General features: G+C 42.3%; 2 protein-coding genes across 3 annotated transcripts; one reads left to right on the forward strand and one right to left on the reverse strand.

The window, feature by feature from the left end:
- Window positions 1-1,168: 1,168 nt before the first annotated feature.
- Window positions 1,169-25,394, reverse strand: smarcc1a (SWI/SNF related BAF chromatin remodeling complex subunit C1a; the record flags this gene model as incomplete). 2 transcript variants are annotated; one of them, XM_083989781.1, is made up of 28 exons in its annotated part: window positions 1,169-3,237; window positions 4,335-4,460; window positions 5,473-5,812; window positions 7,887-8,021; window positions 8,139-8,317; window positions 8,480-8,633; window positions 9,986-10,041; window positions 11,376-11,537; window positions 12,560-12,818; window positions 13,166-13,225; window positions 13,393-13,500; window positions 14,517-14,670; window positions 14,783-14,896; window positions 15,013-15,084; window positions 15,202-15,323; window positions 16,236-16,273; window positions 16,392-16,451; window positions 18,762-18,892; window positions 19,450-19,568; window positions 20,536-20,661; window positions 21,226-21,301; window positions 21,592-21,661; window positions 21,826-21,895; window positions 22,022-22,114; window positions 22,243-22,324; window positions 22,878-22,963; window positions 23,070-23,189; window positions 25,209-25,394. In XM_083989781.1, 28 exons carry the CDS (start codon window positions 25,392-25,394, stop codon window positions 3,146-3,148), a joined length of 3,390 nt encoding a protein of 1,129 aa, XP_083845907.1. In that variant the 3' UTR covers window positions 1,169-3,145. The 2 variants fall into 2 exon arrangements, with proteins under 2 accessions (XP_083845907.1, XP_083845906.1); XM_083989780.1 differs by having other exon boundaries at window positions 4,335-4,502.
- A 15,952-nt stretch (window positions 25,395-41,346) lies between these two features.
- On the forward strand, window positions 41,347-46,721 carry LOC310999176 (uncharacterized protein; the record flags this gene model as incomplete). The annotated part of the gene is made up of 5 exons (XM_083989500.1): window positions 41,347-41,413; window positions 43,454-43,736; window positions 44,585-44,730; window positions 45,551-45,830; window positions 45,947-46,721. The coding sequence occupies 5 exons, from the start codon at window positions 41,347-41,349 to the stop codon at window positions 46,095-46,097; spliced, it is 927 nt and encodes a 308-aa protein (XP_083845626.1). The 3' UTR covers window positions 46,098-46,721.
- Window positions 46,722-50,904: the final 4,183 nt, after the last annotated feature.

The following is a 50,904-nucleotide window of genomic DNA, read 5'->3' on the forward strand; positions in this document are numbered from 1 at the left end:
GGTAGCTAGCAGATGAACGAGGAAGAGGTAGCAGAGATACTAACAGTGCTAGCGAAGGGTGGGGAGGCAGGAGTGGTTTGGGTTAAGACTTCACATTAAAAACAACCTCATTTGGACTAATTATTCAAAGTGTGTCGACGGTGGACAAGGTGCAAGACGATGCTGTTTTAGTATCAGGAGAAAGTGGTGAAGTTTTCATTTGAACTCAACATGCGCGTGAAACTTGAAGACTTTCATCAATGGTGAATGAATGCAGCTAATTCAAGTCAGACGTTCATAGGAACTGAACTATTCATATCAAATAGGATGTTTCTTTTATTATATATATGTGTGTTAAGGCTGAAAACATTGAACCTGTCTCCAGGTCCTTTAGTGGCTGCTGTGGTTCTTTTTACTACATCGCCCAGTCCCTTGCAGCAGTCCAGGAGCTTTTGACTGTTTCACAACAGATCGGATCGTCCTTAAAGCCATTAGAAGTTTGAAGGACGATTGTGATTACAATGTTGGAAATTTGTTTGACCATTTGATTTGTAAACAACTGGAAAATTCCAGAACAGCAACTGTTTCCAGTGTCCATCGTTTTCAAAGTCTTTGACTCTGCTGCTCAGGAATGCTGTGCGAGTAAAGGACAGCTACTAAATGGTTCAGATTAATAGATTAGTCAGCTTCTGCTGCTTTTTCCAGGGGCTGAGTACAGTTCCACTTGCATTAACTGACAAGTCAACGTGAAATCTAGACGATTATCAGGAAAATACCCCAAATATCCATCTTTAAATCTCAGCATTTTATGCTTTTCTGAGATATCATTGAACAAATCCCAAGTGTTGGATTCCCGGAAATAGATTCTCCAATATTTTCTGACATTAAATTGGCTAAACTTGTTATTCACACTGATAACTTCCAATGATTATTTATCTATTGTCACTATACATTAATCTTTTGATTCCTTGATCAATCACAGAATCTAACCACTTAATGTCAGGAAATAGTGAAAGATGAGACAAAGGAAGCCAGCAAACATTCCTATTTGAGATGTTAGAAACTGTTACAGACTGTTTGGCATTGTTTTCGGAACAATGACTTAAAACCACCAAATAAAAGAGTTCCAGATTAACTTTCTACTCGATCACTAAGAAACGTTCAGTGGTTGCTCCCCTTGTTTGCGTACTTTTCTTTTTTTAATCTAATGCAACAGGACAAAGGACTATAGTGTGAAATCATAATTGCTTCTCATTGGCAGCCCAGTGTTTTTCAGTGTACGGACCACAGACAGGTTGATACACAGGAATGAGGCTATTGCTAAGATAAGTTTTTACCGTGGCTAAAAAAGAAGCAAAGACGTCAGTGCGCGAAGACGCGAGTGAGTGGGAGTTTGGGGTTAGCGAGGTAGGCAGCACAAGGCGTTAGGAGAATTTTGAGCAGAGGTGGCAGTAGGGAAGGGGGGGGGGGGGGGGTTATTCGCTACAGTATCAGCACCTAAAAACATCTACAAGCCCACCACGCTGATCGAGAGCGTTGTTTGTGTTCTGATGTTTCAGTCGAGCCGCATCACAGCGTCTCCCTCTCTGTAAAGGCTGTGTGAAGGTCAGCAGGAGATTACATGTATGTGCATGTTTATGTAAGTGTTGTGTGTGTGTGTGGTTGTCCAGTGCTTTGTGGCAGGGTCTGGCCAAGTCGGTGTGTGCACGCAGCCTCCAGTGTGAGCCTCAGCTTAGTTTACGTTTCTGTGTGTGTGTGAGATACAGTGCTGCGACTGATGACAGGAGGTGTGAATGATGGTGTGTTTATCAGTCTGACCCTCCTCTGACCCAGTATGTGAGTGAACTCTGGCGTCGTCGGATCAGAGACTTCAACATTAATGCTTCTTATCAATAAGTCCAAGGAAAAGAGACAAAACCAGCCGCGCGCTGCACGTATTGACCTCCTATCTTACTGCTCTGTGATAACAGAGCTACGCTGCTGCTGGAAAAGTATCCTCAGCTGAAAATAGTCCCAACACATGCCCCATTTCTTGCTGAGTGAATGTTTACCTCAGTTAATATAGAGGGTAAGTATGGTGTATTTATATTTTTAAATCCACTTTAAAAGCCACTTTCTGCCCAAAGTTACAAATCTGCCCCTCCCTGTGCAGCAAATTGCAATTTCCTCATCCTTTAAATCAAAGATGGCAGCCAGCTGAGTAGGAAGCATTATTGGATGACGCCATCTTGGTTTGGGTTCAGCAGTAGAGACGTGAATCAAACTCCTATCTGTAAATGTTTTGGACATTTCTCTAACTTAATTTAAACATTAATAATTTACATGCGATACAAAACGTGGTCAGAGGAGGCGTCACCATCAAACACACCTCTATCGTGAACACACACACATTCGCAGACACACACGCACGCAAAGAATTACAGTGTATCGTTTCGAGAGGAGCGAGAGGTAGATACTCGACATGACAATAGCGAGGACAGGCTGCCCCCCCTCCTTCTTCTTCTTTATGTCGTTATGTTTGAATCAGCTGTGTGTTATGTGTTACAGCTCAGGTTGCTTAGAGCACACACACACACACACACACACACACACACACACACACACACAGACCCCTGCACGTCTTGCCGGCCGTCTGGTCACACTAGCTCCCCCCAGTGTTTGGCTTGGAGAAGGAGGTACCAGACAAGGAGAGGTGCGTGTGTGCATTTGAAAGACGGGAGGGGGGGTTACAGTGTCGTTTAAAACAGCATTGAAAAGAGGAAGAGGTCGAGACAGACTGAGGTTTGTTTTATCTGTTCTGTCTCTGTTTTGTTTTCTGTACAGTCTCATTCTCTCCAGCCTCCATCTGGCCCGACAGAGCAGAAAACAGTGTTTATTACTACACGACCGTCGCCGCTGTGCCCTGAGAGGAAGTCTGGATGTGTGTGAGAGAAAAAAATTGGGTTACCCTTGCCACTTAACCCTGAGTGTGTGAGTGTGTGTTTGTGTGTGTCCTGTGATGATGTTTATGGTCGCTTTGAGTGTTGAGGACAAAAGATCGAGCCAGTAGCAAAGGCCATCAAAGAGGGGGGGCTGAGTTTCAAAGACAGAGTTAGTTTTGTGTGTGTGTGTGTGTGTATGCGCGTGTGCTTTTGCTTATGTTTGTGTGCGTGTGTGTGTGTAGGTCTTAGTTGTCAGCCACTCGTCCACTCGGGGGCGCTGGAGGGCCCACAGGAACTGCAGGCACGGCCTCAGGCTGTGCAGGTGCTGGACCAGGGTCTGGAGAGAGAGAGAGAGATGCTGGTTTCAGAGCAGATAGAAACAGGTTTGAGGGTAAATGAGACTTGACAGTGGGTCTGAGGATGGGGGGGGGGGGGGGGGGGGGGGGGTCGGTGCTGCCGGGTAAATGCAAAGGCTCATGAAATGTTTAACAAGAAACCAAAGTATTCCTGCTTCACCAAATAATGTCTACCTTTTCAGACTTATGTAATGTTTGCATTTCAACATCTCATATTACCTGTGCAAATATTAAAAATGCAACACTGTGTTGTATGAAAGTGAAGCTTCAACTTCAGCTTGTTGTTATAGGAACAGATTTGAACCACAGGCAACAATTTGTCTCACATTATATTCAAGTTCAAAGGAATAAAAGCAGAGAGAGAAAACCCTGATTTAACATCCGTGATGCTCAGATGATCAGGACTGAATCGGGTTCTCATTCCTACAGAAAAATACAGAGCAACTAACACCCACTCAATGTTCTCTGATCTGTCTGCCGAGCTGTCAAACTATCGACTGTAAGTGCTGAAAAACTTCTGCTAATGGCAATCCAAGAATATAAAACTGGAAAACGTTGTCTCAAAATAAGTTTTATCTCTCAATACTGTTCTCAAAGCACAGGTAGAGACACAGCACCTGTTAAAAAAAATAGATCTATGGGAAAAGAGGGTTCAAATCTTTACCTTATTGGAAACAATGTGTTTGTGCTACTACCATATGTTTGTTATAGTTTGGCTGTAGACACGACAACACAGGAGAAATCAATGTCATCTGCATGCATGGTGTGTGATGTGATGCTAATAAGCAGCAATGAGCCAAACATTTAGCTGTTGCTGACATTCAAAGTAAATACCAGCTGGCAGCTGCCGGGTCAACGCAGTATTTGGATTCCCAGAAACCTTTATTTTTCCTCTTAGGTTGTTTGTGATGTAAACACTGGATTCTAGAAACAGACCCACTGTTTTTTAAGGTTTGGGTGAATTAAATGGTGAACTCAGCACAAAAAACAACAACTGATCACCGAAGGTTTATACATATAAACACACACATAACTCAAACACGATGAGACAGAGTGGCACGAGGCGATTTCTACTCACACATGCCGTTGGGAGCTCCAGGATGGCGTGGGGGCATCATGGGAGGCATGCCGCCAGGCGGGGGGCCGGCAGAGGGCGGGCCGGGTATCATACGCCCAGGAATGGGCTGGCCCGGTCCCATTGGTCCTGCAGTGGAGAGAGTAGAGAGGGAACCCATCAGACCTTTATCTGGTGGAGACAATGGGAGGAGGAGTGGAGGTGTTCAGTCAGGAGCTCAGTCAATTTGGAAAAATTAAGACAGAATTTGATAAAACAATTGCAACATGATCTGATCATCACAACTAAAATCACAGATAAGTCAATGGTTAGTTTAAAAAAAATGTAATGATAAACTGTCAACCAATTTTTAAATGTGCACATTTCCTTCAGATAAATCCTAGTTTTACTTGATTTACTTTTGCAAAATTAGCCATCTGTTAAAGGGATAGTTCAACATTTTGGTAAATTGGCCCATTACCAAAATCCCTATAGTCATAGCAGTAGGTTCATTACCATTAATTGTCGGTGCGTGCTATTTTTAGAACGGTGGAGCAGAGCTGTGAGCTGCTCAGATCTACTAATGGAATTTCTTGGTTTCCCTCATCAAACTCATCAAATTCATCAAATACACAATCCAACAACTCCAAAACGCTCTGGTGGAAAAGTTGTGACCTGCACATTCACCACGCTATGAGATAATAACGGAACGTTACGAGACAGAGTTGTTTTCGAGGCAAATGCAGAGACTGCTTGCTGAAAAACTGCCCCCGACGGGAACACGCATCACCGGTTTTGCATGAATTTCCCTCGAAAACAACTCTGTCTCGTAACGCTCCTATATCATAGAGCGTTTTGGAGTTGTTGGATTGTGTATTTTGATGAGTTTGATGAGGGAAACCAAGAAATCCCATTAGCCTCCGTAGCGCAGCTCTGAGCAGCTCACGGCTCTGCTCCGCCGTTCTAAAAACAGCTTGCACCAGCAATTGAAGGTAACGAACCTAATGCTATTACTATAGGGATTATGGCAATGGACCATTTGCCAAAATGTTGAACTATCCCTTTAACAGAGGACAAATTATGCAAAAGTATTTTTTAAAATAATGTTCATGTCTTTTCTTTGTGCCTCCCTCTGTCCACACTTGCTGTGTGCGTCCCTCACCTGTCTGTCCTGGGTGGTGTGGGCCCATGGGGTGGTGACCCATTGGCGGGAAGCCAGGGTGCATGGCGGCAACGGGTGGTGGCCCTCCGTGGTGGTGTGGCTGCGGTCCTCCGTGGTGGGGCGGGGGTCCTCCTGGATGCATGCCTGGCTGAGGTGGCCCGGAGTGGGGTCCGGATCCAGGGGCCTGTCCCTCTCCTTGGGCCCTGGCGGCTGCTGCTGCAGCAGCGGCGGCGGCAGCTTGCTGCTCCATCTGCTGCCTGGCCTTCATCTCGGCGTATTTGAGCTGCTCCATGTGGAAGGCCTGACGCTCGGTCAGCAGCTGCTGCCGCTGAAGCTCCAACTGCAGGAAGACAATGGAACAAGGATCAACAACGAGTGGCATCATGGACTGGTGGGTGAGCGCAGGCATTTTGGCCACACTGAAGCTGAAAGCGGCCTACATTCATCTAGGGCTGCACCTAACGATTATTTTCATTATCGATTAATCTGTCGATTATTTAAACAATTAATCGATTAGTTGTTTGGCCAATAAAATGTAAAAAAATGTCTGTGTTTTTCAAAGCACAAGATGACGTCCTCAAATGTCTTGTTTTGTCCACAAACTCAAAGAGAGATATTCAGTTTATTGTCATAAAGGAAAAAAGAAACCAGAAATATTCACATTTAAGAAGCTGAAATCAGAGAATTTGGATCATCAAACAGGCTTTATCACATTTCCATTGGCCAACTTATCTTCTGTGATAATAGGAGTCGGACTACTTATTTTTTCACCTTTAAACTGTCAAGTCTTAGAGTCTTAGAAATAATATGTAATATATAATAATATTCTGTCAAATGTGGTTCAATGTATTTGCAAAGACAAAATGCTGCTGCTGCTGCCCTCAGCTGCTGCCTAAGATCTTATGAGACTGAATAATTTACAATCTGTTGGCAGTTTATTAGGAACACCAAGTTAATGTAGTCCAATACAACAGACCTGCAATAAATCCTACCATTGTGAAGGTTATTATGTTTAGTTTTTATTGAAATTTGGCAGCCTGTATAATCCACAGAGCCACTGCCAACCATCTCCAGTGTCTTGTATTAGAGCAGCAGAGGGCTGCGAGGTGGAACTCTCAAAACGTCAGGACAAAGAGGTGTTTACATCTTTCTCTGCTCTGTGACAATCTTCTTCAAGAGGACAGCGCAGTAGGTTTGTACACTTCAGTGGCTGTGGGAGAAAGAGCATGCACGGCCTGCGTAAAACTGTCTTGTGTCTCTTTGTTGTTCTGTGTGGAGCTGTGAATTTTCTTTAGCCGCTCAGTGTTTTACAGCCTATGGCAGCAGCAGCGGTGGTTTGGTGTCTCTCCAGTCTTCAGAAAGCTTATGTAAACCGGAGTCCTTTTCATGCACTATTTACAGCTGTGAAACTGGGCTACGCTCCCGATGCCTCCGCTGTGAAAACACAATTTTACACTCTCAGTCGCGTCTCCGGGGATTGTCCGGGTGCAGGACACGCACACACAGCTGAGGGCTTTTCATTTGCCCTGTGGAGGCAGGTAACAATTTCACTTGCCTACAAGTGCTTCGCTCTGGAAAATCTTTTATTTGCAATTCGGTCCCCTCACAAAGATGCAACTCTGTGTCTCCTATTCGGTCTGTGTGGAGGATTTGGATGGAGAGGGGAAACAACTTGTTTACATGCCAACACTGGCCCATGAACTCCAAATATTTACTGACCACTTACTTCAACATAGCCACCACAGAAGGACGACTGTGTGCCACGGTTCTGCTCATTCCAAAAACCTCTATTTTAAATCACCACTTTTCTTGTCATCTACATCATTTTGTTGTTGAGTTTAAGATAATTTGACAAAAACGTTTTTAAAACATTTTTGTCATTGTGATTTACACCTGCCACCTTTGTGTTAAAAATCATCATCAACAGACACTGAGGATATACACACTATAGGATTAATGAGTGTTTCAGTAAATCTGAGTGAGGACTTTATGATAATTACATCAAATTAAAAACAGACTGAGAAGTGCAAGTGTGTAGGTTGTTAATGTGTTATGTTCAGTCTTTCACATATTTAAAGTCACACTTCAGAGAGTGTGATTTCAAGATGCAGGATGAGCTTAAGTCAACAGACCACCTCCATTATTAATAACCACAGCTGAGAGCCCTCACTGAGCGCCGGAGGAATATGAGTGCATGCAATAATTAATACCGTGCCATCACTCCTGGTTGTGCAGGGCCATTGCAAAAACATGGGCGCTTAAGTCGTTTCCAGACCTGCTCACCGTATATCTGGCTTTGCCAAAAAAGTGCAATGGTCTGGACCGACGCAATTGAACTAACGGACTTTCCTGGTGTGAAAATGCCTTCAATCTCAAGTTGGACACACAGAGAGCATGTTGTGGTTTTGACTTACAGCCTCTTTCTCTCGGTCCATGATGGTCTCCAGCTCCTCGAAGTGCCTCAGCTTGATCTCCAGCTTCTTCATCTGGGTCTCCACCAGCAGAGCCACCAGGGACTTGATCTTTCTCTCCTCCACTGCTGCCAAGTGCTAAAATAGATAGGAGGTAGTTTTAGTAGATGATACTGTTATGATACAGAAAAGTGAACTTTGTGACGGACACACACACATAATGCCAAGTCAGCAAGTTTGATTTCCCAGTCTCACCTTGGCTTTGGTGGCAGCAGATGCTAGAGCAGCTGCAGCCGCCGTGGCGATGTTTCCCTCTCCAATGTCATGCTCCAGCTTCTTCCTCTTGTCCTCTCCCTCCTCCGAAGCTGCCTTCTCCTCCTTGTCCTTCTCCTGCTCTGAGGACGATGTCTCCATAGCCTCCTCCTTGTCTTTGTCTGGTGGTGACAGGGTCAGACATTTAGCAACTGTGTTTTTCTGATTACCTTTGACAGATTTGGCAGTAAAGTGGACTGTTGATTGGATATTAGCAAGTTGATGACACCGTCTTGACTTCCTGGCAAAGAGATAATAAACCAAGCAGACTTTGTGGGGGTTACCTGCTGGAGATGACTTGGCCTCCCCTGCTTCCTCCGTCTCCTCCTCACGCTCCGATGTCTCTGATCCCTCCTTTTTCACCTTTTCCGTGGTCTCCGTCTTGTCGCTCTTTTCTGCAGACTCGCTGGGCTTCTCTGCCTCGTCCTTTAGCTCGGCCTGAAGGATTAAGACAAAACAACAATTAGTGACCAATGCCTGTGTCAGACAACACAAGTCTGACATGTAGATCTGACTTGAAACAAGTGGAAACTGAGTGTTGCAAGATGCTCAAAGCGAGGAAATAAAAATAAAACAAAACATGTTGTAGACTTTGTAAAACATAAATAAGAAATGAATTGAATAAGAAAATGACTTATTTTTACACATGACCTACCAACAACTGAAAAGGAAGATAAAAGGCTGTGATGGCTCAGGGCAAGTGGAATAATAGATCCTGTCAAGACCCTACTTAACTTTTGGGAACAATCACTGTGATTTGGACAAAGTGTCTAACACTGGTTAATGGATGCTAATGAGGAGGCCATCAACCAGGGAGCCGGCCCAGCAGAGCGGGGACAATGTGAATGTTTGAAAGTGCCATTAAATTCTCCCCCTGGGCCTTTCCAAGCCAAGAGACAAAGACCAAATGTAGAGGAGTGGAAAAATTAAACACTAGGTGGGAGAGAGAACTGTGTTGAAGAGATACGCTGTCGGCCCACGCAGAGATGGTTGGTATAGACACGGGATTTGGAAGTAATTTCTGTTATTATTTAAGTGAGATCCTATTCATAACACTTACTCATTACAATAAATGTTGACATTTTGAGGTAAACTGTCTTCCATCTCCATTTAAGTGTTCATGTGACCTTTAATGCTTCAGTTCCAAGAAAATATTTCCATACTTATACAAATATTCACTATTTTTCTATGTCAACAAGTCCTAAAAAAGTTGGACCTTCTGTGTATCCAAAGCCAAAAACTGTGATTATTCTGTGCCATGGCGCTCCACTGTGAAAACACGTATTGTGCACAGTGTAGCTCATGGTGTGTTAGTGTCTCTGTAAATGTTATAAAGAGAACAGTCTAGACCTGCTCTATATGAAAACTAATTTGACATCTGAGAACCACACTCGTGCTAGGGGACCTGTCGCTTCATTAGCATGAACACACACACTGGAGTTTGTTTTGACAGTCCTGCTGCTCGAAATACTGCTAGAAAACAGTGTAGTGTATTAATCTACACCTGGTGCCCAACAACAGGGCAGTGTTACTGCTGTTTGACGAAGGTTTGCTAAAAAAGACTTGTTTGAGGAACTTGTTTTTTTTTATATTTGTGACCCGTGCTGATAGATTTACTGTCATGAAAATGGTTGGAGTTTTGTGGTACACTATGTGGATGTAAATTTCATCCTGCCTTGCCTTTTTCATTTACCCTTAATCCTAAATTAAAACAAGTGAAACAAAACACAGGTATAAAAAGGAGCTGTCAGATCCTGCAGGACACATGAAGACAGAAAAGATGGTCTTACCTTATCGGCCTGCTGGGAGTCTGTGTCGGTATCCATCTTCTCTGGTTCTGTGGTTTCTGCAAGTGAATAGTGTGATGACAAGTTAGCATTATGTCACAGTGATAAAATGAAGTCGCACGGACAGACATTCGTTCTTTATGCTTCCAAAAACACATGAACATGGGTAAGAAACAAGTACAAGTAAGACAGCCTACATGAATGTCTAATCATCATACATGGATTACACAACAAATCCATCATGTTCACCACTTGTGACACATCTAGAACAGGAGGAGGTGACACTGACCTATCACCCTGATTTTTTAATAAAACGCATTTGTTGATTCTCTCAGTCAAAAACAAACTAACAAGTTTTTTGGGGGAAAGGACTTCTGAAGAGGAAATTAAGGTCAAAAGCATTTTAAGTGAACAGGCCCTCAGGGATGGGTGTGAAGAGTGCACCCACACTCACGAAATGACCACACACACACACACGTGATTGGCTGAATACATGTGTATAGTTGAGTGTTAAACTGTGTCATGAGTGCACTTGAGCGTGCGCTAGAGGTTCAGCTATTGACCGTGTGACGTGTGTGTTGGTCGGTCGAGGCAATGGGAGCATTAAAGCATATTGATTGCGGCCGTGGCTCTAGAGAGCATCAATTCAGGTGTGATAAATGATTGCTATTGTGTGTGTGTGTGTGACTGAGTGAGTGTATGTTGGGTAGGGATCAAAGAGACGCAGAGAGATGTTTCAAGAAAGCACAGAGTGAAATAGAAAGAGAGAAAAAGAGATGAGCACATGGTGGAGTGGGATGACCCAGTTTTCTGCTCCCCCCTCCTCTCGCTCTCCTGCCCCATCTGCCACCGATGATTTAATCCACTGGTTACCACGGCAGTATGCCCGCTCGCTCGCACAACACTGATATTTTCTGTACTGCTGCTCACCCCTCTGCTGGTCAAAAATGACATGTTTGTTGTTTTCAAATGTGACACACTGAGCGTCACTGCCACACATTCAGGTGACAATTAAAGGGAAAAACCAAGAACGCTTGTTTCAGAGGTGATGATACAACTCCTCTTGGTTCTTTCTATCACTCACACAGTCAACAATAATATGCCATCGGGTTTGCCTCTCCCAGCCCAAAAGCTTACTGACGCTATTGCTGCCATGTGCTGCCCTCCAGTGGATGCAGATATCACACCAGAGGAAAACATCGAACCTCCTGAGAGAAGGATCAAGTTATAAACCTACAACCGCCTCTCTTCTTCCCAGTTTCACACTTCCATTCACTGGCTATTGATTATTATTCCCAGGCTGATCACAGGAGCTTATATAAACAGGATCATGTCAGTGTAACCTCATTCTGTTGTAGATGCTCCAGATTCTCCACCTCGTTGCACTGCTCACCTGTCTTTTCTGGCTCCTCTGGGGCGGTGCCAGCGATGCCGCTGCTCTCCAGGCCGAAGGCGGGGTCAACCTTTCCGGTGCTTCTGGCTGCCTCCTGCACCTTCTTCACGTGAGCCTCCACCAGCTCAGCCGGGACCTCCTCACGAACACGGGAAAACTCCTCTGTAGACAGAGAGGTGTTTTACATTACATTTAAGAGACAGAGTGAAAAGGAGAGGGCCTCATGTTTATTCTATTATCTAAAATATGTCACAACAGATAAACTGGAGCATTTTTTCTCTTAAGAATTCTTGTAGGTTTAAGCTTTTTTAGTTGATGGCAATATTGTTTTAAATTTATCGCCTGTCTATTGTCTGTTTATCTGTTGATCTAGGGGACAAACTACTACACACAACTGCAGTTACAGGAATGAAGTTACACTTAAAGCAGATATCAGTGGAATGTTTTTGTTAATATAAGTCCTAAATAGTCCTATTTTCCGTCAGCAATCACTTACATGAAGTATTTCAGCCTAAACACGAGTCTCTCCGTCACTCTGCTCTGCTGTAACCCGAGGAGAAAATTTTCCTTGTGGGATACAAGTGTTATCCAATGAGGAGAGAGAACGGCATGAAGGGCTGTGTGTGCAGCCAAGGGATGCGCGTGAATGTGGTGACGTAGCACGAGGACCAATTGATGCCTGACAAGGGCGGGGGCTGCTAACTCATGGTGCGTTCAAAGAAACTCGTACTTTGTGTTTTTCCTTCCTGTGAAGTCATACCAGTTCGATCTGGTACGAGTTCACGGGTCGGAAGTTACGAGTGGCCGTTATAGGGAACTTTCACAGACAACAGGATGGTAAAAACACGAGCTACGGGTTACCTGGAACGCTACCAAGTCGTAGTTGTGACTTGAAGCTGTAACTTACGGTTTCAAAAGCCTGCCTTGAACGCAGCATTAGCCGAAACGGCCGTGAAGCTGATATCTGCTTTAACTGAAGGACTACAAAAAAACATTTTCTTTTCAAAGATAGATCAAAAACATATATTAAGTGTAGGCACTGACATATTTCTGATTACCCAGCAAAAACATTTGATACATTTCTGTAGAAATGATCATACAGTGATAGTTAAACTTGATTGCAGAACTTATGGACACATTTCAAAGATGTGATGGAGTTTGAGTCTCCTCCCCTCAGTTCTTACCTAAAGCTGCCTTGGCAGCAGCAGATGCCACTCTGGGGTCGACCACAGAGGCCAGGAAGGCCACTGTGCTCATGACGGGGTTTCCAGACTGGCTGAAGGGTATGGGCTGGTAGGCCAGGGGGCCCAGAGTGGTCTCGGTGTTCTCCAAATACGGATCCTCGATGGGCAGTCGCAGGAAGTGCAGGATGCACTCGTCCTGGGTGCGCGAGCCGACGTGCTCCGACACTTTGTTCCAGTCATCTTTGAACATCTCCAGGGCCTGGAAGAAGACGAGGGGAGTGAGTATACAAGCTTTTTACAAAAGCAACTGTGGAGTGGGACGACCGAGGCACAGACTGAGGGGTTGTAAGATAGTGTGGTGGCAAAAATGTGTTCTCTTTGTTCAATGAAGAATTAAAAAGAAAAGTTTCACACTTTCTTTCTTGAGTTTTAATAAACATTCATTCAGTCAGAAAGTGACTGGATGGAGGGAGAGGAGGAAGATTATAATAATGTGGAGTGGGGGTAGTTCAAAAGTAGGAGGGCAGAAAAAAAAGGAGAGATTTATAAAAATCAGCAAGTGATGGGAAGAGTGTGGTTTTCAGTGGCCAGCAGCAGTAGACTCACCTCTAGCAGCAGTAGAGTTTCCTGCTCAGTCCATTCCCTGGTGGAGGTGACTGCTTTACCCTGTGGGGAGCCAAAAACAAATTTTATGTGACTTTATTTTACAGGATAGCCCCTTGAGATGTGCCATCTCATTTTCGAGGGGGTCATCACAGAGAAATATGCAATAAGTGTCATGTTAGTAGAATAATGAAGAGGATAAGGGCGCGCAGGTCATGAGATCAGCTGACCTTTTGGCTTTTCTTGTACAGGTCGGTGCGAAGGCCAAAGTTCTGAAGGTCGATGGCTTTGTCTTTGCCTTTGTCTGCAAAGTTGGGCATTTGCTGTGGAGGAGGAATCTGGAGAGAAGAAAAAACAACACATGAAGCAACAATGTTTACATACCGTAGATGACCATTTAGTAGCCCGGGCGTTTAATATGCTAAATCGACTTGGACCCCAGGCGTTTATAAGAACCAGGCGCGTATTTGCAACAGGCTACAATTTATTTTTGCAATGAGCAGCACCAGACCATCATGCAAAGAACAAGGAGCTCACCATAGGACCACTGGAACAAAACTACTTTTTCCCCAGACGCATCTTTATTGACATCAGACAATAAATAAAAAGACAGTTTGTCTGTGTTACCGCGACACAGGGAGCTGATCAGAGCATGTGTGTTATGAATGATAACGGAAGGGGGGGTCGATCGCGGTAATTTCAACACTGTACATTAGCGCATTTATATCCCTATATCCCTCAGTCTAGCGCGCCTGTGTTTGTGTGTCTGTGTGTGTGTGTGTGCGCGCCTGCATGCGAGAGCGAGAGGAGGGGCTGACTGACAGAAGAGGTGAGAGCCGGTGAAGCGCTGTTAAAAAAAAACTTTTGTTTTCTGTGCAAGACTATGGTAAACACTTAATCGCCCGGGCGTTTAATTGAACCGGCGTTTATTAAGCCAAATGAGGTCGGACCCCGGCGGCTATTAGAGCACAGGCGCGTATTTGCACGCGGGCGATTATTTGGTCATCTACGGTAGTTCTTTTTAGTGCAATTAACAGGCCTCTGTGTTATTTTTTCATTGTGTTTCAAACGACCATATTTTTGTCTGTGGGTCTAGCATTACACTTTTGTTCATGTACATCGATTATTTCCATTCCTGTTCTTCATTTCCCTCTTAGGCTGTGTTCAGACAAACAACAGCACCTCTGCATATACTGTATATGTTTCCATTGTGCAACTGTGAAATCTTGTCTTATAGTTGTACAAGAAGTGTTTTACACACTCACACTGGTCATCCTGGATAATGCTCCCTGAAACAATGCACATTGACATTTTTCTCACTTAAAAGGGTTCAAGGTGTTTAAGTCATCCCTACCGGTGGAGGTCGGTGGTTCAAGGGCATGAGGCCAGAGGGTGTGTCGGCCAGCACAGTGAAGTGGGGTGTAGGTGGGGGGCCCATGGGCAACGGGCGACTCTCGGAATCCACCTGGTAGTTCACTAAACCCCACTGCTCCAAGAAAGCATGAACCCTAGAAGCAGAGAGCAGAGTCAGCTTATTTGTTTTTACTTCCCTTTGAGCATGTTATACAGTTTTGATCTATTCCATTACACCATGCCACATGCTCATGGGTCTCAGCTCACCTCATGATGGCACAGACATCTCCTGTCAGGTTCCTGCGACAGGAGGTGGAGGTGAGATACTCCTGGGGGTTGAGGCGGTACGTGTCGATCATGAAGTTGCGGTAGGCCAAATATCTGTTAAGAGCCACAAAGGGATCAGCGAGACACGAAAGGCATCACTGGAGGTCAGAAGCAACATGTTTTACAAAAACTTGTCTGGTAGTTTAGCCTCTATGTCTATGTAAACTCACATCTCTGGAGTTTTGGACTTGTTCTTCCCATTGAAGAACTCAGGTAAGGCTCTTCTCTCAATCTCATGGATGCTGGAGGGAGGAAAGCAAATGACCATCAGTGGTTTTAAATCAAAGGACAAACACCACAATGACTTTCTTATTCAATCAGGGATTAACAAGGCCTCCCTTTTATCTCAACTGCCTTACCAGTTGTAGTCAAACCAAGCAGCATAGCTGGGGATGATGATGTGGTGAGTCTGCTCAGTCACATTGTCTTCACCAGCGTCGATCAGCCGGTTGATTTCAGCTTTGCCCTGCTCTTCATCGTCCTAATAGAGACAGAGTCCGACGGGTCAGCGTGATTTAGGTGTTGTGTGAGTTAATTATGAACGTGTAAGGCCAAGTTTCATGGTTCTCTGAAATGGAAATGTATCCGGTGCAAGTTCTTGAAAGCTTCTCAGCATCAAGACTCAAGTCAAACGGACCTGGATCAGTATGTTATTCGTGACAACCTCTAACACTACATTGATGATACTGTCGAACGACAAAATCTCTGTTCCCCCTTTTTTTTTTAAAAAAGGAAGAGAAAGTAAAATCAAGCATATTAGCAAAACTGTTATCTTTAAAACACATTTCACAGAATCCCTGCAAACCTTCAAAAACCTTTCTCTTGATCCATTTCCATGATAAAAAGTACAATTCAGGAGGAGGTGGCTTTGGTTTAGGGGGGGTGTATATATGTGTTTATATTTCTGCAAACAAGCCATTGGGAGTTTTCAGAAATATTACTAGTAAGTTAATCCAATAAAAACATAAATTTTACTTTTTGTTCATGCTTGGTCATCTCTAATTTTCACTGAATATTCATTGTTCAGTGCACTGTAAAGGTTCAAGTGACTTGTCTATTCTAATTATTGATAGTATTTCTTGTATAGTTAGTATTATAATTTAGGTTGGATTTTATTATTTGTGCTCTGTTGCTTTGTAACTTTGTTTTGAAAAGTGTCATTTAAATGAAGTTTTGATTACTATTATACATTACTCTAACTCTATCTGATGACAGACAGCCTGAAGTGGGGACATGTTTTTATATTGCTACAAATTGGTTGCATTATGTTTTGGAATTTACAGTGATTGACCACATCACATGGACTGTAATAACTTATTAGCATCTATTAGTGCAATGTAAACCCTTTCCTCTTTCTTCTCATACAGCACTTGGACTGAGTCAGTCATCTTACCTTTCCTCCAGACAGCACAGAGTCGTCCTCCATGTCATCTGAAGAAATAAAAACTGATTTCAGTGGAGATATATCACACTGCAGTATGACTGATATTTGAAGGTCACACAATTCATACACAGCGACATGGATAACTCACAGGTCACAGATACATACCCAAGTCGGCCACATTCCCTCCTTTCACTGGGGTATTTTCACTGTCTTTCTTTGAACTGGCTGTATAGAGAGGCAAAGAGAAAGAGACACATCAGGGTACAAGGAATGAGGAAAAAAAATTCAAAGAGGGTTCAATTCAGCTGTGGGCATGAAGGCATTAACCAGCACCTCTTTGCAAAAGAGGACACTAAAATAGATTGAGTGTGTGCGTCTGTTGGGATGAAAATGGAGGAGATTTTTCTAAAAGTGGGCCATCGCAGATGGGACTTGGTCTACAGACGGCATCTTTAGTAAGGATTCTGCATTTGATTTCACAGGGAGGAGGGAGAATACAGATCAGGCTCAATTCATTTCTGGTTGTTTCAAATCACATCCTCGAGCTGTTTTCCCACTTTTGTTACTGGAGCATGGTGTGTGTGTGTGTGTCCAAGGATTTTTCTTGCTGCTCAAGGGCACAACACCACAAAGGGAATTGGATAAAAGCCACCAGAGGATTCAGACTTAAAACTCAATTATTACAATGATCTGACACAGGAGCACCAATTATAAATATCTTGAATGAACACAAACAAACAACTAAAGGTGCGTTCACACCGGAGCTTTTATTTTTGTCGCTGTCGCTCGTATCGCTCCGAAGAAAACGCTCCGTCGCTCAGCTGCAGCCGCTCGTCAATTTGGCACAGAGCCACAGACTCGCATTTTCTCTTTGATGATGTCATGCCCACTGCCATGTGTCTCTATTTACACTGGCACCACCGCGATTACGGCAGCCAATCAGCGCTGAGCGACTGATGGCCGGAGAGTTGGCATTTCTCATCTCGAGCGATGGGAGCGACTTGAGCAAAAAAACGCTCTGACGCTCCGTCGCTGTCGCTCCGAGCCCCAGCGTTTTTTCACCTGGGCGATAAAACGCTCCATCGCTCGTTTGCATTCACTTAACATGTAAACTCGTCGCTCGTTCGAAAAACAAAAGGTCCGGTGTGAACGCAGCTTAAGCTGACTGATCGATATCTACACTTGCTAAAAAAGTGATGATGATGAGATGAGATTCATGAAACAAAACTGTATCCTCGCATGTTTATAAATGTAGACCATGATGAAATGTGGTTTCAGTCTTCAGACTGATGAAATATAAACAATTTACTCTCTTAATTGTGTACTGATGTGGAGCTGGCTGCTGCTTCATGGCATCCCACACATTATGGACTACTCACAATAACATTTATGTTCGACCTGTCGACAAACAAGCTGTACTCAACTGTCTACATGTAAGTCCTGGGATTGTATGTGAATTTTTTTTTTTCTTCTCATATGTCATTTCTTCTGGTTGGGAACATTTGGATAAAAACCTAAGACAGTGAAAGAAAGTTATTTATGGGCATCACATTACTTGGGGAACTGTGCAAGTCTGCTCGCTTTTCTGCTGTCTGGTTACGCTCCTCTCGCCCATGTGCATTTGTTTACAACGAAGCTGGCGAAAAATCAATAAATGGAGCAGTGGATAACGTTACATAACATAAATGACGTTACCACGTGTGTGTTTGTGCAGTCTTAACCATCAGGAAAACAAAAGATTACAGGTTACGGAGCGCGTTTGTGTCGCAAAGTGCAGAGACGAGAGCTGGGACACCGGGGCGGTGGCCAGGTACTACACTGATGTTGCAAGGTTGGTTTTCAGCCGTGAGACGCCAGGTGAAGACAGAGAGCCTCCATTCTCACTCGTAACAAGTCACAAGTCATGTAGTTAACAATCACAATTACTCCGGAGCTTTTTAATTAAGGTAAAAATGTAGCATAGCCACGGGAGAAATCCTGCTTAGTTCCTCTTTAACTTGGTAGTTACTAGGACCAGAATCATACCTTATTTTCCATAAGCTCTGCAGATTGTCTCCGTCTTCTAAATATGTCTTCTCAAGTAAAAATATGTTGCGTTTTTTTAGTTCTGCCAAGTGATCATAATCAGTGTGAAGTACTGTGGGCAATATGATAATTTGACTTGGTTCAGTGGAATGCCTCGATTTCCACCATAAACAGTGGAACTGGTTTTTGATTTTTGTTCAGATAAACACATTAAAGAAGATTTTCTGCCAAAGCAGAAACACAATAGAACAAAGAAATCTTATTTTTATGGGGAACACAATCCAGCTCCAAAGATGACAGAGTAGCTCACTATACTTATCTAGACGGCAGATAAGGTGCACATCCAACTCCAGCTAAATACCAGTGCAGGACAAAGAACAGCATGAACTGTCTGCACAATAAACTTTTTGAAGTTCTGCAAAATGCACTCATGTAATGCTGTGAATAGATTTGTCTAAATTAATGTGATTCAGTATGGCTTTAAACCAAAGCGCAGGTGGCCACACATACCGTTCTTGGACATGCTTCCCTCCTCCATGCTGGCACCAGCTGATGAGTCATCCATGTCCTTGGTCATGTCCTCCTCTGTGTCCTCCTCTTCACCTCTGTGGCCCCGTCGCTTCCAGTGAGGCCCGGGGTTCCTAAAAAACAAAGAGTGAAGCTATAAATCACATCATGCCACAGCCCAAATTATCCTGCTGCTGGAAACACTAACACACCAAAAGCCTAAAAATTAGCTACTGAAACATCCAGCGATGCTTCCTTAAAGGGATAGTTCAACATTGGCAAATTGGCCCATGGCCATAATCTCTATAGTCATAGCATAACGTTTGATACCTTCAATTGTCGGTGCAAGTTATTTTTAGATCGGCGGAGCAGAGTTCCAACAACTCCAAAATGCTCTTTTGGACAGAGTTGTTTTCCTAAAACTATAGGGATTATGGCAATGGGCCAATTTGCCAAAATGTTGAACTATCCCTTTAAAACAAGAGTACTAGCGTTTCAAGAAACTGCTGAGCTTTCCTAAAAATGTCGACAAAAAACAAAACAAAAACATGAACATGTTAAGATTTGTATGTAAATCTCAAAGCTCACTGACACAAATTTGTGGCACCTCAAACATTTCCTTAATTTTATAACGTTATTTCTTTGCTCAGCCTCTTACAGTAAAACAAATATTGAAGTTTGGTCTCTTTACCCCTTCTTTCCTCCCTTCTTGCGGGACTCGACGGGAGTGCTGGGCGGCGAGGGCGAGCGCCTCCTCTTCTTCCCCGCGGAGTTGGCCTTGCGCTCCTTGCGATCGGGTGTACGGGAAGACTGATCAGACAAACCCCGTGCAGCGCATGGAGCGAGGGATGGAGGATGAGAGAAAGAGCCGCAGAATGAGAGGATGGAACGGTTGCACACACAAGGAGGGGGAAGCGCTGGGAGAACAACGGTGGGGAGGGAGGGGGGAGGATGCCGTGGTGGTGGAGGAGGTGATCAGGGTTCCTGTGTACTATCCTCTTTCAAACAACCCTTCACTTCAGGGTTTGTTCATTGTGATGAAATATTCACCTGCTAGCAGTTGTCTTTAGCAGATGAGTTTAACTAGTAAATAGTTTCATTTTAAAGGCCACAGTTCACCAAAAGTGAGTAAAACATCACATTTGATTCAGTTGCTGTTCATTTTGATTATCTGACATTAATTAGAAGCAATTAAATATCTGCATGGCAAAAATAAATATTAATGTTTACTCTTCAAGTGCCATTTATGTATGCAAATCATATTGCCATAAGTCATTTGTGTCAAATGTATTTCAGGCTACTTGTCTAATTTTTACATTCTGATAAATACTCAAAATGTACTTTCCAAGCATTGACAGAAACCCTGAAATATATCAGGAGACAAAGAGAGAGGAAAGGCTTGGAAAGGATGGGCAACAAACAGACAGAGGCAAGACCAAGACGAAGGAGGACGACGACAACAAGTACAGTCCAGAGGGCAAAGCCACACAAACCTGCAGCAAATACACTCATACTCATGCTCTCGTTCTAATTTTGTCACTCGGAGAACTCCCATCAGCAGCTCTCCAGTTCAGTAGAGAAACACTGCATTTGACTGGTTTTATGTTTTTGAGTTATGACAAGTTAAACTTGACATAACTCAAAATATATCTTTGAGTTTGGTTTCAAATTGTACCATAGCACCAGGATTGTCTGGTGGAAGTTCTCAAGAAAGACAAAACAGAAACCCTCTAGAAATGGTGTCAAACTCACACACTCACACAAGCACAATACCAACCTCTTCCTCCTTGGGGAAGATCCTCTGTCGGAAGCTGACGGGCTTCTTGTTCTCGTCTACCTCGTAGTCTTCCTCGTTCATCCACTCGTTGAAGGCGTCTGTGTCTAAAACCCACTTGGCATGGACCTGACGGAGAGAGGGAATGACACAGAGGTTGTTCACGGCGTCTGAGTTGCAGTGCGCTACTCGTTTATTAACTGCAGTTTATCCTACAGGAATATAATCATCCCTTTACACTGCTGCCCTGATTCTCCTTCATCATTTCCCAGTGGAACTGACTCACTGTTGCACGATAAAAACCTCAGGAGGAGCGCAGCTATTTTGTGACAATAGCAGCAAAATAATAGGAGTCATTTGACTTTTCTTTTCTTCTAATCTTCTTGTGATCATTTTGTATTTGTTATGTGGGAGCATAAGCAATACCCCTGCTCCATAAAAATGCCTTTCGGTGCTCTGCAAAATCAAAATATTTCTCACTTCATGAATTATAATGAAGTCCTCTGCAACAAGACTTCCTAGCCACAACCAGGATGTCCTGTGTAACCTGCTCCACTTAAGGGACTTGAATAAATAAAAAAAAGGACAGTCTGACTCCACACTGGGTGCTCGTTCATTTCTTTCAATACCAAACACTATTTTTAAAACTGTGGGCCGTTAAACTTATTTCAGTTCAGCTCTGCTTGTGCTCACCTTCCAGGGTCTGTCAGTGCTCGGAGGATCCTCCACGTCTCCGTCCACCTCGTTGACCGATACCCAGGTATCATAGCTGACAGGACAACAACAGCCATGACTTAGTGATTACATCAATGAAACATGACACTGTATGAAGCGCAAGGGTATGTGGAGGAGCCCCAAAATACTAATGGATAAGGCCACGACGAAGGCCACAGATTTTTTGTTTTTAGGTATAAAAGGGCTCATATTTCAGCAAAACCATCAGTACTGGTTCTATCGATCTTAAAATATGGTTTTAAAAGAAAAATCAGTGATTTAAAATGTGGATAAGAACAATTGGAGTGCAAGTATATACAAGGTATAAACAGGTAAAAGGCTCACCTGTCTGGGGAGAGACCCCAGTGCACCAGCACCTGTTTGTCTTTCCTCATAACAGGACGAAGCCATTCCTCTGCAACACAGACAAACCATTGCTGACATGTGTACACATACAGGCACACTAACCCACAGGCTTTACAACGTACAGAGTATTTTGTAGAAAAATGGTAATTTTCCTAACATATGATGCAAGTGGTAACAGACTTGATGTGTAAGTTACAGACAATTCAACCGTACCTTCCTCTTGTTGGGTGGGTGAAGGGTAAATGTGGTGGGTGGCCTTTGACTTGTCATCGGTGATGGAGCCCTGGGGGGGACAGAGGGGAAAAAATAATAACAAACAACTGAAGAGAGAGATACAACAGAGTTTGTCATTAGAAATCACTTGACTGACAAAGCTCCCCGTTTGATAGTGTGTTGTGTTGGAGCTTACCTGGTGCCTTTTGATGATGTCTTTGAGCTTACTGGCCTGTTTCTGCTCGATGTCCGATGACAGGAAGACGGTGGGTCGAGTCAAGCAGTTATTCTGGAAGGACAGAAAGATTAAGCTAAAATATCAGAAACAGCATCAAGCATACAAGCTGGGGGGAAATAATATGTGAACACAAACATCTAAACTAGAAATACTGTGTGTGTGGACAATATAGGTCATACCTGGACCAAGTTCTTCTCTACATTCAAGAACATTTCCACGTTCCTGTCCATCCGTGAAGGATTCTGCAGGTCAAACCGACGCCTGGGGACAGAGGACAGAAAACAGTTAGTTTCAGTTTTCAATTCAGGGGGAATTTAAGTTACCAAGACCTTTCACTGGTCGTTTGTCAAATCTCACAAATCAGCATACAAAAATACAAATCCCCAGATATTTATGATTTAAGGAGCTCAGGCGAAACATACTGTATCACTGAAAGACTGGAAGGAAAGATGTGAGAATAACTGGAAAGTCTACATACAATTCTATTTTCTTTTCCCCCAATATTTTCAAAGTTCAGTAACTGCAACATGTCTCCAGATTAATGAGTAATTGTGTTATAATCACATTAGTTCAAACAGGATCCCATGAGCAACCTCAGTTAGCATGTAAAGCCAATGTGACAGTTGTTTACTAATTAACTTCTTCAGATTTTCATTTTTATGGGTTTAATATATTATTACATCTGCTACCTTCACCCATCTCATACCACACCTACATCAAAAAGGATTTTAACACATCAATTTCTCAAGAAATACAAATTTTATTATAAGGGACCCCGTGAATTTCCGAGTCTGATCAACATGATTGAACTCACCAGCCCTGCTCACTCTTGAACTTGTAGACAGACCCCAAGATGTGACAGAGAGCACCCGCGGACTTGAAATCCAGGAAACATTTGGCCTGAAACAGAAGAAGAAGAAACAGAATATGACATATCTGCATTAACGGTGATTGCCTGTGTTACAAAGCACATATGATATGTTTGTGTTGTGTGTGTTGTGCTTACAGGTAGCTTGGTAAGAGCAGGATTGTTGACCCTGCGTCCAAATGCGTCTTCCTGGAACTGCAGCAGCTGGATAACCAGACCCGCCAGGGACTTACTGGATGGGGAGTCATTCTGGACATACTGGGAGCAGACAGAGATAAAGGCATTCATTGAGAGAGAATGATAAATAATTTCCCCTACTATTATAAGACTTGGGCGCAACCCAGTGTCCAAGCCAAATGAATGGGAAATATGAAAAAAAAGGTCTACCCCCACTTCCTTTATGTGGCAATTTCTCCAATCAGATTTCAATATTCTGTAATTCTCAAGCACACATCTGGGCAGCCGTCTGCTGCAGGCACTTCCAGTTTTGCTGATTGAGGAGTGAGAGTGACTGAATCTGAGGTGAGTTATAAATCTGAGATCTTGATTTTTCTATCAACAAAAACATTTGTTCAACATTCTAGAAACATTAATTGAGTTCCACCTAAGGACGACCACCAGCCACCCCGGCCGACACACCACCAAAGCCCTCTGACAACCCAAATGGGGGAAAGGATACCTTCAACTAGGACTATTAATAGGGTTGCAGCTATCAATTATTTTCATTAGGTTAATGTGTTAATTGGTTTTAATGTCTTATATGTAAAATGCCAGAAAACAGTCAAAGTTCCCATTATAACATCCACCATGTCATCAAATCCTCATATTTAAGAAGCTGAAAACAGCATACAACCCTGTTCAAGAAGTAAATAAATAAACAATTTAAGTACAAACATTATTCCCACTTTGTTATTCATCAATTCACTATTGTTTGCATTTTCAAATGATCCATCGGGTACTAAAAAAAACTTTTCAAAACAATGACAGATAAAATCTGGAAATTTAAGTCACATAAATGACTGTCTTACTAACATACACCATCATAATTTCATAGAAAAGGTGAGGAAAATTTGAAGCGGACACCTAAATGTGTGTTTTTCTTGTAGCACACCAGAGGCTGTGAGGTACCCTGGATGTTGTGTATGCCTGAGAAGAGTCCAGCCTAGCGATTATGGGTCTTTTATTTACCAAATCTCAAGCAAACATTCACTTTTTTTCTGTTCTTGATTTAATGTTCACTCCCTCTGTAGCAAAGACGAACACTGTTTCACAAGAAGACAACGTTGGAGTCTATTTACAACAAAGGCAGTGTCAACCACATCATGGAGTCGCGCCTCTCGCCTTAAACACGCCCAATTTAACTGCACTAGGTACAGTGATTGGATATAAACAAACTAATGCCGAGCATGTGGGTTAGCAATGCAAGCATGTTTATTCCACATATGCTTATGTTTCAAACATGTAGCCTTGGCTCCACACATGCGTCTACGATCCTTGATCGGTTAAATTACATTGAAACTGATTAATCTATGTTTTCTTCAGTTGATCCCACTCAAGCCGGGGGTTTGAATGAAAACATGAAGAGACAGGTGGACCACTCTTTGTTTGGCTAACCGAGTGGGCGACTGCAGCCTGCACAACACAGCCCGGTGTAGGTACTGCTGTGTTGACAAAACTCAACACTGCTTCTTCTCCAGCAGGAAATGTATCTGCTCTGATTAAAAACACGCACAGTGTGCTGATTATTATTTTCTGACTAGAAGGTCATTTGAGCGGGAATAAAAAGACATGCTAGTTCTTATCTGGCTAACACGGTGAGATGTTAAACTGCATGTAGTCCCGTGACCAACATTTAGGTTGGCTACTCGCGCCATTAGCGGTGCTACTAAATGCTGTGAACTAAGGAATAAGGCAAGTGTGCGTTTAAAAGTTGCAATACCCATCTACAGTTCCTCTGCAAGCATTTATCTCCGAGTGTGTTGATGATAAACGTTACCGAGCGGACGGTTAGCCGGCTAGCTCCAAGCTAGCTTAGTGATGAACACCTTGGCTCCGGTGTAATGACAGGCTGCCTACTTAGCGGCGTGTTTGGGACATTTACATCGAGCGCGTTGAAGCTGCAACTCACAACCACCGTAAAAGTTTGTATAATAAGCTTTACTCTTCGCCAAAGTTGTTTTGGTTTAGCCGCAGCTGGCGAGCATAGCAGCGCTCCATTGTGCCAGCGAGACTCAGGCCTTCATAGAAATCAATGGAGGAGCGGAGCAGCTAGCTCACCTTCTTGTAGTGCTTTCCGATCCAGAGCCGCACCGTTTCCAGTTGGGATATCGTGTCGGAACTTTCCCAGAATTTAGTTGACGGACCGCCGTCCTTTTTTCGTCCCACTGCGGTCCCGCCACCGACCGGGCCGGTGGCCGGTCCGCCTGAGCCCGTTCCGCCTGCCGTTGTCGCCGCCGTCGCCATTGTGTTTTGTTCACTGCGTTGTCTTTCTCCTCCGCGGCGTCGCTCACCGTGCAAGTTTTCGAATGATATTGCGCAGCCGCAAACGGACTGAGACTTTTCAGGTCTCGCGAGTCTCAATATCAGATGGGTTATGGGAAATGGAGGCCCTTGTTCGTGGAAAGCGCCATTGTAATGGTAACCGTTTGGTGCTTTTACATTATATTCTTGAAAATCTAACAAAATAGTTAAACTCAAAATGCGCGTAGACCATCTTGACAACTAATATCATATTGATTTAGTCTCCAGTCATATATTTAATTGTTTTTATGGATTTCTTGTTTGCTTTGCTTTGGCAGACACATAGCCTAAATAAAAGTAGTGGTGTAGGGCTACTAATGAATGAATGAATAAATAAATAATAAATTAAACTAACTAAAACTATTTAACTTTTTACTCAACTGTAGGCGTACAGTTGAGTAAAAATATGTAGTTGGTGTTGATCAGAGTTTGCTATGTATTTTTTCCACATCTTGCAACAATAAAGAATTAGCTACATTTTCTGTCATTTTTGTGTCTGGCTCAAGATGGCTCCATCCCTTGGTGACACATTTGCAGCTTTGTTTGTTGCTCATGTTTCTCTGTCGTGCCTGTTCGGCTGTGAACAGATTTCAACTTTTGCAGCAGAAAGCCGACGCTTCCTGAGGGAGAGAGTTTGGACCTCTGTCTGTCTGAGGCCAGGAGGTGGAGCAGGTTTACACCATTCCCTCTGCTGAGGTTGACAACAACATCTGTGTCATCAAAAAGGGATCACCAGTCAGTGGGCTGAGTCACTTCATGAGACAAGTTAAATTGAAATTATCAAGAAGGGACATGTTTCAGCTCCATCAGGCTTTGCTCAAATATTTATCTATGTGTACCATTCTTAGACCACAGCCAATAGAGGATTGAAACTGAGCCTCTCTGTTTTAGCCTAGGCTACAGGCTAACAGCTACTAACATGTCTGACAGACATGAGAATCAAACATTGCAAGAAAACCTGCAACGAATAAAGCACTAAGAAGAGGATTAAAACAGAACAGACAAATATCAGCAATATCAATAATGCAATGTCCATCTATAACATGTCCTCCCTAGTGTTGTCAACACTTCCCAGGCCCATTGGTTCAAACTAAAGATAGTAGCCTACTCTGTAAATCTTTTTTATTTTATTTTATTTTATTTTATTTATGTTTGATATTTTTGGGATGTTGTTTGCTTTGATAGGACAGTGCAGAGAGACAGGAAAGAAGGAGAAACTCAGGGAATGACAGGTGCTGAGGTTGGGAGTCAAACCAGCAATCAGCACTTCTATATTCAGGAATATGCTAACATGGGACGTGCTCTCTGACCACTCAACCACCGAGCACCCCTAAGGATATACATCTTTAAAATGAACACCCTAAAAATAATCTGGATTAGGCTACTTTAATTCTGTAGCGTTTAGCGATATGAAAAGAACATGATCAAAGCACAATATCATAGCATATAGCCTACTAAATTCTAGCTGATGTCTTTGTCAAATATAACTAGCCTATACATTTTGTAACTTTACTTAAGGTTGTCTATGTTGTGTTAGTTTTGTGAAACATGAGAAAGATACTGTCAATCATTGCTAAACAATCAAGTTTCAAGTCTAATTTTGTCATTTGGTTTGGTTAGTCACACAATTAGCCTACACCTGTCAGTGTGTGTGTGTGTGTGTGTGTGTGTGTGTGTGTGTGTGTGTGTGTGTGTGTGTGTGTGTGTAAATATTCAGAGAGAATTGAACTCTACTTGTAGCCATACTCAAGAAATTGTTCGTGTATCCTTTTTATGCAGCGATGTCTGGACAAAATAACTTTGTAAACGTAGGTAATGTTCAGTTTGATAAGTTGTTACTTCATATGCCTTATAGGCTAAGGGGCCATACAAGACATAATTCATTATGGCCCTCTCACACACACATATTCTCTTTACACACATATTTTCAACTAATCCTGTATAGCGCTACCTACTGTATTGGAGTATGAAGGCATAAATTACATGCCTTCCATTTCAACCATATATTCATTCACACAATACATTCTCCTCTCACATAGCCTACATATAGCCTATTCTTCTCTACATACATTATTTTCTTACATAGTATACTTCACTTACATACTTTAGAGTGAAAATATATTTACGAGATAAAAATGTATGAATGTGTAAGTGAAAATGTATAAATATGAGAGAAAAATAGATGAATGTGTGAGTGAATATACATGTGAGAGTAAAAGTGTGTGTAAGGAGAATATGTGTGTGGGAATGGCAGAATGAATTATAGCTGCTGCAGCACAGCAATGGTCGGGGCCGGACAATTTGAAAGTGAAAGTTGCAAAGCCGTAGCACAAATGGATGATCTGTTATGAATTTATTTTCAAAGCTTTGAAATTTAGATACATGCTGTAAGGCCACCATCAGGACTATTGTCTTGTGTCAGTTGACAACATCTGGATATGTCATCATCATTACTGGGGCTTGAACCTCTGGCACCAACAACCAGCTCCTAACTCACTGAGCTAATCGTCTGGAAGTGAGTCCTGGTGAGTGACTTCTCAAATAGACTCAGGGAGTCATCACCCAGGCAGCAGTTGTCAAAATGTCAGAAATACAGTTATCTAAACAAAAGTCTGATACATTAAAGGTACAGTATGTAAGAAATCTAAAGCAACTGGCTGTAAAATTGTCCTAATATGTAACAGAGACTCAGAAATAATGTTCATATAATATACTGAACCCACCAACAACAATCATACAGCCAAGATATTCGCATTAAAAAAAATATGGTAACACTACATAATACAGCCCGCGACTTAGAGCGTAGCCTACCTACCGCTCTCTTTCCGCGTAGGTTGCCCCTTATTTCGTACACTGCGGCTCACTTCCCCCCGTTTCCCCCGTGCATTTACAGTACTAGGCTGCGTCTTAGCGCGTAACTCCTGTCCTATTTTACACCAAATTACAGAGTAACTCTCGCTCACTCCGCCACTAATTTCCCCGCATTTTAGGCTACAGTATAACTAGGCTGTGTCTAGCATAACTCCCGTACAATTACGTGCTACTTTGCCCGGACTTACAGTGTAACTCCTGATCATTTCCCACCAATGATTTTAACCTATATTAGAAATTAAATAGTCTACTGTACAATATGAGCACAATTGTTACAATCCATTTAAAAAAAAAATGTCAGCAGGAACATTTCACCTCTATTCCAGAGATTTATTATTCATTAATTAATTGTATGGTTTGGAATACTGAGAAATGGGTATAGAGCATGGAAATTGGTCAATAATAGGCTGGCTGGTAGCAAATTTACCACTCTAAAATGCACATCTATGAAAGTCTAGTTCTGTCATCCAAGGGAAAACACAAACTATACAGTAATACATCCACAATAATGAATCATTCAGAGATAGATTTTTTTTTTATTATTTATTCTTTATTAAACAGAAAACAGAAAACACATGACACATCCACATCCATGATCATTCATAAACTTTAATGCAAGTAGATCTTAATTTCCCTGTAAGTGAGCACTGTTATCCTGTCCTTAGTGTGCAAATACACTGTAGTTGTCCTGGAGTTACCCAGTAACTACAGAGTAGCGGGCTGTATTATAAAGTATTCTTTGTTATTCCCTCCTTAGTGTACAAATACACTGTAATTGTCCTGCAACTACAATGTAGTTGTCTTTGAGTTAACCAGTAACTACAAGGTAGCGGGCTGTATTATAAAGTATTATTTGTTATTCCCTCCTTAGTGTGCAAATACACTGTAATTGTCCTGCAACTACAATGTAGTTGTCCTGGAGTTACCCAGTAACTACAAGGTAGCGGGCTGTATTATAAAGTATTCTTTGTTATTCCCTCCTTAGTGTGCAACTACACTGTAATTGTCCTGCAACTACAATGTGTTTTTACATTATATTCTTGAAAATCTAACAAGAGAAATTTGTTCAGGAAGTGCATACGTGTTTATTTGGAAATTAATTATACCAATCAGTGACCTGCTCTATTGTTCAGAGAAACAATAGAAGGAAGGAACAAAAGAAGGAAGGACAAGCACAATAAATGTGCGTATAAATATCCCCCTCATCAGCACAGACAGAATCATCAGTGACTTCTCGCCTGCAACTGTTGTTGCTGTGCTTTAAAAAATACAGTTTGGGTGTTTATTTAATTTTTGTGTCTGCTTGGCTGAAGGGTTTATAGACTAGACGGGATGTACCCAAAAAGTGAATGTAAGGAGCATTTATGGGTACAAGTCGGGAACCGGCCTACTTTACATATTTCAAGGGTGCTGAATCCAAAAAAAACGGTACCCGAGCGAAATTTTGAGTTTTTGACCTTCTAATTTGCATATCAAAATGGCCGCCAAACTGCCTATCTTGCTCAGTCGTTGGACCATTTTCCCCAAGTTTTTTTGTAAGTAGGCAATCAAAGATGATGAATTAAGTGTCTAGATCTATAGTCTAGGGTCAGAGCAAGGATATAGTGGAGGCTCAGTGCCTTTTTTATGTATATATATATGCAAAATACCAACTTTTAAGGTGAAATTAAGCATTATTTGTGTCCTTTTTTAAGGCCGACATAAATATTCAGTCAATATCACTCTTAAATGTTCCCAGTGTATATATGATATGTGATGTATTCCATATTACATAATAACTAAGAAAAACACCATTGCAAGTTGTCTGAGAATTCATTTTTTTTATGCAAACAAAGCATAATGCTCTTAATTCAAACATCGAAAAACCCAAGTGAATAGGGAAAAAAAAAACATGAAACTTCCCTTGAACAGTTCTACAGATCACATCTTGTTTCTGTATATTTTCTTTTATGTTTCTAGCTGAATTGCTTTGCTTTCATCTGTCTTCTTCTGTAAGTTCCATAGGTCACTTGTTTTGGTAAATTGTTTTTATACCTTTCTAGTTTGCTTGTGTGCCATTTGTCTTTGGAATTTCATTTTGATAAGTATTTCTTTCTGCAGTCCTTTTCCAAGTTCTTTGGTTACCCATTGCCTTGGTATGCTTGAGGACTACAACTCCACATTTAAACAAGGACATTGGTCATCACTCTGACATGTACACATTGCAGTGCATAACAGCCCCGATTTTCGGCATTTGCACTGGCGTGTTGTGCATTGTTTTTTACAGGCACACCTGATCATTTCCAGGCAACTTTCAGGTATTGGGTTCTGTGACATAAGAATGGGCTGTAGTCCTGAATCACCATCTTTCCATCCCATGTCCAAGGGTGAAGGAAGCTCAGGTGTGGCATAGTGAGCATTTCTCCAAACCATTGCCTGGTAGTGTACTCTCAGCAGATGGAAGTGGAGCGCATCGCTTGTAGGCGGCATTGCTTCTGGTTTACCTGTCCTGGAGAAAAGTATATGCCTTGCTGCATCAACAGAGTCTGTTTTATGCACATCATATATTCTACAGACAAAAGCCTCTGAAGATCTTTGAGTCTCCTCCGTGAGATCACCAATTCCGAGGTTGCTGAGCAATTGATGGTGCATTTTCCAGACTTTCCATGATGTACTTTTGGTGTGACTTGCAATGTATGATGTGGTATCACAACCAGTTAGTGCATGAAATGCTACAAGGCTTGGTGCTGAATCCTTTGGCAGTTTGTTAAAAACAGCATCAATTGGTATATATTGTGGCTTCCTTGTGGTACCAGACAACAGCCAGAGTTTTTTACATGCTACGTGTGGGAAATGGGAAACGAGAATCACAAGTACATCAGTGTCTCTAGATGACACGACTACTGTGTCTGACTGGCAGTGCACTGCATGTAATACCAATCGGGTATCTGCCTCTTCGTGTGTGGCTCTCAGATGAGTCAGGTTGGTTGTTGCTTTTGATGACCTAACCTCCGTCTCTTCGTCTCTGAACCCACCAGCAACTACTATCTCTTTATCATCCGGTGCCTGAGCACATAGTTCTTCAGAGAGTAGATTGGCAAGATCAGCTTTGTTGTCAGGGAGGGACAGGAAATTGGTCCAGTTTTTTGGAAGAGGCACATCACGACCCTCAACAAGTCGTCTGATTGGTTGAGCTGCTTTTGTGCGTCGTGTCCTGGTAGCACCCTTGATGGTCTCTTCTCTGTATCTGTCAAACACAACGTCTATCCTTTTATAGTAACATCCTGCTTTCAACACTGCTCTGACAAATGTGTCGGCCAGATCCCCAAATGTTACTGCTTTGTCTGGCTTTCCAAGGGCAACCACAAGTGCCTGTCCATCTATGATGAGACAAGATGACATGTCGGGAAGTTCAATAGCCTCAGGACAGACTATGGGCCCTAGTTTCGTTGACCGAGCGAAGTCTAAGTGCAGCGCAGCTTCGCCACGCCAACGGGGCTGGACCAGGTCCATTTCGCAAGATTCGTGGGCCGCGCAGTCAGACTTAGACCAGCGTAAACCCTCCCCTCGTCCCTCCCACCGGCGCAAACGGCGAAGAGGGAGGAGAGAGGGCGGGAGGGAGACAGAAGGAGGAGAGAAAGGCGTGGAGTGGGTTTGACACAGCCGAGTCAGATCTTCACCAATCAAATGAGCTCCTCTCCTCACCTTTAACTGCGCGGAGGGCGATGCGCGCTGCAAGTTTGTCATTTTATACTTGGACATGGACGGAGGAAACAGCGACGCCAGAGGCCGAACCTCTCCCAGGAGGAAACAGCTGTTTCCCCGGAGGTCCGAGCTCAGAGTGACCAACAATGAGTTTACTAATAATAATACAAATATCCTTAATCAGGTTTGATCTGATACACTGAGAACCCCTGCCCAATAGTATAAGAAACAACAACTAATAAACTAATAAAGAAACTCACATTTATTCAAACCCTGTGCAAGATGATGAGACAAAGATAAACAAACACCATGCGTAACGGATGAAATCCGCGTAAAGGACGCTCTCTCTCTCTCTCTCTCTCTCTCTCTCTCTCTCTCTCTCTGTCCGTCTCTTTTTTTCTCTTTTTTTCTGTGATAGAGAGTATACTGTAGTAGGCTATATAATGACTATCTGATACCGAGGCAGTGGTGGTGGACTAAGAGAGATGAAGATTTGTGTTTTGTTTTTCATTACGGCTGCCTGATGCGGTCGCTGGCGTTAATGAATTAATAAGTAAATAAATAAATAAATAAAGCGATCATCACAAGGGCAGAGTGGTATCTCAACACGGCAGCGACATGCAGTCATTCACCCTCAGTCCTGCTTTTGGGACATCCACAGCTGCTTTTCAGTGCCAGTTCGTCCCTGCTGTGTTAATTCAGGTGGAGTTTCCATTACGCGTGCCACAGCCTTTGATCTCTGCTTTGATCTGACGTCAGATGTGACGGGACAATCTATAGATATAAATTCACGTGTTGATTCCATTAGTTGCATTAAATAGTGGTTATTGTGGATATTTATTGCATTGAAATGTGTCTGGAACTGTGGAGATCTGCCTGTGAGGTCTTGGTGACGTGTGTGCACTGCAGGTCAGTCAGCCAAACTTCCACTGCACCTGCTGCGCTTCGCCCTGCGCTGAGAGTAGACCTGGTTGGAGGTGGCGAGCTTTCAGCGCAACCTCGGCGAGACATTTTCGCACAAAACTTCCACTGCACCAAGCTGAATCTGTGACGCCTCCCCCTGCTGCGCGGCCACGCCTATCTCAGCGCAGCGCGATCTACAAATCTCCCAATCTGACTTTGCGCTCGGCTGCGCTGGTCGAAACTTGCATTAGACCGGCTGCGCTACCTTGCGCCACCTGCGCTGCGCCAGCAAACTAGGGCCCTAGGTCTTCAGTTAACTTATTTACTAATACAGACTTGTTTCCAGTGCGAAGTGTCCCATTCATTTCAGCAAGGGATATGGGAACTGGCAGAAGCTCGTGTTTTAGGACAGCTGGTAAGTCAACTGGACGACCTGCCTCATAGGCCGTAACAAGGCGTTTGAGAATGTTTCGGTCAGCCTTTATGACAGTTCTGTTGTCTTTGATTTTAGGATTTTTGGCCACTTCATACAGAGATGCAAATGTTTTAGCTTTGCTCTTATGTAGGGTTGCATGGATTGGGACCGTCTTTGGCAGAAAGTAATGAGCTTTGGATAGCCTCTGTGGCAACGTCTTTCGTGGCGAGATTTTGCAATGAGCCTGAGGAGACTGAATCAAACACCTTGAACCCTTTGAAAACTAAAACCAATGCCATTTCGTCTCTGTTGTCTCTCTTTTCACGGGATTTGGTAGCTTCATTGTGGACGTAGGTTTTCTCAGGTGTGTTGCTGAACATCAAATGTGTCTCTTCTGCTACATGGGACCTCATGTTGTAGGAGAGTGTCCATCTGGAAAGGGCTGAAGGTGTCTTAGTAATGCCAATGATCCCCCCTCCTTTTTTCCCTGTTCCGTTGATCCACTCCATTGCTTGGTCTGGATCGACCTGGTTGAATCGTTGATCGGACCGCTTCACAACAAAGTTGCCTCTTTGGAACTCAGATAGTACAGGTTCTGGGAGTTGGTGCATCTCAGCAATATACACTGGCCCCCATCTTGCATAGTTCAGGTGGTCATATCGCATGAAGTACGGCAACATCCAGCTGAAGGAGTGAAGATGAAGCTCCCAGAGTCCATCACGCTGAGCTCGTGTAAACTGCAACAGTGTTGAGACCATATCCATGTAGTTCCACCAGAAGACAAAGTTGACATCTTCAGATTTACTTGCGATGAAATCTTTGAGGAGACTGTCAAACTGTTCCTGCTTCAGATATGTTATCAACTGAGGAATCATTTCAGGATTTTCATCAGCAGCCATAGCAGAGATCTCATCATGGCATTCCTTGTTTGATTCTGCAGCAAACGCGAGGAATGTTGGCAACAAAAGCTGCCATAGGGCCTGCAAGGTCAGTTTGTGAGCTCTCATACCCTTGTTGTATGCTTTCCCTGACATGACAAGCATGACAGCACCCTCCCCCAGCAATCCACTCTCCAGCCACACTTCAGCTAGACCAGACCCAGCCATGTGATCTCCGATAGTCTTTAGGAAGTTCATTGCAATATGAAGTCCACCAAGCCGAGGGATTAACTTGCCCTGATATTCCTCAACACACCACTTCAGTTCCATGAGCTTGCAGTAAAGAGCTTGGTCCACTGTTATGACTGTATGCTCCTGGCCAAAATGTGATGATATTGCCATGCACCTCTTCACAACTGTATTGAGCGTATCATACTCATGAGCTGGAGCAAGGACTATTGGCAAATATCCTACTGCTGTCTGCTCTGGTTCCTTTGACGAGACTGACTGATTGAAAACGGTCCAAGAAGGTTTGGGTTCAGAATCCTGACGTCGCAGGAAGAAAGCCATGTCTGTTGCTTGTGCTTGTTTCACACACTCACTGTCTCCTTTAGGTCTGGTAAACCAGGTCTTGTTAACATGTGATGTGAATACTGGCTTGCTTGTGGCAGAATGTACATTGACGTGGTGCAGGTTCTCCAGGACATCTGGCACAACCAGTGTACGGCTAGTGGAGGGCTTCAGCATGTCAAGTTCTATATCTTTTTTTCCCCGTTGCCAGGCTGCCATTTGGGTTGCATGAAAGGTGTTCTTTCCATCTAAGGACTCATCAAGGATGTCAATGTTGTCAGCAGTGAAGTGGATGAATCGATTTGCTACCATGTTTGGTGGAATAATGGCACCGGTTGCTGGGTCCATAGATTTTAAGGTACTCTCAGCTAAGGCATTGTCTACCTTCATCACCTGCTCATAGTTCAAACAGTGGCCGGCCTTGTTGAATAACTCTACCAGCTGTTTTGATCGTGTAGCCTGATGTAGTGTAGTAGCCAGTCCGATATGTTTAGGTGTCCATTTTCTGCCGCGACTGACACAGTAGATCAGGTCCTGTGCTATGCTCAGCACTTTTCTACGGAGAAGGTCTTCATTCTTTTCAGAATTGTCATTTTCAAATGCCTCTTGACCACCAACGATTAGTCTCAGTAGCATATATAAACTATCTGGGACACATGCAATAGCGTCATCCTCACTTACAGAGAAACCTTTATGGCCTGGGGTTTCTATCAACTCTTGACGAATTTTCAGCGCTACATGTACAAGTGATAAGAAACTGTCATCTGTAGGCACATACTGAGGCAATGTTTTCTCACTCTCATCCTCATCCATCATTTCCAACACTGCTGTATTTGCCACCGTATTTGCGTACTTTGTCGGAATTAGTATGGTTTTTCGCTCGGATGGACACCTATCAAGAGGTTGAAAAAAGTTGAAGATGTCACCCAGCTGTGACTGTAACTTTTCACGAAATGTTGCCCTTCTACTGCAGTAAGAGAGTGGAATTGTGGTTGATGATTTTTCACTGAGTACCTTATACCGTTCCCAGACATCATCGAGAAGAAGTACATGTCCTTTATCTGCTGCCCCTTGCAGCTCTTTGCATAGCCATGTCATCGCAAGGTCTGGGTAGTCTGAGTTTCCAGAGTGTTCTTGTATTGCCTGCTTTGTCTTGTCCGTAGATCTGATGAATGCTCTTAAACATGGTAAGTGATATTTTGCCTCAGCTGCAATTAGATCAATCACTCCAGCCAGCCGAACATAAATGTTATGGTCTAAAGAAGAAGCTTGAATAATTTGATCACTCAGTTTTGTTGTCATTACTGATCTCAATGGTTTCTTCAAAACATCTGTTTGGCAGAACAGGCATAAACTCCAATCTACTGGATCCATTTGCATTCGCAGTGAACGCCTGCTACTGCAAGGCTGTGCTTCTGCCGTTTGTCTGCTGCTACCTGCACGTTCAGAGTCATGTGCTTGTGCTGTTTGTCTGCTGTTACCTGCAAGTTCAGAGGCATGTTCTTGTGCAGTTTGTCTGCTGCTACCTGCATGTTCAGAACCCACTGTCTTTTGCAAACGTTCTAATTTGCTTTTATCAGTGAAGTGGGAATAGCACATTTTATGCCATACAACACTCTGGGCTGCAGTGGAGTCCAATACATCTTCAACACGATCAATCAAAACACTGTTCTTTGAGTCATTTAGATTTCTCCTGGTTCTGGCAGCATGCCTAGCTTTTGCCAATCCTTGGTCAGATGCATTACTAAGACTCCCCTTGTTGCTTAAACAAAAAAGGCAGACATCTTCTGTTCCCAGGTTTGTTATTGGATCCATTTGAAGCTGAAAAGCAAAATCAAAGAAAAATAACTTTAAATTTACTTTAGAAGATCTAAATTAAAATGTTAAAGAAAATGTGTTCTCTTAAAGACAATAAAAGTCACAGCTTACACTCCCAATGCTTCAGACATGTGAAAGCCTCCTTTTGAATGGCTCCATCCCAGCTGTAGATTGGAAAATGAAGAAATGTTACATAGGGCTGGGACGATATGCTTTTCTCCCGATTCGATTCTTCTACGATTTTTTTGGATGGCGATTCGATTTAAATTGCGATTCTACGATATTGCCGATTCTCTCGATTTTTAGTCTGCATTTTTAACATTTATCTGCACACAAATACTGTAGGAGCCAAATTAACATACTCCATTATAAAGTGAACTTAAACCCTTTTCAAAACCTGTACTCTCTGTATGTAAAAAAGGCGAACAAATGCACATTGCACAATATAAAAAAAATAAATTAAAAAAAAAATTTAAAAATCGATTTTTGAAAAAAAAAAAAAAATCTATTTAAAAATCGTCAAAAAAGATATCGTGATGTATATGTGAATCGATTTTTTCTCCCACCCCTAATGTTACATGAATGTTTCATAACTGGTATGGCCCTTTGAGGATATACCACCTCTGTTGACACATGTATTTTTGATAATTCCTCCCCCCAAATCTAGCCCTGTCACAGCAGTCACTCCCCAGCATCCATTGCCCTATGATAGCTTGTTAGCTAGCTAGCTAGCTAGAAAGTAGGGGGATTTATGCTGGCACAGGGCTATGTTTGGGTTGGAATTATAAGAAATAAACTTGTATCAACAGAGGTGGTCATCTTTAGGGCACAACTGGAAGAAAAAAAAACTAGCTAGCTGTTTTTTCCCCCTCCAAAACTGTTAGCTAACTGTTAGCTAGTTTTCTCCCAGTTGCTAGCCATCTCAATATCATTGAAATACACAATTTTGACCCACTATGGTTGAAAAAGTATCATTTTGGATAAATAGGGTTAACAAGCTCAATCAATAACTAAGGAATATTGACATTTTTTGTCTAAAAAAATCAAAAAGCAGGAAACTTACCAAAGCGTGTGAAACTGTTACGATCCTCTTTGCTGTTAATTCACCTCAGGCAAAGGGTCCTCAGCGATGGGACTGACCATGCTATGTACTGATCTAAATATTCAACTTGGTACGTTTCATGGTGGTCTCTTTTTGAATATTTTTCCCTATTCACCTGGGTTTTTCCCGTCTTAGAATTTAGAGAACAAATGCTTAATTTGCAAAAAAAAAAAAAAAAAACATGAAATCTCAGACAACTTGCAATGGATTTTTTTCTTTGTTATCATATAATATGGTGTACATCATATGTCATATCAACAGGGAAAATTTCAGAGTAACTTTTATTTAATATTTATGTCGGCCTTAAAAAATGACACAAATAATGCTTAATTTCACCTTAAAAGTTGGTATTTTGCATATATATATACATAAAAAAGGCACTGAGCCTCCACTATATCCTTGTTTGACCCTTGACTATCGATCTAGAAACTTAATTTCCTCATCTTGATTGCCTACTTACAAAAAAAACTAGGAGGAAATGGTCCAATAACTGTGCAAGATGGGCAATTTGGCGGCCATTTTAATATGCAAATTAGAAGGTCAAAAACTCAAAATTTCACCCGGGTACCGTTTTTTTTGGACTCAGCACCCTTGAAATATGTAAGGTAGGCCGGTTCCCGACTTGTACCCATAAATGCTCCTTACTTCTTATAAAAGGCCTTTTTTCTGAAATCCGTCTAGACTATTATGTATGTTTGTTATTTGCAGCATGTTTTATACACTTCTCTTATACGGACTAAAAAACGGGTGTCCCACAAAAAATACGTCACCAACTGACACGGGAAAGGGTGGCATTTCGTGTGTGACATCACCTACGCGACCTGTAGTCTTTCTGGTTAAGCTGCGTTCACACCGGACCTTTTGTTTTTAGAACGAGCGACGAGTTTACATGTTAAATCAATGCAAACGAGCGGTGGAGCGTTTAATCGCCCAGGCGAAAAAACGCTGGGGCTCGGAGCGACAGCGACGGAGCGTCGGAGCGTTTTTTCGCTCAAGTCGCTCCCGTCGCTCGAGATGAGAAATCCCAACTCTCTGGCCGTCAGTCGCTCGTCGCTCAGCGCTGATTGGCTGCCGTAATCCCGGTGGTGCCGTTGTAAACAGAGACACATGGCAGTGGGCATGATGTCATCAAAGCGAAAATGCCAGTCTGTGGCTCTGTGACAAACTGACGAGCGGCTGCAGCTGAGCGACGGAGCAATTTTTTCGGAGCGATACGAGCGACAGCGACAAAAATAAAAGCTCCGGTGTGAACGCACCTTTACAGATTCTTCGGAATTTTATTTTACAATAGGTTTACAACAAACTGCTGATTTCTCGGCATGAAACGTGATGTTTTAAACAGGTAGAGGACATATTTTTTTCTCATGGCACAATTCAAACGGATCACGAAATAAAACTTGTACTCCCGTTCATTTGTATGGAGGGTGGGGGTGGGTTGCCGTAGGCCTACTTTTTGTTGACCGCTGTAGACGTTATTTTCCGGATTACTTTTCTTTAGTTTGTAGTTGTACACTTTAACCTATTTTGTTTGGTTAATAAACACTTTGATCTTCTGTCCTTATCTGCAGTAATTGAGTAGGCTAGCTATTAATTTGTCCACATCTCATATGCCAACATATTTTCACTGCCTCTTGTTTTTTGTTCATTTGTCATCAGTCATCATCATCTGGCACATTTTGTCTGCTTTTAATTTGTTAAAAAACAACTTAAACAAAATGGGGAAACATGTTCATCTTGAAAACTACAGGAATCTCTTATGTTTTTACCCGTACGTGCACTCTCACAGTTTATCTTATCACACTGGGCCACCAAGTCCTACTTGAAAACGTATCAGCAATATTAATACTCCATACTTTACTGCTATCTCTGTGTTCATTCGAAAATTTGTTTAGGAAGTGCATACGTTTTAACAGCTACCAATCAGTGACCTATTGTTCAAAGAAACAATAGAAGGAAGGAACAAAAGAAGGAAGGACAAGAACAATTATAGCTGCTGTGCAGCAATGGTCGGGGCCGGGCAATTTTTTTTTATAGACAAAATTGGGCAATTTGAAAGTGAAAGTTGCAATTTATTTTCAAAGTTTAGAAATTTAGATACATGCTGTAACTCCACCATCACATACTGTCCAATGACAGCTGAATATTTGAAAATCAAGCAATGATGTGTCATGTCTGAGGCAGGAATCTAACAAATGATCTCATGATCAGTAAACCTTTACGCTGCCACTAGGCCACCGAGAGCCAAGAATCACATCAGTTCTATACTGTCATAAATCAAAGCTGTTTGAATGCTAGCTGGAAGTATTGTGAACATTTTACAAGAAACATGTTGCAGTAACATAAACCAAGAGAGAAAGACAAAGAGACAGATCGGTTGGAAAATGCACCAACAAGGTTACTGAAGCGAGATGTGATCCCACAACCCTTGTGTTGCCAAGCTGACACCATACACACTTAGCTACAGTGAGACTTATTTAACAGGGATTTTGCACTGTGATCAATTTGATGTTATTCTATGATGGCTGAAAGCCAAGCAAAATGCTAGAAAATGAGATCAACCAAGTGGTAGTAGTTTAAGTTCAAAGAGGCTGATATATGAACAAAGTTAGCATGGTGGGATTCAAACCAGTGATCTTGCGGTTGGGAAGCAGCCACCTTACCGCTGGACTATAGCAATACTTGAGAAAGAGGTTGAGACTTTTGTGAATGTAAGATTATTCATTGATTCACACTAATAATAATAGAGAAAATGGCGGACACAAACAACAATAGTGTGAATGCTGAAAGAAAATGGCGGACACAAACAACATTAAGCATTCAGAAAATCTGATGTTTAAAAATGTCACACTTACATTGACTGCAGTTGTTCCCATGAGAGCAGAATTCAAAATGTTCTAGAAAATTTAGATTTCTAGATAAAATTCTGATATTTGCCAAACTTCATCAACCATAACTCCAAAATATTGTCAATTTTTTTCAGGGAGATTGAAAATGTATTTATCGAAAATTGGATGGTATAGCCGATGATTACAGTACTGTTTACAGTCAAACGTGTTCATGCACTGTAGGCTCAATTTTCGATAAATCAAACATCTGTGTGGATCGTTTGTGGAGGACAGTCTGGAGATGCTCTCTAGCAAGTTTCATGTCAATCGAGCAAAAATTGTGGGAGGAGATTGTGGGGGAGGGGGGGGGGGGGCATGTCCTTGGAGTTGAGTAAATCTGGCATGGGGTCAAACATTTCTGTGAAGTTTTTTTCACTGATTATGCATGGGAAGTAGAAGGGAAGAAGAACGAGATACACTGAGAAAAACAATAGGGTCCTGGCAGCTGATGCTGCCCGGCCCCTATGAAATGTGCGTATAAATATCCCCCTCATCAGCACAGACAGAATCATCAGTGACTTCTCGCCTGCAACTGAATTTACTTTGCAAGTCAAGGTAAGCTAAGAGGTTGTTGTGCTTTGAAAATCACAGTTTGGGTGTTTGTTTCATTTTTGTGTGTGCTTGGCTGAAGGGTTCATGTATGTTTGTTATTTGCTGCATGTTTTATGCACTTGTCTTATATAGTATCTCAGTTTGTTGAGGGTTGGGTATCTATTTCATTACATCTGTTTAATGTCATTCTTCTCTCTCATCAAACTGAACCAGAACAATGAAACCCAGTTCAGCCCTGCTGCTGCTGCTGCCTCTCCTGGGGATGTGCTCAGCTTACGACTACAGTAAGTGAAGTATGATCAAGTAAATGACCCCTCTATCCCAACTTCCATCAAATTCCCTAACAATACTGCTTGATTTTGTGGAATAATTATTATGCTCTTACTATGGTGAATTTATGAGGTGTATGTAGTGCTATGTTGTGGGATATGTACAATATGTGTTATGTTATGGGATATGTGCAATATGTGCTATATTAGATTAGATTAGATTCCTTGTACTCACAGGTAAATTTGGCTCTCAGTGTGAGAGATATTCAGACAAAAACGTTATGTGCAATGCTGTTATGTCTTGTGTTTGCTGGGTTGGTATGGCTGAGGTGTATTGTTTTTTTTGTCATTGTGGCCATCAAGGCTTTTATGGCGCAGCTACAGAGTCTGAGACAAATTACCCTGAATGGGACAATGAAGTTTATCATATCGTGTTAGAATCACAGTAGTCAATGTAGACTGCATGATGGTCAGTATCTTTTAGTAATTGGATTTTCTTTTGATGAATGGGAATTAAAAAACAAACAAAAAAAATCATTGGTGATCAAGAAGGCCACTTCCATTCAGGAGTGTGTAGATCACCCCCTTCAGACCGAGTTTGAACCGTTACCTTCAGGTCGGAGGTTAAGGGTGCCCTCTATCAGGACTAATAGATATAGGTCTTCATTTGTTCCTTCTGCTATCATGATGCTGAACAGTGTTAAATAGCAAGATAATTGACAGCTGTCTTGACCACACAGTCTGTTTTATCCTACCTTGTTTGAATGCACTTGAATGCACTTTGTCTCTGTATGCACTTGGAAATTAACTACTCTGCGCAATATGTGTTGTTATGTGTTGCTCTATGTGCTGTTTTTCCTAACAGAGGTTGATTGCTCTGTGTGTGTGTTTAATGTGTATTTATTGGTATTGTATGTTTTTATGTATTTTGGACATCTTGGCTGCAATTCAATTTCCCAACTGGGACAATAAAGATAACTTTGAACTTTGAACTTTTGGTTTATTGGATTTTCATTTTGAAATACAAGAAATAAAATTGAAACACAAAGCGTTCTTGTTTTTGACTGTCAAAGAACAATTAACTATATTTTAAAAGCAGTTTGATTTTCATGTTCTATTTTATGTAACAAAAATAAAATCACCAGACAACAGAAACAAAAAAACAAAAGCTGACATTCTTTTCATACTCTGACACTGGAAGTTGTCGATTTCAAGGCAAGACCGTGGGCCAGATTGGTCTGTAGAAGAGAAGTTAAGTCTTCATGTCCACCCATGCACACTCACCAAGTACAGAGTAGAGAAAAGGGGAGATATTGCAGGTTCATAGTTGGTTATGACTTTTGCCACCTCAGGTGTACAGTATGTTGTCTACTCAAGCTTTTGCCATTTTCAGCTCAAAATCTCATCAAACTTACAGAAAAACCTCTTCTGCCCCCACTTTACATATGCGTTCAGATTTCAGGTCTCATTTTGCTAATTGTCTGAAATCATATCTGAGTAGAGCTCCAAAGACATTTTGGCCTATATAGGCCCACAGATACAGTGTTCATTGGCGTTGTTGCCTTGAAAATGACAACATCTGGTGTCAAAAGTGGTTTTCGTCTGTTTATTTAATTCTTTTGACTGGTGATTTTATTTTTTATGTGAAATAAAACATGAAAATGAAACAGTTGTTTAAAAAAATAATTAAGTTAATTAGTTAATTGTTCTTTTACTCTCAAAAACAAGAACACGTTGGCTTTGTATTTCAATTTTATTTCTTGCATTTCAAAATGAAAATAGAATATACCAATGGTATTTTGTTTTTTAATTCCCATTCATCAAAAGAGAATCCAATGACCAAAAGATACAATGACCAATTCTGCATGTCTTTGTAGTCACCTAAGAGAAATGATGAAGTTGAGGTGAAACAAACCTGGTGTTTAACATCAGTGTTGTGCAGTCAGGGTCATATGAACTGAGTTTGTAGAGCTGTGTCCAGTGATGGAACAAGTGTTGAAATCATTTAAGTGAAAGAAACACCAAATGTTTTTATGTCCACTTTCCCATTCACAGAAAATGTGGCTCTGCGTGGTAAAGCAACTCAGTCGTTCCGCTATCATGAGTTTGGTGCCGCCTACAACGCCATCGATGGAAACCGTGAATCAAATTTCGGAATTGGTTCATGCTCCCACACCATTGCACACACCAATCCCTGGTGGAGAGTGGACCTGCTGGACTCCTACATCATCACCTCCATCGTCATCACCAACAGAGGAGACTGCTGCGCAGAGAGAATCAACGGGGCGGAGATTCATGTTGGCAACTCTTTAGGACAAAACGGCGTCGCAAACCCACTGTGAGTCCTCATTGGTAGTAAATGACGTAGATGAGAAACCTAACTTTGCTCAAGAAACTGTTCAGCAGAAGTTTGGCTGGAACAAAAACCATACTGCAATTGCAATTTGAATCAACCCAGCAATACTCCATTTAATTGCTTGGTAAAAGGAATCTAAACTTATAGCTGCTGCAAAAGTTTGGGCACCCCTGGTCAAAATGTCTGTTAATGTGAACAGTTCAGCAAGTGGAAGATCTCCAAATGAAAATGATCTCCAAAAGATCTCCACATCACCTTTACATTTTAAACAACATGTATTTTTCATCTTTTACATTTTCAAACAGACAGAAATGGAAAATGGCCCGCAGCAAAGGTTTGGCCACCCTGCATAGTTAGTACCTAGTAGCCCCCCCTTTGGAAACTATCACAGCGTGTATATATCTTGTCTGATACCTTGGTCAAAGTTATCTGAGAGCTCAAATCTCCTCAGTTTCCCATTCTTTTGCAGGCTGCTGCTCGGTTTCCATTTTTCACTCTCAAATTGTAGAAAACAACAATAATACACTATCACAGTGTGTAAATATCTTGTCTGATACCAATTGGTCAAAGTGTCAAAGAGTGTTGGCACAGTGTTTCATGTTTAACTTTATGCCTTTTGGAGATCATTTCATCTTCCACTTGCTGAACTTAATATTAACAGAAATTGTGATCAGGGGTGCCACTGTATAGATGAATAAGAAAAAAAACAAAAAAAACCCCAGGTAATTATCCCTCAAATGTGACTGTATACTACACTACTCTGCTCCACCCCTTCCAATAATGATACAACAGTATTAAAGTGCTGCTTCCTCTCTCCCTCTCTCTTTCAGGGCTGCTGTAATCTATGCAGGCAGATCTTATACATTTCCTTTCACCACACGTGTGGAGGGACGTTACGTGACTGTGTCTCTTTTCGGTCAAGGGAAGATACTCGCACTGTGTGAGGTGGAAGTCTACGGTTACCGCTCTCCAACTGGTGAGACATTGTCGCCAAGGCCACAGTCACAACAAAGTTCAAACCACATTAATTTCATAGATGCAAACCTCATTCACATCTGATCTACTTGTTAAAATAACAATGTGCAAATAGCAATACATTTTAGGGTCAAGACATACTATTTTTTTGTATATAGCATTGAGGAGAACTAAATGTTTGATGGCTGGGGGACAGCTCTCCATTCCGACACACCTCCACTTCGAAACACCGCTGTTCCGACACCCTCCCCCCCGCAGCTGTCCAATGTCCAAGGTGCTGAACCGCGTGACGTTGTTTACATTCTGCTTTGTGGCTTGTCTGTAAAACGTGCGCTGCTCAGGGACTGGGCAGATCTGTCCCACTTGCTTTCTCCCCGACTCCGTTGTTGGAGATCTCCCACACAGTAAATAGAAATAGCGCCGCTCGAGCGCGGCTGAACCCGGCTTGAGCTCACAGGCTGCAGCGCGGCTGCAGCGCGAGGCTGGTTGGGCTTAGGCAATGAAGAAAGGAGTTGGTTAAGTTTAGTAAAAAGACCAGGTAGAGGGTAGACAGGCTAGAAGCATAATGAACGTTATATGTCATTAATATTAAGTATTTGCTTGTTTTGCAGTTAATTATGCACATGATCCGTTTCGACCCCAAAAAGGAAAAAAGGATCAATGCGCACTGCGCACTGGGGGTTTCCCCCAATAGCCTTTTCGGAATAGCGGGGTCTTTAGAAAAAATAGAAAACCCCGCTATTACGATGAATGGAAGTCTATTGTCGGAAAGGCGGGGTGTAACCTGATGGCTGATGTCTGCAACTGTGGCCTTTGTGCAGGAGAGAACCTGGCGATCTATGGGAAAGCTACACAGTCTTCACTGCATTCCACAGGCTTTCCATATAATGCCATTGATGGGAATCGAGCTGCCAATTGGGACTTAGCTTCCTGCACTCACACAAAGGCGGAGCTCAACCCCTGGTGGCGAGTGGACCTGGGCAAAACCGCCATAGTGTTCTCTGTTGACATAACAAACATAGACTCGTCCTCCACCAGACTCAACGGAGCTGAGATCCGCATCGGAGACTCTAATGAAAACAATGGCAACAGCAATCCAAGGTAATCTACAGCCTATTGATGAAACCTGTACTATAACTAGCTGTCATACTGGAACGATACATTCAGGATCAATCAAAAACAAACAAGTAAACATATTTTCGCTTATCTTTTTGTAGATGTGCTGTCATCTCAAGCATCCCTGCAGGTTTCACCCAAAAGTTTGAGTGTAATGGGATGGAAGGTCGCTACGTCAACATCATCATTCCCGGGAGACAAGAGGAACTGACCCTGTGTGAAGTGGAAGTGTATGGCTCCAGACTAGATTAGGTTTGAGGTACCACAGCTGCATTAACCAGGCAAAGGCCCAAGAGCCAAAATGACTCCACATTATTTGGGTTGTAGAACATCAGTTAGGGCAGAACCTGCTGACTTGCCTGGCAAAACTTATTTAAAGGGTTTTACTGAGTGAACTGAGCTGAGTTACTAATGTAAATAACAGGCAGAGATCCAGGAACAAAGCAGTATTTTCCCACAATGGAGGGACTCGACTGTTATTTTGCCTACTAGCAATTAAGTTTCTTTAATAATCAAGTGAACGTGTGAGAAAATGAAATAATGGCTCCATTAGGGCACCATCTTATTGATGACTGATTAGCTGCTGGTTTTGAACAATCATCTCCATGTGTGACATTTTTCTCACTACACATTATCATTTTATCCAATGCGGATGAACTGCACTGTAGTTATTATATTATATACAGTTCATTATTTTTGATTTGGGGTGAACAAAATGAACAACTGATGGTATAACACAATATTAAAAACATCATATCAAATAAATGACTAATGTAACGTGTATATTCATTTGAACCTATCTTGTTATTTTTGGTTACACTTAATGTGTGCTTGTATTTGTTTGGAATGTTTTTGTTTTTATTTTGTAGAGCTGTTGCTGAGTTTAATTAGAAGATTTTCATTTCTTTGATTGACTGAATTGCAAAATAAATAATAAAGAAAGAAATTAATAAAAGCATCCTAATTCTGCTGTTGTTGCTGTTTATATTAACCAACATATGTTTGGCCTTAACTCTGCTGCTAGACAGAAACAGACTGGTGGCCTGGTGTTGGTTACCCACACTGACTCATTGGGCTCTATTTTCGTGAACTAGGTGCAGGCGGGGCGAGTCTGCCCTGCGCTTCGCCAACGGGGAGTGTCCAGGAGCAGTTTGCAATTTTCCTTCGAAGCGCAGCGGGGCGCATCCCACCTACTTCCCTCCCACCGGCGCAAATGGCATAGAGGGAGGAGAGAAGGCGTGAAGTGGGTTTGACACAGCCGAGTCAGATCTTCACCAATCAAATGAGCTCCTCTCCTCGCCTTTAAATCGGCGGACGTTTGATTTCACCGTGGAAGAGGGAGGCAATTGACTTGGTGCGCACACGTCACCAAGACCTCACAGGCAGGTTTCCACAGTTCAAGGCACATTTAAATGCAATTAATAATCACAATAATCAGCACATACACGTACTGTATATCTATATAGATTGTCCCGTCACACTGATGACAGATCAAAGGCTGTCGGCATGCGTAATGGAAACTCAGCCTGACTGAATTAACACAGATGAAAGATGAGGATGGATTACTGCTGTGTTGACACTACACACTGTGCCGTTGCGATGATCTGCTATATTTATTTATTTACTTATTGATTTATTGAGCCGCATCGTCACGCGACCATAACAAATAAAACTGAAAACAAATAAACTATCATCTCTCACAGCAAGTGAGACGGGAGGAAACTGATGTTCTGGTCCAGTCCAAGCTGGCAGTGTCCGGTCGGGCTGATGATGCAAAAGTAGTCTGGGAGGGAGGAGGTTATGATGTTATCCAGGTTTGCTCTGACATATTGAGAGCTGTTGCCCAGTAATAAAAACAAAAAAACAAAACAAAACACACACACACACACACACACACACCTTTTCCATTAATAAAGACACTCATATTTAGTAACCTATATTTAAACACGTGTGCACAGATCACAACATAAACAAACAGCTGTGCGTAAAGGAGGCATCGCGGAGCGTCTCTCTTTTTCTTTTTTCTTTAGAATTTACCTGAGATGGGAGATGTGAATATCTGCTCACTATGATGCCAGGCTGATTGTGGTTTGCTGTGAGAGATGATAGTTTATTTGTTTTCAGTTTTATTTGTTATGGTCGCGTGACAATGCGGCCGCTGCTCTCTAATAAATCAATAAAGTAAATAAATAAATATAGCGATCATCGCAACGGCACAGTGTGTAGTGTCAACACCTGCTCTTGGGACATCCACGGCTGCTTTTTTGTCCCAGTCCCTCCCTGGTTTCATCTGTGTTAATTCAGTCAGGCTGAGTTTCTATTACGCATGCCGACAGCCTTTGATCTGTCATCAGTGTGACGGGACAATCTATATAGATATACAGTACGTGTATGTGCTGATTATTGTGATTATTAATTCCATTTAAATGTGCCTTGAACTGTGGAAACCTGCCTGTGAGGTCTTGGTGATGTGTGCGCACTGCGCGCTGGGCAGTCAAAATACCAGTCCGCTGGCTGCGCTTCGCCTTGCGCTGAGATTAGACCAGGTTGGAGCTGACGAGCTTTCGGCGCACTCTCCGCGCGGTCTATCGGCAACAAATTGTCACTGCGCCAAGGTGAATCTGTCGACACCTCCCCCTGCTGCGCGACCACTCCCATCTCGGCGCACAGCAGTCTGCCAATTTACCGAATCCGCTGCGCACCTTGTTGCACTGGAGGAAAATGCCACTGCGCCAGCTGCGCCAGGGCTCGCCTCACTGCGCCCCCCTGAGTTGCGCCAGGAAAATAGAGCCCATTGTCTTGGTACTTTTTATATTTATCAATGATTACTATGACTAATAATTGATAGGACCGACTCAAGCTGACAGACAACAGGAACTGATATATGAGGTGGTTCCTGAGTGGGAGGGGCAGAGGGTGTGTCTGAAACGTTGACAGGAAGGTGGCAGACTCTGAGACAGCCTTGAGCATGTACACCAGGACTATTTTACTATGTTGTTCAGGGGGCCAGGCTTCCTGGAAGCTATGGGCCCCTACCTCTAAACCTTTATATGTAGTATGTGCACTTGACACAACTTGGCACCACATGCCACATTGCAAAGAATGTGGCACGCAAAGAAGACACAAATTGAAGGGTGTCTACCCATGGTTAATAAACACTTTGATCTTCTGTCCTTAACTGCAGTAATTGAGTAGCTATAAATTTGTCCACATCTCATGCCAACATATTTTCACTGCCAGTTGTTTTTTGTTCATTTGTCATCAGTCATCATCATCTGGCACAGTTTGTCTGCTTTTAATTGGTTAAAAAACAACTTAACAAACCAAATGGGGAAACGTGTTCATCTTGAAAACTATCTCTTTTGTTTTAACCTGTGCACGTGCACTCTCACAGTTTATCTTATCAAACTGGGCCACCAAGCCCTTTTTGACCTACTTACAGTATCAGCAATATTACTACTCCATACTTTACTGCACTATCTCTGTGTTAATTTGGAAATCTGTTCAGGAAGTGCATACATGTTTATTTGGAAATTAATTATAAACAGCATGTGCACGTGATATGTTCACAAGAATAACAAGAAATACACATAACACAGATGCATGTCTCAAGTTCCAAGTTCAAATGTATTTATTTATACAGTATCTTTAAAAGAAAATGTTTGCACCAAGTGGTGCTTAACAAGCAAAAGCTTAAAGAGGTTTTACACCAAAGTGAAAACAGTAGCAAAAGTTATTTTAAAAGAGATTTATAGAAAATTAGCAGGATTTTGACATAATCCTAAGTGAACAGGGAGCCAATGTAGTGATGCAAGGACAGGAGTGATGTCTTGCAACAATAAAGAATCATCATCATCAGAAAATACATTTTCTGTCTCTGTTCTGAGGCTCAAGATGGCTCCATCCTTTGGTGACACACTTGCAGCTTTGTTTGTTGCTGATGTTTGTTTCTCGTGCCTGTTCGGCTGTGGACAGATCTCAACTTTTGCACATTAAAGCCTGTTCATCAGCAGAAAGCCGAAGCTTCGTGAGGGAGAGAGTTTGGACCTCTGTCTGTCTGAGGCCAGGAGGTGGAGCAGGTTTACACCATCCCCTCTGCTGAGGTTGACAACAACATCTGTGTCATCTAAAAGGGATCACCAGTGAGTTGAGTCACTTCATGAGACAAAGTTAAGTTTAAATTATCAAGATGGGACACGTTTCAGCTCTATCAGGCTTAGCTCAAATCCATATTTAGATACCATTCTTAGACCACAGACTATAGAGGATTGGCACTGAGCCTCTCTGTCACTGACAGACATGAGAATCAGCAAGAAAACCTCCTCAAGACAATCATGTTAACATTTTTTTAAAAGTTTGTGTATCTTCCAAAAAAAACACAGAGGCTTATTTTGTTGCGTCAAAATATTACATCAATTTAGGTACCCCAAAATCTTTTCTCCGGTTTCCCGCCAAAAGTAAAAATGATTTCAATGCTAAATAAATATTCGAAAGGCCACTACGATCCAAGGAAAGAGCTGAGATAAAAATTGTCACCATATAGTGGTCAGGAGGGAAATTAACGGGGGGGGGGGGGCAGAAACTCAGGGAATGACAGGTGCTGAGGTTGGGAGTCAAACCGGCGATCAGTGCTTCAGGCATATGCCAACATGGGACGTGCTCTCTGAAAACTCAACCACTGAGCACCCCTAAGGATATTTATTTTATTTCAAAATGAACAGCCTAAAAATGATGATTGGATTCCTTGGTTCTGCCAAAAATCAAGTTCATTATTTGGTAATCTGGATTACTTTATTTCTGTAGCGTTTAGCGATATGAAAAAACATGACCACAGCACAATAGCATACGAGCATATAGCCTACTAAATTCTAGCTGATTTAGTCTTTGCCAAATATAATTGGTTTAACATTTTGTAACTTAAGGTTGTCTACGTTGTGTTAGTTTTGTGAAACATGAGAAAGATACTGTCAATCATTGCTAAACAATCAAGTTTAAAGTCGCCTACCTATAGGCTATTGTTTGTTTTCTGACAAGCTAACATTAGTTTTGTCATTTGGTT

The sequence above is a fragment of the Trachurus trachurus genome, assembly GCF_905171665.1.
Source record: "Trachurus trachurus genome assembly, chromosome: 16".
NCBI classification, from domain to species: domain Eukaryota; kingdom Metazoa; phylum Chordata; class Actinopteri; order Carangiformes; family Carangidae; genus Trachurus; species Trachurus trachurus.